General features: G+C 43.1%; 1 long non-coding RNA gene across 1 annotated transcript; it reads left to right on the plus strand.

Annotated features, from left to right (window-relative positions):
- Positions 1-13,595: 13,595 nt before the first annotated feature.
- On the plus strand, positions 13,596-46,762 carry LOC129132434 (uncharacterized). Its single transcript, XR_008535801.1, has 3 exons — positions 13,596-13,703; positions 45,463-45,601; positions 46,475-46,762. It is a non-coding gene; the product is annotated as an uncharacterized LOC129132434 (long non-coding RNA).
- Positions 46,763-72,089: the final 25,327 nt, after the last annotated feature.

Below are 72,089 nucleotides of genomic sequence, written 5' to 3' on the forward strand. Positions count from 1 at the left end.
AAATGGTCCAATAATTCTTCCTGCTTATTTGTGACTCTTTTGTATGACTGGATTTTGTATTACTGGAGTTTGCTACAAAAAGTTGGATTAAATTGCATGCATCCGCTCTTGGGGAAAACAGAGAATTTAGCCAATAGCATCTAGGCTTTTATCAACCTGAGATTGTCTGAATGGACCGGACGCTTTAAACACAGTAATTCCTGCTAGTTCCAATTCCATTTTTAGGCTCAACAAACTGAATGGTACACCTGCACCAGTAGGGAGGGACATTGAATTGGACTTTCTTCTTTTTAGAGAGAAGCTAATGAAAAAGTTTCACCAGAATCAGAGCAGGCTGTAAAACAAGAAAAGTGTCATGAAAAGAGGCCAATCCTATCCTCTTAGTATTGCTAGTTGTGATTGGACATGAATGAAATGTGTCAACTCTGTGTTCCAGGGTATCACATCAGTAACAGGTACTTCAGCTGCTGTACTTGTCTCCTAAAGCTAAGAACAGAATCCAAATAATTGTGATTCCATGGTCACAATTCACCCTGTGATGCTGACAGGTGAAAAAGGAGTGGAAGGTGCACAGGTACAATTAACTTGAATGGCCTATCTAAATCAGCGGCCACTGATTTCCTGAAGGCTTCAACAGGTCAGTTGCCCATGTTTTTCTTGGGATTCTTTTAATCTTTGGTCATGTTTTTCTTGGGATTCTTTTAACCTTTCCCCATTAGTTCAGCCTCTGCTCGCAAGCCTTTGCTGACATTTCAAGTATCTCGATAGCCTGGAAATGTGTTGTCTTTATTTATCACATCATTATTCCCTTCAAAGGGTTGTTTGCCTCAAGTCTCATTTTTGTTGATTTTGTGCTAGTTCATTGTCAGATGGCAGCAGGTGTTTTGTAAGAGCAAGTACACAATCCTATAGCTTGCGTTTCTTTTGATTTGGCCTGTCTAGAAAATGGAATGACTCAACATCTCCGACAGGATTTTCTCTCCCCATTATGTTTCACTGGAAGAGCAGATGCAAATCATCTACCTAAACTCTTGGCACTGAAGAAACTAGTGGTCTGCTGTTGCATATAGGTAGAACCTCACAAAAGGAAGCCCTTGTAAAACCACGCCTGAGGCCCGTTACTTTGGCTAAGTAGAAAGAGCTATGGGAAGGCAAGGCAGCTGAATTAGAGGTAGATCAACGAGTTCTAGAATCATTGCATCTTCACAGCATGGTGTATGGTGGTTGGTTGAATGATGTTTGTTATGGCTTAAAGCTATGTAACTGATAAAGGCCTGAGTGCTTCAAAAGCCTGGTTTTTGCAATAAAGCAGCTCTCCTTTGCACCTGCCTGGGGACTCTGCATCACTATGGACCCTCACACTGCATTTGCCAAGAAGATGATCAGTAGGAATGTTGCAGAGCTGCTGTGTGCATATTACCAGAATGGCAGAGAGTGAAGCGGTGGACATTTCTGGGGTTTAGTACAATGCTGCTGCATTGGTGCCAGTTTACTTGGTTTTCCATCAGTGGCCTTTCTGTCTAGAAGTACACTGCCCAGACTCTTTCTAGCATTTGATGCCATTTCCTTCCTGTTGCTTTAATACCTTCCTTCAGTTGAAAGGATGATACTGTTAGCGTTCAGAAACACATAATCACATAAGCGATTATATGCAGGTGCTTTTATTAAGAGCTCTGGGTGTCAGGAGTATTCAACTCAAATCTGTCTCCGACTATACATTTGAGATGATCGTGTTTTTATATTCTATCGTTATATAACTTTCATGTTAATTATTAAACTTATATTGTTCTATTGTATACATAGATTTCAGTCAAGCATGGCTTCTCATGGTTCCCCCTTAAATTTCTAACATAGTTTCTCATGATTCTTCTTATGATTATACAATAATTATATTTAGTTACTAAACAATCATCACATCTAACAATTATATCATTTATCATACTGCTTATGCAGGTGCAGTGATCTGAGAGAACACAAAGCCTAACATTTTAAAAGTCTATCTTTAACATTTTCCAGGGCTCCACTATCATTCTCCCCCCTTTGAAAGCATTTTCACTTCACTATAGGTGTAAATGTTTTCACTTGATACAGTCCTTTATTCCTCAATTTATACTTGACGTTCTTCAAATCCAGGGTTGATGTGGATGCTATCACGAACTGGAGAAGCAGAAGATGGTGGGCGTGGATCTCGTGTCAGTGCCTTTATTATTTTCTGGTTCCAGGACATTTTCTTCTGTATCTCTCCCTTTAAGATGCTGTAAACTAACCAAATTGCCAAAAATACAATTAGTAAGATTATCACACTCTCAATGACAGATTTAATCCATGAACTCACATTCCACCCTAACCCTTTAAAGATTTTTCCTAACCAGCTTGTAGTCAAGTCCTTTTGCTCTTCTTGTGCTTCATGCTCTATTTATTTCAACTGATTGATGTCATATTCTACATCTGCAGTTACATTTGGGATATGAACGCAGCAATGATCAAGCCGTCCCTTTAAAAATCCATATACTCCATGCTCTTTCAGGAGTAACAAATCTAAGGCTAATCGATTTTGTAAAGTCATTTTTGTGGTGGCTTGTAATTGTACGTTTAATTCTTTAAATCCTTCCCGGGTGACTCTTGCCAGTCTATCTACCTGACCTGTAAGTTGGTACAGCATCTCTCTACTCTGATAGTTTGCTATAGGACCAAGTAATGACTCTAGGGCCCACCCAAATTTCACTCCACTAGAGGGTTCTTGCCAAGTGTCATCTGGATTTTCATTGTCTAGAACTTCCCATCTTGCTCTTATCTGCAGAAGTTCATGTTTTCCATTAAATGGGGACTTTTCCAAATTGGACATGAAGTTGGAAGGCCTAAAGTAATCTCCTTTACTTTCCCATCTACAGGCAGATGTGTTGTCCAGGTACCATCGCTTCTTGCCCATACAAATTGTCCTGGACCTCAGACTGTACTCCTGGTACATCCTACAACTACTTTATAATTCACTCTGCCTTGTTTATGTTTGATCCCTCTGCAAGCACAACCAATTTGTAGGGATATTGCCAGGGGTGACATCTGTTTTATCTCTGCATCATCAGAAGTGCAGTCATAAGCTTTATTACATGCCCACCAACTTACTTTGTCTGCCCTCGTTCTGCTACTAGTGGCAGTGTTTGTTACTGTTAGATCTGTTTCATTCTCGGAGCCTTCCCACTTAATACACCAAGGGGTGTTTGCCATATATTGGAATCTTTGAAGAATACTCACAGACCATGCACTGTCCCAAGGCTCTATCTGATATTTCTGATCCTTGGCCTCACACTTCCATACCAGAGTGGTTTCTGTAACATTTTCTGTAATCTTTTAATAGTGTGGCAAATAGCATTGCCATTGTGTGATGCCTCCTGATTCTCCCATAGGGGTTCCTAGTATGCCATCACTTAGAATACAGTCTTTCTGGCTCATGGGTCTCATCCATGTTCCTATTTTCTCCCAAGTTTCCTTGACTACTTGCCTCGACTCGGGTACCTGTTTGCATGCAATTGTTTTGTTCTTTTGTATTTCAGGTAGTTTTGATGTTATGATTCCCCAATTTACTGGGTCTCCTGCTGCCTTTGGTACTGTCAGACAGGCAGTCATTCTACTGGTGTTTTGCATTTTGGCAAAATCTTTGACTAATCCAATCATTACATTCTCAGCCCGAACTGCATTAGAAACCTTTATCACCTGTGTTTCTGCTTGTACCTCTCTCTTCATTCCAGAATGAAGAGTAATTAGTTGCTCATTTTGCATTCCACATCCCAAAGACATTAATGACCATAACGTTAGCACAACTACTGATAGCATTCTTAAAGCAATTAAACACATCTTATCTGCAGCCTTGTTGGTTCCACAGTTTACACAGTCCATGATCCAGGATGGATTTTTCTTCACTCAGGTATAGTGAATCCAGGGGTCCACGCCGGCTACTTTGATTGCTGTAAAGGTGGTCAGCAGTACCTGGTGGGGTCCACTCCACTTTTCTTTCAGCGGTTCTTCGTTCTAGTTCTTGATGTACACCTCGTCTCCTGGATGTATGTTATGAACTGGATTCTCGAGAGTCAGTGGTCTATTCCACACGAGGATGCTCTGGAGCCGAGCGAAAGTTTTCCCGAGAGACAGAACATAATTATACACTTCCTGCTTTCCTGTGATGTGTACATTAGGGTTAGGCTCAGGAGATTCATATGGTTTCCCATACAATATCTTATAAGGACTGACTGACATCCCACTCCTAGGCTTTATCCGAATCCTCAACAGTGCTATTGGCAAAGCCTGGGGCCACTGCAATTTGGCTTCTTGGCATATTTTACTGATTTGCCTTTTTAGTGTCTGATTCATCCTCTCTACCTGTCCACTTGACTGGGGTCCCAAGTTATCCCCAGCAATCTACTTACCTCTCTTACTACTGTAGCTATGAAATGGGGCCCCCTATCTGATGATACCCCTAGGGGTACCCCGAACCTGGGAATAATCTCCTGTAGTAACCACTTAACTGTTTCCTTTGCTTGGTTTGTGCGACAGGGAAGGGCTTCTGGCCATCCAGAGAATGTGTCAACCCCACTAACAGGTATTTATATCCTCAAGTTCTTGACAGTTCTACAAAATCTACCTGCCAATAGCCTCTTGGCTCTATTCCTATCCGAATTCTTCCTAGCTGTGATTGTTGCCTAGCCACTGGGTTGTTTTTCAAGCAGATATCACATTTCGACAATACTGATTTTGTCATTGTTAACATCCGTACTGAAATTAAACTCTGCTTTAGCAATTTTACCAATGCCTCTGCACCCCAATGACATTCATTATGCTTAATTTGTAGAACTTCTCTCATTATCAAGGGGGGTACCACTATCTGTCCTTGTGCAGTCACATACCATCCCTCTGAATTCTTTTGTGCATTTAGCAAACGTGCCAGTCTCTCATCTTCTAGTGAATATTTTGGTTTTGGAGGCAAATTGAATTGGGATACATTAAGCTTTAAAGGTATCAATGTGATTTTTGTTTGCATCTCTTGAGCAACCTGTCGGGTTTTCCAGTCTGCCTTTTGATTTCCCTCACAGATTTTGGAGTTTGCTGATTGGTGTGCTTTACAGTGTATGATTGCCACTTGTTCAGGTTTTTGTACTGCTTTTATCAATTGCAGGACTGCATCCTGATGTTTAATGTGCGGACCTCGAGAAGATAGTAATCCTCTTTCTTTCCACAGTGCTCCGTGTACATGCACCACTCCAAAAGCATATTTTGAGTCAGTCCAGATATTTACCTTTTTCCCTTCACTTAATTCTAGTGCCCTGGTTAAAGCAACCAGTTCTGCCTTCTGGGCAGATGTATTTGGTGGCAATGCCTTTGCCTCCACTAGTGTACTGACTGTTGTTACCGCATATCCAGCGTATCTGGTTCCGTTTTCCACGAAGCTGCTCCCATCTGTAAATAGCTCCCACTCCGGTTGCTCTAGTGGGACATCTTTCAGGTCTTCTCTTGCTGAATAGGTGTACTCTATTACCTCTACACAGTTGTGCTCTAATGGGCCTTCTTCAGTTGTGGTACCTAGGAACAAAGCTGGATTCAAAAGGTTAGTTGTTTTTAATGTGACATCATCCTGCTCAGTCAGGACTATCTGGAATTTCATTATCCTGCTTGGGGATAGCCAATGGCCCTCCTTCTGTTCTAAGACAGTGGTTACCATGTGTGGTACATAGACATCTATGTGCCTTCCCATAGTAAGCTTCCTGGCTTCTTGTATCAGCATCACAGTGGCTGCAACTGCCCGCAGACATGGAGGCCACCCGGCACTTATGTTGTCAAGTTGTTTGGAAAAGTAGCCCACCGGCCTTTTCCAACTTCCCAGACGTTGAGTCAGGACTCCTAGTGCTAGGTGCAGCCTTTCATGTATAAACAGCTGAAAATCTTTAGACAGATCAGGTAGCCCTAATGCTGGAGCAGTTGTCAGTGCTTCCTTTAATTGTAGGAAGGCTTCTTTCTGTGGCTTGCCCCAGGTGAATGGCTGCGTCTTCTGAGCTTCATACAGGGGCTTCGCAATCAGTCCATAGTCCATGATCCACAAGTGACACCATCCTGCCATCCCAAGGAAGACTCGCAGCTCATGTAGATTCTGGGGCTCTGGAATAGCACAAATAGCTTGGATACGGTTAGTACCTAGTTTTCGTTGCCCTTGTGAAATTTCACATCCCAGATAGATCACAATCTGTTGGGCAATTTGTGCCTTTCCTCTGGATACTTTATAACCTCCCATTCCCAGTGAATTTAAAATCTCAATGGTTACCTTTATACAGGTTGCTTTTCTTCTGTAGCTATTAGTATATCATCAACATACTGCAACAACAGGTATTGGTCTCTTGGTACTTGCCCATTTTCGGTCCAAATCTCCAGCTCCTTTGCCAGTTGGTTTCCAAATAGCGTCGGCGAGTTCTTTTATCGTGTCTAGGTGAGCTGGGTCTTTCTTCTGTTCCCTGGGTTTTCCCACTCACAGGCAAACAGTTTCCTACTTTCTTTGTCAAGGGGGATGCAGAAAAAGGCATCTTTTAAATCAATTACAGAAAACCACTTATATATCTCCTTTACGGATGTCAGCAATGTGTAGTGATTTGTTACCACTGGATAAATGTCCTTTGTTATTTTATTTATTGCTCTCAAATCCTGCACTAATCTATATTCACCATTTGGCTTCTTTACTGGAAATATTGGTGTATTAAATTCTGATTCACATTCTTCTAAAATTCGGTATTTCAAGAATTTCTCAATAATCTTTACTATTCCTTGCTGTGCTTCTGGTTTTATGGGACAATGTTTGACTTGTACAGCCCTCGCCTCTTCTTCTAACTCTACATGCACTGGTTGTGCCAATTTAGATTTCTCTGGTGTATCTGTCTCCCATACAGAGGGAATCACTGCATCTTCTACCTCCCTAGGGATAGAGGGAACAGGTTTTTCTTTGATCATTAATATCTGTCCCATCTTTGATTCAGGTATTTTCATTATAAGCTCTCCATTTTCAAAGGCTATTACCACATCAAGTTTCACTAGCAAATCTCTCCCTAAAAGCGGAATTGGACACTCAGGTACATATAAGAATTCGTGTGTTATAACCTTGTTTCCAAAACACACATCTAGGGGTTGCAAGAATGGCTGTTTTTCCTCTTTCCCTGTAGCGCTGACTACTGTTGTTTCCTTGTCCCAAATTTGTCCTTGCAAATCATTCAATACTGAGTAAGTAGCTCCTGTATCTATTAGAAATCTGACCTCCTTATGCCCTAACTGTATATTTATAACAGGCTCTTGAACTTGTTTTACAGGTTCCACGTCTAGTCAGCTGGTATACTCCCCCAGAACCATCCCCTTGGTAACCTGCTGGAGCTGATTGCCCCGGTGAAACTGGTTGTTCAAGTCTGGACATTGTCTCTCCCAATGTCCCTCCTGTTTGCAATATGCACATTGATTTAGGTTTAACCCCTCCGTAACTGGTCTCCTACCTCGACCATTCCTGTTACGTCCCCTGAAATTTGGGTTCCCCTTTCCTTGTATTACTGCCAAACATTCTGCTGCTGCCTTTTATTAGCTTCTCTTTTGCGATTGTTATATACCTTCCAGGCTACCTCAAGTAGCTTATCCAAATTCCTTAGTTCTTCCCCTTCTAATTTTTGCAGTTTTCTACGAATATTGTCCTGTGACTGGCCCAAGAATATGAGAGCGAGCTGAACCTTTGCTTGTTCTGTGTCCATTTGGAGATCTGTATATTTTCTTGCTACATCCTTAAGCCTCTCCAAAAATGCAGTGGGAGCTTCCTTCTTTTCCTGCCGAACTTCATATAGTTTAGACCAATTTATAGTTTTGGGCACAGCATTCTGAACTCCTATTTGGATCCACTCTTGATATTTCAGTAGTCTCCCCATATCACAAAATAAATTAGGGTCCCAATTTGGATCCTCAATTGGGAAATTCTCATCTAAATTCCCTGTTACGAGTCTGTTTCTGATGTCCTCTCTTGCCCTTTCTTTGGCTGCCTTAAGTACCATCTCTTTCTCAGTAGAATCCATCAAAGTATCTAATATTACTTGTATGTCATCCCAGTCAGGATTTTGAGTTTTTATAACCATTTTTACTACTCGTGCCATTTTATCAGGATTTTCTCTATAAGTTTCGGCTGTTTGTTTCCAAATAACTAAATCTGCAGGAGAGAAAGGCATTTTTACAAATACTGGCCCTTCCACTCCTACACCTTGTCACATGGGGGCAATTACGGTCCGTTTTTGTCTGTTTATGTCTTTTCTATCCACAACTGGGGCAAGCTTTCTGGCTTTCCCCGTAAATAGAAAAACAATTCAACATACAGAACCTCATCCCATTTTCCTTCTTGTTTACAAAACGACATTAACTGTGAGATAGTGTTATATTGCAGAGTCCCATATTTTGGCCATTTTTCGCCATTCTCCAAGGCATATTCTGGCCAACATGTATTACAATAATCAATCAACTTAGCTTTACGTAATTCTTCCCCAAAATTACCCTGTTTCCAATGTGCTAGTAAGCACCCCAAAGGAGAACTTTGTGGAATAGAGGTGTTGCTGCGCAAAATCCCTTTAAGTTTCTCCATTCCAAATACACCACAAATTGCCGAACCCACAACGCTTTTGCGGTTGCCTTATGTAACGGCGCCTGGGCAATACCACTAGGAATTCCTTTAGCCCAGCCGAGTGTAGCTTTCACTGCGTCTTATCGGCAGGCACCCAAACAAAAGTAAAAAGCACCTTACCTTTCTCCCGGGGACATTGTGAGCAGCAGAAGCGGTCACGGCCGATGGGCTCCCCGAGAATCCCTCAGTGCCGGCTGGAGCGTGGTCGAGTCGCGAAACTCGCTTCAGCAGCACCCACAGGGTCCCATCTGGGGTCGCCAAAATGTTAGCGTTCAGAAACACATAATCACATAAGCGATTATATGCAGGTGCTTTTATTAAGAGCTCTGGGTGTCAGGAGTATTCAACTCAAATCTGACTCCGACCATACATTTGAGATGATCGTGTTTTTATATTCTATCGGTATATAACTTTCATGTTAATTATTAAACTTGTATTGTTCTATTGTATACATAGATTTCAGCCAAACATAGCCCCCTTAATCTTTACATTTTGAAGATCCCTATTAGAAAACACTATGCCAGAGGAGTCATTGCTCCCTTTTCTTTTGCCTCTGTTGTAATTTTCATAGACTCATTTCAAATTTCTGCTAATGTCAATAAGCATACTGAGACTACTTAGCAGGGTTGATGCTCTCAGCTGCTTTCCTCTTTCATACTGCTTCATACTGTATGTGACCTAATGGCCTCGTTTTGTCATCTGCATTTTGCTGTGGTTTGCTAAAAACTGGCATGCACTGCCAGCTCACAACTTGTGTGTTGCCATTTCAAGGGCTTTGATGGGTTCTTTTCTGAGATTGCCACACACTCAACTTTCATATTCACAAAGACTTCATCTTCCATCGGTCGTATTTCAGTATTTAATACTCTTTCCTGGAATGTAGGCAACATAGCAGCAAGTACTAAACTCCCTGCAAGCCCTGTCTTCCCAAAGGACCATTTAAAAAGATTGCTTTTCCCCTCTGACTAATCTGCCAGTATTTCAATGGAGAATTTGGTACCTTAAATGAACATCTGAGAAGGGATCTCAGTCAGGGAATATCTCAGGCTTTCTTGAAATACTGATTCCTTTGGATCCTCATTCCATTCGGCGTGCATTTAAGATTTTTTTTTTTTTCACTGAAGCCATTCAACAGTGCCTCTTCTCTTATAAAATGTGATGTGCATGATAAAGATGGATCCCCATGAGAGGTTATACACATATCAAAGTTCATCATAACAATGGTGGCTCCCTCCTGCAGTTCCATTTGTAACCGAGTTGATATTCCAAAGCTATATATTCCAGGCCTATGAACACAAAAGGAAGGCTTTGGCAAAAATTACCCCTAGGAGGATCTGTGTTAATTTTGATTTCTACGGTGTTAGCCCTGTTGCAGAAAAAAAAGTAGATTGTACTCTCTTCTTGTGCTCTCATTCCCCCCTCTCTGCTTTGCATGCCCTAGTTAATCTACTGGCGTGACTCATTTGGCATCATCTCATAGTGCTAATTCTGCATAGTTTCATGTACTTACAAATGCCAGTTGCCAAGGAGCTTTTATAACCATTCAAGGGGTAAAGAATTGTAGGGCTGGGCAACTTCAGGTGCTGAAATTGTAAGTGGTTAAGTCATGCCATATTAAAGTGACAGAGCAAATCAGTTGATCTAGGACTTTCAGCTGGACACCTCTGAGAATAGCAGCTTGTCAGCAATGACACAGCCATCTTCCTAGCTGTATTCCAGAAAGAGAAAAGGGACACCTTCAATGGTTAAGATGTTTGGCATGAGAAAACATCAAGAAATGTACCACAAAATACTTGAGCCTGATAAGGTGCGTTTTTCTAGTGAGAATTTTGCAGTTCTTCTTTCTTGTCTGTGCCTTTACTTTTCACAGAAAATAGGGGGGGTTAAATTATTATTGTTCTTTTGTTTTGCATGATATCAGCCAACCTTGTCATAAACATTCTCATACAGTGGAAAGAAGTAGAAGGTACATCTAAATGGATAAAACAAAACCTGCAAAAATAGAGGTTTTTTTACAGTCTTCTGTGAGAACATTAGGACACAAGATATCTTTGAACTGAGTTATGCTGTATTTACTTAACTTTTAGCCCACTCATTACTATTATTACAAATGTTTGGTCTTTAGTACATAGCCTTTGAAATCATCCAGCAAAAAATTTTGGCTAATTTTATTTCTAGCGAGGACTTTGTTTCTTAAGGAATAGTCCAGAGCAAGAGCGTCCACGGTAGAGTTATGCTGTCATAATCAAGAGCGTCGTAAATTCTGGTACAGTTTGTGCTGGTAATACGTCTAGGAAAGAAAGGTTTTACATATTTTTTGACTTTAAATTGTCACCATTATTTGAAATATTTAAGAGTTAGGGGTTCCTTCCCCCCCCCCCCCCCCCCAAAATACTTCTCTCTGTAAAATATGTTGAGGATACTCTACAGTAAGTGCAGCTTAGTGGCTAGAGATGATAACATGGGTTAAATGAAGTTCCTTCTGCAGTGATGGAAACTCTGTCTACGCAGACATACTAAGCAAAGGTTATGATGGCTTAGCTCCTGTCCTAAAGTTAATGTGCATTTTAAAACTTCCCAAGAAGGTGAATTCAAGCTCCTTCATTGCTCTGTGCTGGAGTCCCAAGAGAATTTCAGTGTGCTTTTTGTCATTTACAGCTGTAACTACTTAGCTCTTGAACATGAGACTCCCTCATGACTGATGAAAGTTGTCTAGCTAAGAGTGGGTCAAAGACATGGTCCTGCTCTAGAAGGAGATGAGAAGGTTTCTGCAGTCTTTGTCATCTCTACTTGTAGTAAACCCCATAGATTTAGGAAAAGTACCATGGAGAACATGAACAATAGGAATGCTGAAACAGCAAAAGAAAATTCCTGTTTCCCTGTCCTCCACCCTTAACCTATCTCTGTAACCCTATAAGGCAATGTCATGTTAACCCCTTACCCATTGGTCAAGCTTGGATCCTTTCCAACCCTATAAAAGAAGCATACTGTACCCCATTAGGGGAGAAAGAAGAAGAGCAGAGACCCTTCACGGACCTCCCCAAATAAAGCCATCTTCGTGGAACAGCCTGCGCCTTCTCCTTCTCCTCTCTCTCCGTCTGCTGCAGCCTCAAGCCCAGGGCACCACTACCTAGCAAGCAGAGCTGAAATCCTAAGAGCTTGAAATCACTATAGAACTGATAATCACCATGCTTGCTAGATGGTAGCCCTGCGGCGTTGGCATGAGCGAGCTAGCTTCGGGCACCCAGTCCCTACCCAGGGACTGAGCTCCTGAGCCCTATTGCTCTGCCTTATAATAACGCCAAATGAGAGGTTATTATCTACTGCTTGTGATTTCTATACGAAACCAGTGGGAAGTTTTCTGAAGGCAGTCCAGAAGCTGGCAATATGGACAGCTTACAACCGAACACTTGCTGCAGTGCTACCATGGTGATACCAGAAAGGACTTCAAAAATTTAAAAGGGCAAACAAAGCAGTTGGAAGGAAAAGAACATTAACCATTATTCCATTCTTCTAATATATCCTTCTTTAAATCATCATTTTCATGCAGTATCACGGCTTGCATTGGTATCCCTCAAAAGGAATCTGAGACAGAGTAAGCCTTTTAATGGAGTAGATGTGACAAACTCATGCCAAGTTGCCTTTTTTGACATCAAATACCAGTTATGCTTGAGCTACCCTTTGCTTAAGGTACTTAGCTTACACTAAGAATTTTACTCATGATTGAGCAAATTTTACTGTCATGACTGAGGAAATGTTATTCATGATTGAGTAAATTTTACAGTCACTCAGAATTTTACTGTCATGATTGGCATTGAAACTTTTCAAGGAAAGCTCTGAATAGCAATGTTTGTGTAAAAATAGTCTTTTATCTCCTGTATTTGTGTGAAGCAGGTAAGCCTTTTGCTGTCACCAGTGTTGCTTAACCTTTCATGTCATATCCCTCTTCATATCCATATTCTGCTTAAGGGTTATTAATCTACTTTAGAATTGACACATGGAATAAGACGACTTTTTATTTTTGAAAGCTAATGTCATTTGACCTACTTACAGCAAATAATTCATTAATTGTAAGTCCCCAGCTAGCACCTTTTACGCATATTCTAACCTTCTAAAGAAGTAACAAAAGCACTCTCCAATACTTTACTTTCTTAAGCACACAAAATGCTTCCCTCCTTTGCAGTTGGCAACTCTAAAATGAACCACGTCTGCAGTATTTTAACGTGCGCCATATTTAGCCAAGTAATTCAAAACAAATAAAAAGCAGTCCCTTCAATTTGGAAATATTTTTAAATTGTTTTTGAATATTCAAAACATACCCTTACCGTACACATTGCATGCAGATTTAATCATCGTGAAAGCAAACCCTATGTTTCTGTTCGGATAGCACGGTTTTCCACAGTTTTCCACAATTGTTCTTGGCACAGTTTTCTACTTATGTGACTGTTAGGACACTCGAAGGTACTTCTAAGGTACTGTAGTAAGCAGAAAAGGAGGAGAGGTTGTGCCTTATTTCTGGCTTCCTTTGGTTTTCTTTTTGGTTTTCTTCCTCTTGCTCTTTTTCATGTCACCTTTCTAGATACTGTTATTTAGATTTGCAGTTTACTAAGCTGTGTTTTCTGTCTGGAATTCTTGTAAATTCTGAAAGGAACCCAACCGGTAAATATGCATCTTATGATTTGCTGGCTACATAGAAAATCTTCCTGCTGCTCTAAAATGCTTTTATTTGATATGCATTTTTATCACCCTTCAAATGAAAAGAGAACAGTTCCTCTATTCACTGCTTTTGTACTGGATTCAGTTCAATGTGCGCTAACGGTGCAAAAAAGTCCTGCTGGAAGAAAGGATCTGCATACAAATTGACCAAGACGCGTGCTACAAAGGTCTTGTAAAGCTTCAAAGTTTCTCTACCATTCTGGCAGTCTGTCTTCACAGCAAGACTTGATGAGGGATTTTGCAAGCGTTTCTTTGACAGAAAGCAATTACAACGCAAGCAAAATGGAGCAGCAAAAGAAGATAGCAGCAAAAGGTACATTATCCCCTCTGTTATTTATCATTGTCGAAACAAATTTTCTTCTCGCCATGTTACATAAAATACCTTAGTAGTGCTAAAGACTAGAAAAATGCAACTCTGTTCTGGATTCATTAAAAGCAAAGCTATCTGTGGACAGAAGTGCCCAGCGTGATGCTGGGAACTACTAGCTGGTTTCAGTAAGCTGTCTGGAGAACTGCATTTTCGGTGGGCTTGACTTGCGTGTCTGTAAGGTGGGGAGTTTATGTGCTGCCTTGAGCCCTGAGAGTGCCTTGGGCACAGAGACCCATCATGTAGCTCTCTGACCAGCTTCCGCACACTGAGGCATGATGGATTACTCCCAGAGTTCATGTGGTAGAAAGGTTTTCTGCCCCTGTGAAGGACAACACGTCCATTTTCTTGCATAGAGCCATTCTGTATGTTACAACGGTACCTTGAAGTCATCAACTGCTATTTGCACAATGGCCAGAGAGCTTGGATTCTTAATCTTCATGTGTTTGATCTGTTTCCTGCTTCAGTAAATAGTAAAACTTCCAAGGACTGCAACGACAAGAAGATGAAGCTGCTAGCGTATTTCAAATGTTTGCCTAATAAAATGGTGATTCTTGCACATAATCGCAATGGTAATATCAGGTACCGAAACACCAGCTCTGCTCAGGGCAATTCTGAAATTGACTTGAGCTGTTTTCCATGTTTCTTAGCGGGTGAACTGAGAAACTTCTAGGTTTCAAGGCAAGGCATTTGACAGCAGCCTCAAAAAAGCTCAGGCTGTTGGATGAAACGGTGAAAAAACTGGGGTGAATGGGGGGAAATTTCTATAGCCTATGATAACTACTATAATTACCATATTCATGTTACTATTCTCCAATCACTAAAAGTTAGTACATTACAGTTTAAGCTAGAAGTTGTTTTTCAGTTTTCTTGCAGTGGAAAATTCTGAGACCTTTTTTTTACTTGCAACTTTGCTGACTTGTTTGCCTGTGCTATCTTTCTGCTTGGTAAAAACATCTTCTTGTTTGAGGTGGGTTTATCCTTTGCTCTAAGTCATAAAAACCCCTTCTAACTAACATACCCTTTGCCTCCTTGGTTAGCCAGTAAGACTGGCTCAGCAATTCTTTTCTTCTATATCAAAACTCGCCTCCATCTCTATTCCTTCATCAGACTCTACATTTAAAAATCTTTCTGCTAAGCATACATATCTGTGAGACTTTGTCAAACTTTCATCCTTCCCAACAGGGCACAAAGCAGAGGATCATGGAATACACTAACATAATAATTCATTCCAATTATACCCTGACAATAAGGACATGAGGGAAGTAGAAATATAAGACCTGATTCATGGGTTTTAAACTGCTCCACAGGTGAGGGAGTGTTGTAGCTTAACCCCAGCCAGCAACCAAGCACCATGTAGCTGCTTGGTCACTCCCCTGTAGGTACACAGTTTGTGGTAATTGGGAGTGGGGTTGTGGCCAAGCCTCATCCTTAATGGGCTACAACTGTGAAAAGCAGGTGAACAGTATTGAAAGCAATGAGACATGGAGTGCCAAGGGGTACTGACCAATCACAAAAGGGAACAGAAGGCATACAGGTGCTATGCATGAATGATGAGGGGTATAAAAGGTTGGGCTAAAGAACAAGAGGGGCTGACACTTGAAGCCTTTTGAAGTGATATGGAGTTACTCTGTATGGGTTGAAGCTTTCTGAAATTGTATGATGATACTCTGCATATCATCGCCATCTCAACTGTGACATATGCTGCGACACTCTCCCATCTGTATGATTGGTCTCCCCAATCCAAAGACTAAAATCTAGAAAACTTGTGGGTTGAGATAAAGATAGTTTAATAGTTAAACCAAAAGCTGCATACACAAGCAAAGCAAAACAAGGAATCGATTCACTGTTTCCCATGGGCAAGCAGGTGTTCAGCCATCTCCAGGAGAGCAGGGCCCCATTGATAGTATAGGGATAAAATGTTTCTAAAATCATGGTATATTCAGGGGAGTTAGAAAGAAAGTTAGGCTTAGTAGGCCCTGGGAAATGTTAGGCCTTGTGTTTGCCAGATCATGTGAAACTGCACCTGTGTAACCAGTATATGATAAATTATATAATTGTTAGATGTGATGATTGTTTAGTAATTAGATATTATTATTGTTTAATTGTAAAAAGAATCATGAGAAACTATGTTCAAGGGTTTGAGGGGGATCATGAGAAACCCATGCTTGGATGAAATCAATGTATACAATAGAACAATGTAAGTTTAATAATTAGTATGTAAGTTATATAATGATAGAATATAAAAACGTGTCACCCCGAACCCATGGTGGAGTCAGATTTGGGTCTGTACCGCTGAAACCCAGAGCTCTTCAATAAAAGCACCTGCATATAATCATTCTGTGATTATGTGTTCCTGATTGCTAACACCATTATGCATAACAGTGTTGCCTTTTTCCCAACCTGGAAATGAAACTTGAGATAATTTTAGTAAGGAGGTAATAGAAGAGCAGATCTTTATTTGAAGGCCTTTAGGGGCAGTTATGGAAAGATGTCCACAAAAGCCCACCCCCCCAGGGATGAGTACATTTTAATAGGTTTTAGGAAATTAGAATAATTGATAAAAAGCACCAATTAGGAGGACAAGTGGTGATGCAATTTCCCCCCTCCAGGTCAAGCCCCTTCTCTGGAGTCCGTCCGTCCCCCCCCCCCCCCCCCCCATCAAGATCCAATTACTAAGGTTCTTAGAAATGCCCCTGCCTGCCAATAAAATGTCAAGATCTGATTACGAAGGTCCTTTAGAAATACCCCTGCCTGAATTAGGGTGCAAACGAGACCATATGCCAGTGACAATGGTATGGGTTTTATTTGATAGTAAATATGGGAGGGAGAGAGAGAGAGAAAAAAAAAAATAGGAAATAGGTAGGGGGGACAGAAAGAGAGTAACAGGGACAGAATAAGGAAAATATCACCACTCTGTGGATCCCAATGATGCTCTGTTGATCCTCTCCAGCTGCTTTTCTTGGTGGTGAAGGTCCCTCCAAAACGCATAGAATCTGATGGGTTAATATATCCTCAAGCCAGGTAGGAAAATCCAGGCACCTTCCAGCAGGGGAAGGGGGGCAGTTTGCCATTGTCTCTTACAACAGACACCGCATTTGTTGCATCACGTGCTGTCGTGTGCTGCAAGGCCTCAGGAATGACTCGTGGGAGCACTTTGGGGGGTCTTTGATGGATTAAGGCACTGCCTCAGCTGCCTCTCACATGAAGGACTGAAGTGAAGCGATGTTATTCAGTTTTGTCCCTTTTCAGCATCTGTGCTTGCTACACGTATGCACTGTGACATCTCTCGAGATCTTTTCCTTCTGCGAGGCTGTAATGTGCCTGTGTCTATTCGCCCCGGGCAGGAGGGGGCAGAGAGCATGGCAATCTGAAAGCAACTTGCAGCTTAACTAAGAAACAGGAGTGCTTCTTGAATGTGCAGCAAATACAAAGTTCACAGACAAGATCAGTGGATGTCTGCAGTGCTGGGACAGTTTCTCCTTGTGAGACGCAGTGGAAAAGCTTTTCGCTAAGATGCAGGCGACAAGAGACACAGAATATGAAGATACAGAGCTCTCCGAAGGTATGCGCCAGTCCCGGGCGTCTTTCGGGAGAAGCCGCGCTCTGGAGAACTCCATGACCGGCACAATGCTCTGTGTGTGAAGAAGCTGCTTCTTCGCCTTTGGGAAACAGAGAGCACAGCAGCTTCCAAGAGGTGAAGAACGAAGCTGCACAACATTGGGATTGTGTGCACAGCTTTCAAACTGATAGAGGACAGTGGCACAGCTCAGTGTACCAGGACAGAAAGCTTTCACTGACCTGTCCCCTTGCCTTTTCCTTGCAGCCTTTTATTTTCAGGGCATGCACCGAGGCACTGCACTTTGCTTCTCAGCTGAGTGCATTGTCATATTGCTGGAGTCCCACTCGTCCATCTCCTTCTCACACAAACTGCTTCTGCTGAAACACACTGATGTGATGTGCTTTTCTGCTCAGCTATTTGCACCGTCACATTCTGTGTCCTGCTTGCAGTCTGAATCTAAATGGAGAAGTTTTTGCCTATGTCTCACACACACAGATGTGCCAGGATGAAAAGGTTGCTTGGACCTTGCCACTTACATTCGAAAACATCCATTCACTCCACAATCAAGAGACAGCTTTCCTTGCTTTACATCCTGCAAACTTTATACACACACACACACACACACACACACACACACACACACACACGAGAGAGCTATGCACTTTTTTCTTTCTTAGCTGCACTCACCTCTTTCCCACCTTGACCTCTCTACCACTTTTCTCTTGGCCTTGCTGTGCATGGACATTTCCTGTTAAGATATGCGTTGTGTTGCCTATCCCTCCCACACATTGCCTCGCCTTTCCTACCCAATCTTGCATTTCCTTGTCATTGCTGACCATTCCTTTCTTTTCCTTTGCCTTCCTGACCCATGCATGTCCTTCCCTTGCCCTTCATACTAACCCAGTGCCTTGCATTGACTTGGTCACCTATCCTTCTTTTCCTTCCCATTTGTCCAGCTCCAATTTTTCATTTCCTTCTCCTTCAAGGACTCTTATTGCCTTGCCTCCCTCTCTTTTGTGTTGCCTGGTCAAAGCCACCACTTGTCTTGCCTTGCCCTTGAACCCCTTCCTTGCCTTGCATTACCTTGCTCACCAGTCCCCCACCTGGAATTCACCACCTCCCTTTTGGGGAATTTCTTCAACTTGCATTGCCCTGCCTGCTTCTCCTAGGATTCTCCAGGCTTCCACTGGTTTTTTTTCCTCAAGGCCCCAGTGTTTCAGGAGCATGTGAGAGGAAGCCTGGAGGAGGTCACGTGCAAGCACACTTATCTGTCCTGACAGCTTTCTTCTATCCTTACATGTCTTGAATTTTGGACACAAAATTCATGTTTCACCCTTGGGCTTCAGGAGCAGAATGACAGTTCTTTTGCATACAAAGGAAAGTAGATAACCCAAGTGTCTTAGGTGCAGATTAGAGATGGCCCATGCAAGATCAAGGCTAGACAGAGCAGTCTGTCCTGGCCGCTTTTGTGTGCCAGCAATCTTTGAATGGACCTGCCACTTGCCTTGCTTTGGAAACCCAACAGTTTCCTTGCCTTGCCCTGCTGATTCTCCATTGCTTTGCATTCCCTTGCATGCCCATGCCCCACATTTGACCTGCCTACAGTTTTCCTACGGGGCTTTGCCTTGCATAGCCCTTCCTGTTACCTTTACTTCCTATGCCCAGCCTTGCCTCTAACTTCTGGGACTTCTCTCACCTACCACTCCATTTGCTTTCCCCTCTCGGCTTCAGCCTTGCCAACCTCTCCCTTGACTTGCCTACAATTGCCTACACTTGCTTTGCATTGCCTTACGTGCATGGAGGGCAAGGCAAAGAGTGGTAGACAAGGCAAAGCAAAGCCAGAAAGTTATTTGTAGGGCTAGGCAAGGCAGACATAGACAAGCAAGCAAAGCTAGGGTAGGGTAGGCTAGGGTAGGCTAGGGTAGGCTAGGAAAACTAGGCATGGTACTGGAGACAAGACAAAGCCAAGTGACTTGGAGTGCCTTTCCTTGCTTGGGAAGCAAAAGATATGGTGGCAATGTTGCTAGGGCAGCTGATAAGGTATTGTGGGGAGGTATAGTCCAGCAAGACATTTCTGTCCTGGCCCCTTCTGTGTAGGAGCCATTGTTCGGCAGAGTCAGTACCGGACGTGGTATGCAACTTTTGCTTGGTAAGTTCCTGAAGGAGAACAGCAATGCTTTCTCATGGGAAGGAAAGAACTTAGCCCCAGTGTTGGAGGTGGAGATAAGAAGCTGTGTCGTGCAGCTTAAGGGCGGCAGCAACTTTCTATCCTGGCATATTTGGTTTGGAAGCACTGACTCAATTTGTACAATCATGGAGTCGGTATCCATCTTTGGAAGGCAGTCTCCTTCCTGAAAGAATCCATTTGGCATGTGTTTTCCACTTCCTCGAGGCAGCCTTCCTGAAATTCTGCCAGCACACTTCTTTTGGACAAGGTAAAGAGCTGTGCTGGGTCTTGGCGTGCAGCCTAGCTAGGGCCCCGCACAGGTAATACCCAATAGCAGTGTTCTGACACCTTTGTATAGGATCAGGCCCTGTATGTTTTGGATTTTGGAGGAGGAGATGCCATTTCTTTTGAGATGGGCTTCTAGTTCCTCCTCTCTTTGGCAAAGTTTGGATGGGCACTTTGGGCGGTGTCAGTGAATTGAAAGGCTTTTCCCAATAGGCAGTTCTCTGGGATAGAGTTGTTGAACTGTCAGTGGGAATGCAGAGGCCAAGCCTCTGCAGGACAGGTTTTTGTCCCTTGTATCTTTAGAGACTGTGTAAGCAGTCCCTGGTGCATTTGGATCCTGACTCTGAGAGATTAAAGGCTTACAGTGGTACCTAGAGCTGAGAAGGAAAGTGGTGACTGCAAGGTGTGTGTTTGTAGTTTGATGGGTGCAATTGAAATCGTAGGCAGCAAAGAGATTTCTCCACTGACAGTTTTGCGAGCTCTGTTGAGAGCTCGGCTGATGTTTTCAAGTTTGTTACCCAACTCTATGAGAGAGAAAAAGTTTGTTAGGGCAGAAGAGCTGGCGTTGGCCTTTGAGTGTGGGGCAAAGAAGAGTATCCTCTTGGAAGGAGAAGATCAGTGAAATCTTTTTGTCCCAACACAGTTGATTGGAGAGCAGGGACGTTTCTGACTTGGCTGTGTCCTGGGGCTGGTTTCGATCTGGGCTCGGTGCATGTCCTTGTTTTGTGAGTTGACAATGCTGTGGTGTGGTTATTTAGATGAGCGCTGACAGTGCCCAGGAAAAAGACAAGCACTTTTCTAGCCCAGCCCCGTTCGTGTGGGGGCAAGAGCTCTGCTGTGGATCCTGGCTCTTGGGCACTGACAGAATGTGATCCTGCATGTAGCAGAAAAGGAAGAGGAATCATTTCATTGTTGGCTGCACAGTTTATAAGCTTCAAAATAAAAGGCAATTGCAGCATGGCCTCTCATTTTAGAATGTTTTCTGTGCCATCAGCTGCTCAACATGTAACTTGCACCCACTGAACTGCATCCAGCTCCTTGGAGATATGCACTTTCCCTCAAGATCTATGTACCATCTTGCACTCTAACGCTTGAAGATCTCAAACCGCTTCAAAATGTCCAGCGGCTGATCTCAAAGAAAAAGTCCTACAACAAAAAGGCAGTGCTGGCCATAACAGTCCCTTTGCAGTCTGTCAACCAACGAAACATACTAGCAATTCGTGTGTTCTTTCTCAATGATATATATACATATATACATAGCATCAGCACATTCTCTCAAAGTGGCAAAGACTATTGTTAGTGCCAAGTGTTTTCAGCTGCACTTCTGACTGACAGATGTGCCAGGACAGAAGGCATTTGCCAACCTACCCTCTTTCCTGTGTAAACTGACATTGGCAGCGCAAATATTTTCACATTCTTTCATTGTGGCCGTGTCCAAGCAGCTAGAGGTCACACAGGTGGAAGTGTCAAGACAGAAGATGTTCTCAAAGTACCTCCCCTTTTTTTTTTCTAAACAGCTTTTAAACTGTGCACAATGCTCCGTATCTTCTTTCCCAGATAGACCTGCCGTCAGTTTTTCACTCTCACATCTTTGTTGCAAACGTCCAGCAGCTGTTTGCATAGAAAAAGGCTCTAGAAATAAAAGTGAGCCTTGGGCTGCACTTTCCACCTGCCCCACATAAGCCACATCAAACTCACCAGTGCACTCTGTCCTTCCCTTCTCCTCTGCATTGTGTTCTCTGGATCTCGGAACCTAAAGGTAGGCACATATTTTTCCACAGAAGGGTTGGAAGTGCCATAGGTAGCAGCACAAATAGCTCTCACTGAACTTCAATCTTTACCTCTGCCCCCGTGAGTTTGGTTGGTAGGCCAGTAACAGTCATGCTCCTTTTACATCTGGTATGCTGCACCCACCAGCCCAGTGCTCTGTGGCTTCGCTCTTCGACTCTTGTAACCAGTCCTGCTTTTACTCTCCCAGAGGGGAATAGGCATCTATTTCTCACACAGATCATTGTGGCAGCAGCCAAGGGCTCTTGTGCACTGCTTCTGCTAAAAGACGCTCGGGCCAGGCACTTACATTCTCAGCACTACGTAGCCCCGTATTCTGCATCTCTTGTCATCCAGATCATACCGCAAAGCATTTCACAGAGAGAAAATGCGCCAGGACAACAAGGTTGGCTGGAGCATACCCCTGAAACTGGTGGAAATTTGTATTTGCACCACATTCAAGGGGCAGTCCTCTTTCCTATACAACCTGCAAACCACTGTCAGTTCGCAGTGCTCTCTGCCCGCTCCTTCCTACCTTGAAGTACCATGCCAATAAGGGCTCTGTGCTGAGGTCTCAGAAGAATAGGGAAGCATATGTGTTTGGTAAAGCGGACTGTCTGTTAGGCACTTCCCTCTTCAAAGCAGCGTGTTCCATGCCAAGCACACAACAAAGAAACAAAAGATGAGTGTGACTCTGCATTCAAATCCTGCAATGTTCCCAGAAGTGAATTTCTCTCTTCTATAGGACTGACTTGTATGAAGTGGCATGGTTGTTTCCTTCCATTAGAAGGGAAACTCATCTAGCCAGGCTTCATCACCCCCTGCATCTTTTGGGATAGTTCTTGGAAGAAAATAGATAGCAACTTTTCCACTCCCCATGATTAATGCTTCATTCTCTTCCTAATGTACTTCAGGGAACAAGCTATCAATTCCCTACTGTTTCTATGAAAAGGCATGAAGCTAATAATTAAATTCCCATAGATATAATAAGGAATCAGAATCTTTTATGCCTGCAAACAAGCCCTTATGGTATGAAAAGTATGGATTGTCGAGGGTGGAAGAAGATCTGTATGAAAAGGGAGAAAACCCAGAAGCATGCAGGGACTTTCAGGTATGAAAGGGAAAATGACATTAAATTGTTGACAGAAAGAAATTGAAAGAAGGAGGAGGGAGGAGGAGGAGGCGGAGGCACATGCTGCCTTTGAGGCAGCTGACACAAGGACCGTTGGCCTCATGAGCAAATGAGAAAACCAAATGAAACTTCACAGCAATCTCATCAACAACTTAGTGGACAAATGGGCAAACCCATTTGTTCATTTATTATGTGTATAATATATATAGAGATGTTCTTCATTCTGACAGAATTTTTCGGTAGCAAGCTAGTGTATGGCACCTGGAACCAATGGTGTATTGGCAATGGCCAACATGCAGAACACCCTCCATCCTGAACACTACCACAGCAGAATCACAGGATCATAGAATGGCCAGGGTTGAAAAAGACCTTAAAGGCCATCTAGTTCCAACCCTCTGACATGGGCAGGGACACCTTTTACTTTCCCAGGTTGCTCAGAGCCCCATCCAGCCTGGCCTTGAACACCAGCTTGGGGTGTCCATAACTTCTCTGGGCAAGCTGTGCCAGTGCCTCACCACCCTCACAGGGAAGAATTTCTTCCTAGTATCTAATTTCAACCTGCCCTCTTTCACTTTGAAGCCATTGCCCATTGTCCTGTCTCCATAGTTCCTAATGAAGAGTCCCTCTCCTGCTTCCCTTCAGATACCAGAAGGTGTTGTGAGGTCTCCATGCAACCTTCTCTTCACCAGGCTAAACAGCCCTAATTCTCTCAGCCTGTGGCATGTGCTCTAGCTCTGAATACTGAACTGCAGAACTGAATGGTGATTTTTAGAATCCTTTAAAGGCATGTTCTTTTTCAGCCTTTATTTAGGCTAAATAGCTTTGATTTGTGGGTATTGCAAGTGAGCAACAGAAATCACTGCCCTGGCTTGCCTTTTTTACAACACCTTGCCGTGGGAGACTTGGGGCAAACATCACAGCTGGTGAGACAGTGGGCACACCATCATTCTGAAAGAGCTTTGCACAGTAAACATAGAGGAGGATTAAGTATTGAAATGCAGATGATAGAAGCTGTCCAATGGACTGTGCTGGTGGAAATCAAATACTAGTCTAGTATTTTGAATGCAAATAATTCCTCCCGATGAGGCCAGACAGGATTTTTTGGCTTTGAATCTGAGCACGTGGACAGTAGTGGATAGTCTACAGGTTGAAAACTGTGTAGATACTTCTCCTTTTTTCATTAATGGCTCAGAAACTAAAAAGGCAGCTACAAAATGGTGAATACATCCCTACAGATTCAAAAATTGTTGTTCTTAATTTGCATCTCCACCATAACAACAGATCGTTAGAACTAAAATACAGATGGGAATTTTATAGCTTCTCAGAAATTAAGAAGGAATTGGCCAATGGGCCTTAGCAGTAGCTACAAGTTTTTCAGCATGAGGCATCTCAAAAGTATTTTAACCATACAGTACTTTTCTGTGTTATGCTTTAATCTCAAGGATGCATTAAAAAGAAAAAGAAAAAGAAAAAGAAAACAAGAAAACAAGAAAAAGAAAAAGAAAAAAAGAAAAAAACCCTACCAAATATATATGTATTACATGACTAAGATAATAAGAACAATCAGTAACATATATAGAAACAGAACCCATGGTTTTTAACTTTCAGCCTTGTCTTCTCAACACACTCTCGAAAATGGAATTGTTTCCCTATCTGCCTTGAAACATTTTGGAGCAAAAAACACTCTAAGGTCCTGATAGGTGTTTTGTTCAAAAATCACTTCTTCTGGTTTTCTGTCCATAAGCAGAGTAACGTGTCTGCGCTGGTAGCTGGCCAAAGGAGGTAGGAAGAGTAATCATCATCCACAACACTGGGGCTAAAGAAATTTCCACAGAAAATTACCTGCCTTATTACTTGTTCATGTGTTGGGTTAAAAGTTCAGAATCTGTTTCCATTTTTCCCATCCCTTGAATGTTATATTTCTCAGAATTCGAGCCCCTCAAACAACAGTCCTACCAGAACAGCCCGCCATGTGCTGTCATAGGGGATCTGCTGATGCCCACTGACTCTTACCAGTCTAGCGCTTGTCACTATTGCAGATCAAGAACTTTGAATAGTTTTGATTAATGCTCTTTGAGTGGTTGAAAACCAGAAAAGAATGACTAGACATTTGTATGATCAAATCCCCTGATGGAATAAAAATAGGAGCATAATAAATGTATTCATTGTCATAAGAAGGGAGATGAAGGGTCCAAAAGATTACTTGCATGCTTACTGTTCTAAATCCTTTGTTATCTGGCAACTTGCAAAAGATTTCAGGCTTTCACCAAAATGCAAATCAGATTAAAATGTGAAGCCTTACACTTTACTGGATATAAAACTTCATCATCCCATTTTAAATGTCAGAGATTGTTATGTATTTCCTATTAATACCCCGAGGTTTAGAGCTGTAATTCAGAGAGAAAAGAATGCTATTTTGAATTCATTCTATTAAATCATCTTGTCTGCACTCTCTCCTCTTGCTTTTTGCTTCTGAAACTCTGTATGAAAGGCATAGAGTTCTGGATGAATTCTTTTCAACAGTTTCCCCTGTAATTCTTCTTTTAAGGCAAACCTATAAAAATCCACACTTTCTTACCCCACCACTTCTAAAATTCTGATGAGAAGCAAAAAAAAACCCCATCAAACAACTAAATCTCTGCTCCAATTTGTATAAAAAAGCAGTCCATTAACTGCTTTCTTAACATGTTCTTTATCTTGTATTAATATGGCAACCTTTTCTTGCTTTTATAGATTAGAACCAAATTCTTAAAGCTATAAGGAAACACAGGTTTACTGTAGCTGATTCTGAGATACAGAAGTCCAGCAAGGAGTTCAGACGTCAAAAGAAGTGTCTGTACAACAAGATTCAGCACAACGTTGAGACATATTAGCTATTTTTCAAGAAAAGCTGCCAAACTGAAACTTTTTAGACTTCTATACTATCAAGGGTGCCTGCTTCCAGAACCTGACCTAAGTTGCTGGAAACTAGCTGCAATATTACTGTAAACAATGCTGTGAATGTAGGACATTGTAATTCTTCTCTTCCATTGAAAACCACAAGTGGAGTCAAGTCACCTGTCTTCAAAATTCTGTATTTCCTTGCAAACTGGAGAAATAATGATAAATAAAGTGTTCTGTTCATACAGCTTAAATGTAATAATGTTCAAGATGAAAAAAATAAATCCATTCAGATATGGTCTGCAATAATACAGCAGAGAGAAGATGAACCAGTCTGGCCTACAAAATAAAGTGAAGCAGAATTTGGGAATTTGGAACACCTTACGATGTAATATTTAAAGAAAAAAGAAATAAAATGTAACCTACCCAAACTCAATCAGTGATGCACAAAGAGAGAAAGAGAACTAATTACTACTAATATTTCTTTCATTCTCAGACAAGAAGTTAAACGATCCTCTCAAATGCATGGAAGGTTGTGGGAAAAGACAGCAGCCTTCTTTACAACATATTTCTCAGAACTCCAGGAGACAAATCATTAGAGCTATGAGGATCTTTCTCTCTGTAAAACTCCCAGAGCATAGCCAATATTATATTCCTTTAGAGATCCTCACCGCCCTGGGGAAGTCGTGGATAGTCTACAGCCCCAGTACATTCCCGAGTGTAGAGAGCTTTTTGGATAATTGGTTAGCTGAGAAAGGACATTCCGATGTGATACCGATGGATAAGGGTAAGAGAAACAAGCTGGGAACTGAGCAACCGGTGCCTAATTACTGACGAAGGTCACAGTGACCTTCTCTAAAATGGGAAGACGGGGGAGAAAATTGCTTGCCAGAAAATGTAGTTATCCCAAGATAGAGAAATTAGAAGAATGTACACATAGAAGCAAAATAATTGTTAAGAGATAGAAGTAGGTGTGTTTGATCATAGTGTGCTTTAACCAATAATGAGCTCAGATTTTGCAATATGCATAAGCTTCATTAACACTAATATAAAAATGTGTAAGCTTTCAATAAACTTCGGGATTTGCTATTCATCGCATAAGGTGTGTCGCATCTCTCCCGCCGTTACGACAAATGGTGACCCCGGACGTGTACCTTCGGGACTAGCCACGGTCGGAGGCGTAAAAGTCAAGTGCAGGTCCTTTCGCGGCTGGGGACGGCAAAAAACACCGCTGAAAAAGGAAGGTGTTCGGCCCCGGGTGACCTCAGAGGAGAGCCCGGCTGCTACGTGCTGCCGGACCTGAATAGAGCCGCAAGAAGCGCGCAATCGTCGTTAAAATGGATAAAGACAGGTAAGCAGCATATGATTTATTTACTGACTTTTTACGAGGGCGTCAGATTAGAGGGATAGATTTACAGAAAGAACTTCCTGGGTTGTTAGCTTATGGGTGTGCACAGGAGTTTTTTCGTACTCCGCATACAGTGCATGAATTGTCAGAGTGGCGTATATTCGGAGATAAGCTGTGGCGTGCAATCATAGATGAGGATAAGACCGCGAGAGAGTTGGGAAATTTATGGCGAGTCGTGCATGCTGAATTCTTGGAATACCAGGCAGGGGAAAGAGCTGCCCAGCAGACTAGTGCAGCCCGTGAAAGCAACAGGAGTTGCGGAGACTGGTTTGGGTCCCCGCCGATACAAGCTCCTGCTCTAAACAGCAGCTCCCTGCAGCTATCGGCTTCTGCCGTGGGCAGCAGCCCCCCCGCGCGTATTCCAGCCGTGCCGTCCGCGCCGCCTGCCCCGGTGTTAAACCCTGCACCGCCTCCGCCTCCTCCCGCTCCGGACCCGCACCCTCCGCCGCCCTGCCGCAGCGCACAGCCCGCAGCCGCCCCGCCGGAGAGGCTCGTGCCGGCCCCGGCCCTGGGCGACTCAGCAGCTGCAGCGCGGCCGCCTCCCGCTCCGCAGCCGCCAGCACCGCTCCGCAGCCGCCCCATCCCCGAGCCGAGGGGGGGACGGCAGGACGGGCCTTCCACCCCCCGTGCGGAAGCGGGCTCCGGTGAGTCCGCCCGCCCCGCGGCTGCCCAGCGCAGTTCTGCTTCCCGGCCACCAGCTCTCCGCGCCCGGACACAGATAGCAGCTATCACCACTTCGGCTAAACCTGCCTTCAGCCCGCAACCGCCGGGAGCCTCAGAGTAGACCTAGCAACAGCAGCAGACAGTGAATTTGGTGACTGTTCACCCACAGAAGTCCCAACGAGAGTAAAGAGACCACTCATTATTGATGAATTATCTGTGAGAGTTTTGCTTTTAAGACATTTCTTGGCTACAGTGTTAAGATTGTTTGTTTTATCTAGAATAATGGACGCTGGCTATGTAAGAGAGAGTTCGAGTATGCTGTATATTCTTTTTCCACCTATGTGAATCGAGCAATGAACTGTTAGATGCACTTTGACCTTTGTTAAAGGGAACTGATCCAGCACAGCCTGTTCGTATAACCCCTGAACGGGCTGAAACACTGCAGCAGATATTAGACCGTGTTACACAAGGCAGTGTTCAGAGACGTGATTTTGATCTCCCTGTACAGCTGACAGTTTGGTGTAGACAAAAATTTTTTACTGGGTGCACTTACTTAGCATAACAGAAAAACGGGGGAGATATGGGCCTTGGAATGGATATCTCCTCCACTTCAACAACATAAAACTCTTTTTCAGAAAATTGACATTTTAACTGATTTGCTCAAAAAGGGTCGTGATAGGACAGTGGAGTTAGATTTAATGCCCAAAAAGATCACTAAAGCCCTTATCGGATGCTATAACTGCTTACACAGATGCAAGGGGAAAATCAAAACAACTGTTACTCATTATATGTTTAGAAAACTGGACTGGATGTCACGTAACATTTACAATTATAATTTAACCTGAATGTTAGTTTGCACAAAAAAAAACAACTCCCTCCAAACAACAAAAACAACAAAACTTCCACTCAAAACAGATACTAAAATATATAATAGACTTCCAACCATAATATTAATACTATTATTATTAGTATTATTATTGTTGTAGACAATTTTGATAAATAATTACCAAAAAGAATATATTCATCCCTACTGTTTAAGCATCAATTGACTTTTCAAACATAAAGCATAAACACTGATGTTTGAGGCCTAGAAAACATTCATTCTATTGTTTGAATAATGATTTCAGTCTACAGGAAAACTGTTGCTTAGCTTTTCCTGTAACATCGAACAAAGAGTATTTTGTACTTAGTTGTTATCCTTTTTCTTTGTCCAAGTGAGAACACAATATGTCATTTAAAATATTCTCTCATTTAATTTACATTTTAATCTGAAAGAGAATATGAGTTTAAAAAATCATACCACAGCATTAACGTCCCTTTGTACTTAGAAACATATTTCTTGTACCTGTTCAATTTAAAGCAAACCTGCAATACTCTGAGCACCTGACTCAACTTGTAACTTCTCCATCACTTCTTATATTTTTTTCCCTCTGAAAATAACCAGTGTGAGCTGTAGCTTGTCTCACATGTGTTAAGTTCTTCACTGGCTTTGCATAAGGAGATTCACAAGCACATGAGTTATTCTACACTGCTTATTTGTCTTAAATATCCGATCTAAAACACATCATCTGATTTGTATTTCTTAATATTTTATAGGTGAGTTAGTTCTGAGTTATTTTTCTCTGTTTCCTGTGTTTAACCAAGATGCTGAAAGACTTTGTTGATACGTCAGACTTCACTGAAACAAAGGCTTCACACAGATCAGGCCTTGGTATTGATAGATGGCTCAAATCTTTAAACTTAGGATCATGGTTACGTTCAATTATTAAGGTTAGCATTGTAGTAGCTATTGTAGTTTTGCTGTTAGTATTAGTTTTGCCTTGTTTTTGTATATGCTTACAGAATATGGTGAGAAAGATGATAACTACTGCATTTAATCAAACTATGCTTGTTCAACAGAAAAACAGGGGAGATGTAGAGAGCTTTTTGGATAATTGGTTAGCTGAGAAAGGACATTCCGATGTGATACCGATGGATAAGGGTAAGAGAAACAAGCTGGGAACTGAGCAACCGGTGCCTAATTACTGACGAAGGTCACAGTGACCTTCTCTAAAATGGGAAGACGGGGGAGAAAATTGCTTGCCAGAAAATGTAGTTATCCCAAGATAGAGAAATTAGAAGAATGTACACATAGAAGCAAAATAATTGTTAAGAGATAGAAGTAGGTGTGTTTGATCATAGTGTGCTTTAACCAATAATGAGCTCAGATTTTGCAATATGCATAAGCTTCATTAACACTAATATAAAAATGTGTAAGCTTTCAATAAACTTCGGGATTTGCTATTCATCGCATAAGGTGTGTCGCATCTCTCCCGCCGTTACGACACCCGAGTACAGCCAGATTGTGAGCATTGCTGGTCACCTTCAAGAAGAACAATTTCCACTGGGGTCCTAAACAGTAACAAGCCTTCACTCAGATCAAGCAGGAAATCCCTCATGCAGTTGCCCTTGGCCCAGTCAGGATGGGACCAGAGATGAAGAATGTGCTCCACTCTGTGGCTGGGAACCACGGTCTGTCCTGGAGCCTTTGGCAGAAGGTGCCTTGGGAGACTCGGGGTCGACCACTGAGATTCTGGAGATGGAGCTACAAAGGCTCTGAAGTACTCCTTACAGAGAAGGAAATCTTGGCTGCCTATGAAAGCGTTCAAGCTGCCTCAGAAGTAATTGGCACCGAAACGCAGCTGCTTCTGGCACCCTGGCTACCAGTGCTGGGGTGAATGTTTAAAGGAAAGGTTCCTTCCACACATCACGCCACCAATACCACATGGAGCAAATGGATTGCCCTCATCACTCAGCACGCCCGTATTGGAAATCCCAATCGAAACCCTGGGATTCTGGAAATTAGAACAAACTGGCCTGAAAGGGAGACTTTTGGATTATCTTCTGAAGAAGAAGAGGAGAAAGTGGCATGTGCCAAGGAAGCCCCACCATATAATGAGCTACTGGAGCCTGACAGACAATATGCCCTCTTCACTAATGGTTCCTGCTGAATTGTAGGCACTAACTGGAAATGGAAAGCTGCAGTATGGAGCCCCACACAATGAGTTGCACAAGCTACCAAGGGACAAGGTGGATCGAGTCAGGTTGCAGAGCGTAAAGCCATCCAGATGGCTCTGGATATTGCCGAATGAGAGAAGTGGCTGAGGCTCTATCTCTACACCAACTCATGGATGGTAGCTAATGCTCTGCGGGGATGGCTGGATTGCTGGAAAAAGGCAAACTGGCAGTGCAGAGGGAAACCCATCTGGGCTGCTGAGATTTGGCAAGACATTGCCACCCGAGTAGAGAGACTGACCGTGAAGATTCGACACGTGGATGCGCATGCACCCAAGAATTGGGTTAATGAAGACCATCACAGTAATGAACAGGTGGACCAAGTTGCCAAGGTGAAAGTATCACAGGTGGGTCTAGACTGGAAGCACAAGGGAGAATCATTCCTAGTTTGTTGGGCCATGGATGCCTCTGGTCATCAGATGCAACATACCCATGGGCCCGTGAGTGAAGGGTGGACCTTACTATGGACAACATCTCACAGGTCATCCACAACTGTGAGACCTGCGCTGCAATCAAACAGGCCAAGCAGGTGAAGCCTCTGAGGTACAGTGGGCGATGGTTGAAGTACAGGTATGGGGAAGCCTGGCAAATTGACTACATCACGCTTCCCCAAAGCCGCCAAGGCAAGCGCTACGTGCTGACCATGGTAGAAGCTACTACAGAATGGTTGGAAACCTACCCTGTGCTTCACGCGACTGCCCAGAACACTATCTTGGGCCGAGAAAAGCAAATCCTGTGGAGACATGGCACCCCTGAGAGCGCTACCAGCTTCTGTAATTGGCTTAGCAGCATGTCTGTTCTTAGTGCCAAGCAGGGATTCACTTTGCCAGGCATGGAGGAAGCTTCTAGGAGCTTTTCACAAAAAATCACTTCTGTGGCTGGCTTCTTCCCTCCCCACCAAAAACCAAGCCATGCAAAACCAACACCTTAACTAATCCGTAGTACTTAGTACGCGTCCAGAAATTTCTTTTAAACGATACTTTACATTTTTTACCAAATGCACTGAAAATAAATGGATCAATAATATTGATCAAAATAGTTCCAGTTCAATAGAAATATTGGGTCATGCAACTCTGGTTTACATAACTATATTTTGTACAATCAACAGAAGCTTTTTTCACCTCTAAAGAAATGTTTCCTGATGGTTTGGATCAGAAGATCCAGTATTGCCATCCTGAGATTTTTGTTTTGAAGGCCATAAGCTGTGCTCAGTGTTTTGGGTATATTCTTTGTTGTGCCTTGCATATATTTTAGATAGAAATCCAGTATAGATGGTGTCCTTGCTGCAGTAGCCATGCTAAATAAGGCGGAGTGTCTGGCTGATGTACTGGGGCTGTAGACTATCCACGACTTCCCCAGGGCGGTGAGGATCTCTAAAGGAATATAATATTGGCTATGCTCTGGGAGTTTTACAGAGAGAAAGATCCTCATAGCTCTAATGATTTGTCTCCTGGAGTTCTGAGAAATATGTTGTAAAGAAGGCTGCTGTCTTTTCCCACAACCTTCCATGCATTTGAGAGGATCGTTTAACTTCTTGTCTGAGAATGAAAGAAATATTAGTAGTAATTAGTTCTCTTTCTCTCTTTGTGCATCACTGATTGAGTTTGGGTAGGTTACATTTTATTTCTTTTTTCTTTAAATATTACATCGTAAGGTGTTCCAAATTCCCAAATTCTGCTTCACTTTATTTTGTAGGCCAGACTGGTTCATCTTCTCTCTGCTGTATTATTGCAGACCATATCTGAATGGATTTATTTTTTTCATCTTGAACATTATTACATTTAAGCTGTATGAACAGAACACTTTATTTATCATTATTTCTCCAGTTTGCAAGGAAATACAGAATTTTGAAGACAGGTGACTTGACTCCACTTGTGGTTTTCAATGGAAGAGAAGAATTACAATGTCCTACATTCACAGCATTGTTTACAGTAATATTGCAGCTAGTTTCCAGCAACTTAGGTCAGGTTCTGGAAGCAGGCACCCTTGATAGTATAGAAGTCTAAAAAGTTTCAGTTTGGCGGCTTTTCTTGAAAAATAGCTAATATGTCTCAACGTTGTGCTGAATCTTGTTGTACAGACACTTCTTTTGACGTCTGAACTCCTTGCTGGACTTCTGTATCTCAGAATCAGCTACAGTAAACCTGTGTTTCCTTATAGCTTTAAGAATTTGGTTCTAATCTATAAAAGCAAGAAAAGGTTGCCATATTAATACAAGATAAAGAACATGTTAAGAAAGCAGTTAATGGACTGCTTTTTTATACAAATTGGAGCAGAGATTTAGTTGTTTGATGGGGTTTTTTTTTGCTTCTCATCAGAATTTTAGAAGTGGTGGGGTAAGAAAGTGTGGATTTTTATAGGTTTGCCTTAAAAGAAGAATTACAGGGGAAACTGTTGAAAAGAATTCATCCAGAACTCTATGCCTTTCATACAGAGTTTCAGAAGCAAAAAGCAAGAGGAGAGAGTGCAGACAAGATGATTTAATAGAATGAATTCAAAATAGCATTCTTTTCTCTCTGAATTACAGCTCTAAACCTCGGGGTATTAATAGGAAATACATAACAATCTCTGACATTTAAAATGGGATGATGAAGTTTTATATCCAGTAAAGTGTAAGGCTTCACATTTTAATCTGATTTGCATTTTGGTGAAAGCCTGAAATCTTTTGCAAGTTGCCAGATAACAAAGGATTTAGAACAGTAAGCATGCAAGTAATCTTTTGGACCCTTCATCTCCCTTCTTATGACAATGAATACATTTATTATGCTCCTATTTTTATTCCATCAGGGGATTTGATCATACAAATGTCTAGTCATTCTTTTCTGGTTTTCAACCACTCAAAGAGCATTAATCAAAACTATTCAAAGTTCTTGATCTGCAATAGTGACAAGCGCTAGACTGGTAAGAGTCAGTGGGCATCAGCAGATCCCCTATGACAGCACATGGCGGGCTGTTCTGGTAGGACTGTTGTTTGAGGGGCTCGAATTCTGAGAAATATAACATTCAAGGGATGGGAAAAATGGAAACAGATTCTGAACTTTTAACCCAACACATGAACAAGTAATAAGGCAGGTAATTTTCTGTGGAAATTTCTTTAGCCCCAGTGTTGTGGATGATGATTACTCTTCCTACCTCCTTTGGCCAGCTACCAGCGCAGACACGTTACTCTGCTTATGGACAGAAAACCAGAAGAAGTGATTTTTGAACAAAACACCTATCAGGACCTTAGAGTGTTTTTTGCTCCAAAATGTTTCAAGGCAGATAGGGAAACAATTCCATTTTCGAGAGTGTGTTGAGAAGACAAGGCTGAAAGTTAAAAACCATGGGTTCTGTTTCTATATATGTTACTGATTGTTCTTATTATCTTAGTCATGTAATACATATATATTTGGTAGGGTTTTTTTCTTTTTTTCTTTTTCTTTTTCTTGTTTTCTTGTTTTCTTTTTCTTTTTCTTTTTCTTTTTAATGCATCCTTGAGATTAAAGCATAACACAGAAAAGTACTGTATGGTTAAAATACTTTTGAGATGCCTCATGCTGAAAAACTTGTAGCTACTGCTAAGGCCCATTGGCCAATTCCTTCTTAATTTCTGAGAAGCTATAAAATTCCCATCTGTATTTTAGTTCTAACGATCTGTTGTTATGGTGGAGATGCAAATTAAGAACAACAATTTTTGAATCTGTAGGGATGTATTCACCATTTTGTAGCTGCCTTTTTAGTTTCTGAGCCATTAATGAAAAAAGGAGAAGTATCTACACAGTTTTCAACCTGTAGACTATCCACTACTGTCCACGTGCTCAGATTCAAAGCCAAAAAATCCTGTCTGGCCTCATCGGGAGGAATTATTTGCATTCAAAATACTAGACTAGTATTTGATTTCCACCAGCACAGTCCATTGGACAGCTTCTATCATCTGCATTTCAATACTTAATCCTCCTCTATGTTTACTGTGCAAAGCTCTTTCAGAATGATGGTGTGCCCACTGTCTCACCAGCTGTGATGTTTGCCCCAAGTCTCCCACGGCAAGGTGTTGTAAAAAAGGCAAGCCAGGGCAGTGATTTCTGTTGCTCACTTGCAATACCCACAAATCAAAGCTATTTAGCCTAAATAAAGGCTGAAAAAGAACATGCCTTTAAAGGATTCTAAAAATCACCATTCAGTTCTGCAGTTCAGTATTCAGAGCTAGAGCACATGCCACAGGCTGAGAGAATTAGGGCTGTTTAGCCTGGTGAAGAGAAGGTTGCATGGAGACCTCACAACACCTTCTGGTATCTGAAGGGAAGCAGGAGAGGGACTCTTCATTAGGAACTATGGAGACAGGACAATGGGCAATGGCTTCAAAGTGAAAGAGGGCAGGTTGAAATTAGATACTAGGAAGAAATTCTTCCCTGTGAGGGTGGTGAGGCACTGGCACAGCTTGCCCAGAGAAGTTATGGACACCCCAAGCTGGTGTTCAAGGCCAGGCTGGATGGGGCTCTGAGCAACCTGGGAAAGTAAAAGGTGTCCCTGCCCATGTCAGAGGGTTGGAACTAGATGGCCTTTAAGGTCTTTTTCAACCCTGGCCATTCTATGATCCTGTGATTCTGCTGTGGTAGTGTTCAGGATGGAGGGTGTTCTGCATGTTGGCCATTGCCAATACACCATTGGTTCCAGGTGCCATACACTAGCTTGCTACCGAAAAATTCTGTCAGAATGAAGAACATCTCTATATATATTATACACATAATAAATGAACAAATGGGTTTGCCCATTTGTCCACTAAGTTGTTGATGAGATTGCTGTGAAGTTTCATTTGGTTTTCTCATTTGCTCATGAGGCCAACGGTCCTTGTGTCAGCTGCCTCAAAGGCAGCATGTGCCTCCGCCTCCTCCTCCTCCCTCCTCCTTCTTTCAATTTCTTTCTGTCAACAATTTAATGTCATTTTCCCTTTCATACCTGAAAGTCCCTGCATGCTTCTGGGTTTTCTCCCTTTTCATACAGATCTTCTTCCACCCTCGACAATCCATACTTTTCATACCATAAGGGCTTGTTTGCAGGCATAAAAGATTCTGATTCCTTATTATATCTATGGGAATTTAATTATTAGCTTCATGCCTTTTCATAGAAACAGTAGGGAATTGATAGCTTGTTCCCTGAAGTACATTAGGAAGAGAATGAAGCATTAATCATGGGGAGTGGAAAAGTTGCTATCTATTTTCTTCCAAGAACTATCCCAAAAGATGCAGGGGGTGATGAAGCCTGGCTAGATGAGTTTCCCTTCTAATGGAAGGAAACAACCATGCCACTTCATACAAGTCAGTCCTATAGAAGAGAGAAATTCACTTCTGGGAACATTGCAGGATTTGAATGCAGAGTCACACTCATCTTTTGTTTCTTTGTTGTGTGCTTGGCATGGAACACGCTGCTTTGAAGAGGGAAGTGCCTAACAGACAGTCCGCTTTACCAAACACATATGCTTCCCTATTCTTCTGAGACCTCAGCACAGAGCCCTTATTGGCATGGTACTTCAAGGTAGGAAGGAGCGGGCAGAGAGCACTGCGAACTGACAGTGGTTTGCAGGTTGTATAGGAAAGAGGACTGCCCCTTGAATGTGGTGCAAATACAAATTTCCACCAGTTTCAGGGGTATGCTCCAGCCAACCTTGTTGTCCTGGCGCATTTTCTCTCTGTGAAATGCTTTGCGGTATGATCTGGATGACAAGAGATGCAGAATACGGGGCTACGTAGTGCTGAGAATGTAAGTGCCTGGCCCGAGCGTCTTTTAGCAGAAGCAGTGCACAAGAGCCCTTGGCTGCTGCCACAATGATCTGTGTGAGAAATAGATGCCTATTCCCCTCTGGGAGAGTAAAAGCAGGACTGGTTACAAGAGTCGAAGAGCGAAGCCACAGAGCACTGGGCTGGTGGGTGCAGCATACCAGATGTAAAAGGAGCATGACTGTTACTGGCCTACCAACCAAACTCACGGGGGCAGAGGTAAAGATTGAAGTTCAGTGAGAGCTATTTGTGCTGCTACCTATGGCACTTCCAACCCTTCTGTGGAAAAATATGTGCCTACCTTTAGGTTCCGAGATCCAGAGAACACAATGCAGAGGAGAAGGGAAGGACAGAGTGCACTGGTGAGTTTGATGTGGCTTATGTGGGGCAGGTGGAAAGTGCAGCCCAAGGCTCACTTTTATTTCTAGAGCCTTTTTCTATGCAAACAGCTGCTGGACGTTTGCAACAAAGATGTGAGAGTGAAAAACTGACGGCAGGTCTATCTGGGAAAGAAGATACGGAGCATTGTGCACAGTTTAAAAGCTGTTTAGAAAAAAAAAAGGGGAGGTACTTTGAGAACATCTTCTGTCTTGACACTTCCACCTGTGTGACCTCTAGCTGCTTGGACACGGCCACAATGAAAGAATGTGAAAATATTTGCGCTGCCAATGTCAGTTTACACAGGAAAGAGGGTAGGTTGGCAAATGCCTTCTGTCCTGGCACATCTGTCAGTCAGAAGTGCAGCTGAAAACACTTGGCACTAACAATAGTCTTTGCCACTTTGAGAGAATGTGCTGATGCTATGTATATATGTATATATATCATTGAGAAAGAACACACGAATTGCTAGTATGTTTCGTTGGTTGACAGACTGCAAAGGGACTGTTATGGCCAGCACTGCCTTTTTGTTGTAGGACTTTTTCTTTGAGATCAGCCGCTGGACATTTTGAAGCGGTTTGAGATCTTCAAGCGTTAGAGTGCACGATGGTACATAGATCTTGAGGGAAAGTGCATATCTCCAAGGAGCTGGATGCAGTTCAGTGGGTGCAAGTTACATGTTGAGCAGCTGATGGCACAGAAAACATTCTAAAATGAGAGGCCATGCTGCAATTGCCTTTTATTTTGAAGCTTATAAACTGTGCAGCCAACAATGAAATGATTCCTCTTCCTTTTCTGCTACATGCAGGATCACATTCTGTCAGTGCCCAAGAGCCAGGATCCACAGCAGAGCTCTTGCCCCCACACGAACGGGGCTGGGCTAGAAAAGTGCTTGTCTTTTTCCTGGGCACTGTCAGCGCTCATCTAAATAACCACACCACAGCATTGTCAACTCACAAAACAAGGACATGCACCGAGCCCAGATCGAAACCAGCCCCAGGACACAGCCAAGTCAGAAACGTCCCTGCTCTCCAATCAACTGTGTTGGGACAAAAAGATTTCACTGATCTTCTCCTTCCAAGAGGATACTCTTCTTTGCCCCACACTCAAAGGCCAACGCCAGCTCTTCTGCCCTAACAAACTTTTTCTCTCTCATAGAGTTGGGTAACAAACTTGAAAACATCAGCCGAGCTCTCAACAGAGCTCGCAAAACTGTCAGTGGAGAAATCTCTTTGCTGCCTACGATTTCAATTGCACCCATCAAACTACAAACACACACCTTGCAGTCACCACTTTCCTTCTCAGCTCTAGGTACCACTGTAAGCCTTTAATCTCTCAGAGTCAGGATCCAAATGCACCAGGGACTGCTTACACAGTCTCTAAAGATACAAGGGACAAAAACCTGTCCTGCAGAGGCTTGGCCTCTGCATTCCCACTGACAGTTCAACAACTCTATCCCAGAGAACTGCCTATTGGGAAAAGCCTTTCAATTCACTGACACCGCCCAAAGTGCCCATCCAAACTTTGCCAAAGAGAGGAGGAACTAGAAGCCCATCTCAAAAGAAATGGCATCTCCTCCTCCAAAATCCAAAACATACAGGGCCTGATCCTATACAAAGGTGTCAGAACACTGCTATTGGGTATTACCTGTGCGGGGCCCTAGCTAGGCTGCACGCCAAGACCCAGCACAGCTCTTTACCTTGTCCAAAAGAAGTGTGCTGGCAGAATTTCAGGAAGGCTGCCTCGAGGAAGTGGAAAACACATGCCAAATGGATTCTTTCAGGAAGGAGACTGCCTTCCAAAGATGGATACCGACTCCATGATTGTACAAATTGAGTCAGTGCTTCCAAACCAAATATGCCAGGATAGAAAGTTGCTGCCGCCCTTAAGCTGCACGACACAGCTTCTTATCTCCACCTCCAACACTGGGGCTAAGTTCTTTCCTTCCCATGAGAAAGCATTGCTGTTCTCCTTCAGGAACTTACCAAGCAAAAGTTGCATACCACGTCCGGTACTGACTCTGCCGAACAATGGCTCCTACACAGAAGGGGCCAGGACAGAAATGTCTTGCTGGACTATACCTCCCCACAATACCTTATCAGCTGCCCTAGCAACATTGCCACCATATCTTTTGCTTCCCAAGCAAGGAAAGGCACTCCAAGTCACTTGGCTTTGTCTTGTCTCCAGTACCATGCCTAGTTTTCCTAGCCTACCCTAGCCTACCCTAGCCTACCCTACCCTAGCTTTGCTTGCTTGTCTATGTCTGCCTTGCCTAGCCCTACAAATAACTTTCTGGCTTTGCTTTGCCTTGTCTACCACTCTTTGCCTTGCCCTCCATGCACGTAAGGCAATGCAAAGCAAGTGTAGGCAATTGTAGGCAAGTCAAGGGAGAGGTTGGCAAGGCTGAAGCCGAGAGGGGAAAGCAAATGGAGTGGTAGGTGAGAGAAGTCCCAGAAGTTAGAGGCAAGGCTGGGCATAGGAAGTAAAGGTAACAGGAAGGGCTATGCAAGGCAAAGCCCCGTAGGAAAACTGTAGGCAGGTCAAATGTGGGGCATGGGCATGCAAGGGAATGCAAAGCAATGGAGAATCAGCAGGGCAAGGCAAGGAAACTGTTGGGTTTCCAAAGCAAGGCAAGTGGCAGGTCCATTCAAAGATTGCTGGCACACAAAAGCGGCCAGGACAGACTGCTCTGTCTAGCCTTGATCTTGCATGGGCCATCTCTAATCTGCACCTAAGACACTTGGGTTATCTACTTTCCTTTGTATGCAAAAGAACTGTCATTCTGCTCCTGAAGCCCAAGGGTGAAACATGAATTTTGTGTCCAAAATTCAAGACATGTAAGGATAGAAGAAAGCTGTCAGGACAGATAAGTGTGCTTGCACGTGACCTCCTCCAGGCTTCCTCTCACATGCTCCTGAAACACTGGGGCCTTGAGGAAAAAAAACCAGTGGAAGCCTGGAGAATCCTAGGAGAAGCAGGCAGGGCAATGCAAGTTGAAGAAATTCCCCAAAAGGGAGGTGGTGAATTCCAGGTGGGGGACTGGTGAGCAAGGTAATGCAAGGCAAGGAAGGGGTTCAAGGGCAAGGCAAGACAAGTGGTGGCTTTGACCAGGCAACACAAAAGAGAGGGAGGCAAGGCAATAAGAGTCCTTGAAGGAGAAGGAAATGAAAAATTGGAGCTGGACAAATGGGAAGGAAAAGAAGGATAGGTGACCAAGTCAATGCAAGGCACTGGGTTAGTATGAAGGGCAAGGGAAGGACATGCATGGGTCAGGAAGGCAAAGGAAAAGAAAGGAATGGTCAGCAATGACAAGGAAATGCAAGATTGGGTAGGAAAGGCGAGGCAATGTGTGGGAGGGATAGGCAACACAACGCATATCTTAACAGGAAATGTCCATGCACAGCAAGGCCAAGAGAAAAGTGGTAGAGAGGTCAAGGTGGGAAAGAGGTGAGTGCAGCTAAGAAAGAAAAAAGTGCATAGCTCTCTCGTGTGTGTGTGTGTGTGTGTGTGTGTGTGTGTGTGTGTGTGTATAAAGTTTGCAGGATGTAAAGCAAGGAAAGCTGTCTCTTGATTGTGGAGTGAATGGATGTTTTCGAATGTAAGTGGCAAGGTCCAAGCAACCTTTTCATCCTGGCACATCTGTGTGTGTGAGACATAGGCAAAAACTTCTCCATTTAGATTCAGACTGCAAGCAGGACACAGAATGTGACGGTGCAAATAGCTGAGCAGAAAAGCACATCACATCAGTGTGTTTCAGCAGAAGCAGTTTGTGTGAGAAGGAGATGGACGAGTGGGACTCCAGCAATATGACAATGCACTCAGCTGAGAAGCAAAGTGCAGTGCCTCGGTGCATGCCCTGAAAATAAAAGGCTGCAAGGAAAAGGCAAGGGGACAGGTCAGTGAAAGCTTTCTGTCCTGGTACACTGAGCTGTGCCACTGTCCTCTATCAGTTTGAAAGCTGTGCACACAATCCCAATGTTGTGCAGCTTCGTTCTTCACCTCTTGGAAGCTGCTGTGCTCTCTGTTTCCCAAAGGCGAAGAAGCAGCTTCTTCACACACAGAGCATTGTGCCGGTCATGGAGTTCTCCAGAGCGCGGCTTCTCCCGAAAGACGCCCGGGACTGGCGCATACCTTCGGAGAGCTCTGTATCTTCATATTCTGTGTCTCTTGTCGCCTGCATCTTAGCGAAAAGCTTTTCCACTGCGTCTCACAAGGAGAAACTGTCCCAGCACTGCAGACATCCACTGATCTTGTCTGTGAACTTTGTATTTGCTGCACATTCAAGAAGCACTCCTGTTTCTTAGTTAAGCTGCAAGTTGCTTTCAGATTGCCATGCTCTCTGCCCCCTCCTGCCCGGGGCGAATAGACACAGGCACATTACAGCCTCGCAGAAGGAAAAGATCTCGAGAGATGTCACAGTGCATACGTGTAGCAAGCACAGATGCTGAAAAGGGACAAAACTGAATAACATCGCTTCACTTCAGTCCTTCATGTGAGAGGCAGCTGAGGCAGTGCCTTAATCCATCAAAGACCCCCCAAAGTGCTCCCACGAGTCATTCCTGAGGCCTTGCAGCACACGACAGCACGTGATGCAACAAATGCGGTGTCTGTTGTAAGAGACAATGGCAAACTGCCCCCCTTCCCCTGCTGGAAGGTGCCTGGATTTTCCTACCTGGCTTGAGGATATATTAACCCATCAGATTCTATGCGTTTTGGAGGGACCTTCACCACCAAGAAAAGCAGCTGGAGAGGATCAACAGAGCATCATTGGGATCCACAGAGTGGTGATATTTTCCTTATTCTGTCCCTGTTACTCTCTTTCTGTCCCCCCTACCTATTTCCTATTTTTTTTTTTCTCTCTCTCTCTCCCTCCCATATTTACTATCAAATAAAACCCATACCATTGTCACTGGCATATGGTCTCGTTTGCACCCTAATTCAGGCAGGGGTATTTCTAAAGGACCTTCGTAATCGGATCTTGACATTTTATTGGCAGGCAGGGGCATTTCTAAGAACCTTAGTAATTGGATCTTGATGGGGGGGGGGGGGGGGGGACGGACGGACTCCAGAGAAGGGGCTTGACCTGGAGGGGGGAAATTGCATCACCACTTGTCCTCCTAATTGGTGCTTTTTATCAATTATTCTAATTTCCTAAAACCTATTAAAATGTACTCATCCCTGGGGGGGTGGGCTTTTGTGGACATCTTTCCATAACTGCCCCTAAAGGCCTTCAAATAAAGATCTGCTCTTCTATTACCTCCTTACTAAAATTATCTCAAGTTTCATTTCCAGGTTGGGAAAAAGGCAACACTGTTATGCATAATGGTGTTAGCAATCAGGAACACATAATCACAGAATGATTATATGCAGGTGCTTTTATTGAAGAGCTCTGGGTTTCAGCGGTACAGACCCAAATCTGACTCCACCATGGGTTCGGGGTGACACGTTTTTATATTCTATCATTATATAACTTACATACTAATTATTAAACTTACATTGTTCTATTGTATACATTGATTTCATCCAAGCATGGGTTTCTCATGATCCCCCTCAAACCCTTGAACATAGTTTCTCATGATTCTTTTTACAATTAAACAATAATAATATCTAATTACTAAACAATCATCACATCTAACAATTATATAATTTATCATATACTGGTTACACAGGTGCAGTTTCACATGATCTGGCAAACACAAGGCCTAACATTTCCCAGGGCCTACTAAGCCTAACTTTCTTTCTAACTCCCCTGAATATACCATGATTTTAGAAACATTTTATCCCTATACTATCAATGGGGCCCTGCTCTCCTGGAGATGGCTGAACACCTGCTTGCCCATGGGAAACAGTGAATCGATTCCTTGTTTTGCTTTGCTTGTGTATGCAGCTTTTGGTTTAACTATTAAACTATCTTTATCTCAACCCACAAGTTTTCTAGATTTTAGTCTTTGGATTGGGGAGACCAATCATACAGATGGGAGAGTGTCGCAGCATATGTCACAGTTGAGATGGCGATGATATGCAGAGTATCATCATACAATTTCAGAAAGCTTCAACCCATACAGAGTAACTCCATATCACTTCAAAAGGCTTCAAGTGTCAGCCCCTCTTGTTCTTTAGCCCAACCTTTTATACCCCTCATCATTCATGCATAGCACCTGTATGCCTTCTGTTCCCTTTTGTGATTGGTCAGTACCCCTTGGCACTCCATGTCTCATTGCTTTCAATACTGTTCACCTGCTTTTCACAGTTGTAGCCCATTAAGGATGAGGCTTGGCCACAACCCCACTCCCAATTACCACAAACTGTGTACCTACAGGGGAGTGACCAAGCAGCTACATGGTGCTTGGTTGCTGGCTGGGGTTAAGCTACAACACTCCCTCACCTGTGGAGCAGTTTAAAACCCATGAATCAGGTCTTATATTTCTACTTCCCTCATGTCCTTATTGTCAGGGTATAATTGGAATGAATTATTATGTTAGTGTATTCCATGATCCTCTGCTTTGTGCCCTGTTGGGAAGGATGAAAGTTTGACAAAGTCTCACAGATATGTATGCTTAGCAGAAAGATTTTTAAATGTAGAGTCTGATGAAGGAATAGAGATGGAGGCGAGTTTTGATATAGAAGAAAAGAATTGCTGAGCCAGTCTTACTGGCTAACCAAGGAGGCAAAGGGTATGTTAGTTAGAAGGGGTTTTTATGACTTAGAGCAAAGGATAAACCCACCTCAAACAAGAAGATGTTTTTACCAAGCAGAAAGATAGCACAGGCAAACAAGTCAGCAAAGTTGCAAGTAAAAAAAAGGTCTCAGAATTTTCCACTGCAAGAAAACTGAAAAACAACTTCTAGCTTAAACTGTAATGTACTAACTTTTAGTGATTGGAGAATAGTAACATGAATATGGTAATTATAGTAGTTATCATAGGCTATAGATAATACTTAAGGTATAGATTGGTTCTACTGTATGAAGATGCTAAGCGAAGAAGTATATAATACATTGTAACCAAAACCAAAGGGTCTCCAGGCCTGGTTGCAGCTGGAGCTGACAGCTGTAGGCACAGGCTCTGTCGCCCACATCCCTGAACTGCTGTAACCTCTTGGATGAAATAAACTGCATTTTGGAGAGCCGCCTGGAGTCCCGCATCCCTCATTTTGGCTCTTACAAGTGGCCCCAAAATGGCTATTGTATCTTTAAGACCCGGGAGCCTGGGGCTGGATGAGTGTGAGGCCAGGGGGATGAGTCTCTGCTTTCTGTGTAGGCATTTTTAAAGCCTCCCTGCACAGATTTTTCACAACTCTTTTTGGCACGGTTATTTGCTTGGCTGGCTTGCCTTTTATTTTTGGCCCAGGCAAAAAGTATTACCATTCCTTGGCTTGGAGAAGCTGCAGTAGTGATCTTTGGACTGCCTTGAGGCAAACTGAACAGTTCCTTGTCAAAGACCAGGAACATCATGCCGGCAGGAGCAGACTGGCCCTTCTCCAACCCAAGCCTCTGCGAGCTGAGCCGGAGAGAAAACACACCTAGGGACTCCATCCCAACTGTTTTACATGCCATGACTATTCCACTGAGCTCTGCCATGGGGAGGATGTCAATGCCAGACAAGCCACTGGGCTTTCATCTGCTACTGCAACTGCTCCATGAAGCTCCTGTTTTGCCTGAGAGGGAAGCTGGCGCCATCTTGTACCGCATGTTGTGAGCAGGTGTTCCTCCGACATTTTGAATCTTCATTCCAATGTGTGGGGAGGTGAGGTCTGACAGTTTATATCTAGCAGTTATTTACTCTTTTTTTTTTGCCTTCTGGTCATTCTGTTTGTTAATAAACTGCTGTAGTTTTTTTTTTTACTTTCATCTATTAGTATTCACTTCCTATTGGTGGAAAGGGATTATTGGAACCCTTTAGAGAAGATGACTCATTCCACAGTGTGCTCTTTTAAATTTTCTCCAAATGGAGACACAGGGTCAATTTCCATTAATCTCCACAAGCAAGGTGCCACATGGGATATATGGCTGAGATTTGTGTAATTTTTTCCTTTTTTGGAGGGGATCTGAATGCACTCTCATGGATCCCATGGTAGACTGTAGTCTATTTCAAAATACATTCTAATGGTGTGTGACAGCTAAAAGCTGGCCTGAAAGCCTCACAGACACAAGTAACCCTGACCTTGACTTGATCAGCCTACACCCATGGAAGAAAGGAAGTAGACATCTTTGGGGAAGAGGGTACTGAGGGGCAGAGGAACTTGGCTGCAGGGAACGGATGCCAGCCAATCTTTGGCGAGCACATATGCAGGCAGCTATTGGTCAGTGAACTGGGTGATAGCAAGTTTCTAGCCAATTGGGATCGAGTTTGCGCAATTTTTGAAAACCTTATAAATGTGAGTTCTGGACAATAAAGTTTGCTGTTGCCACATGAACCTTGTAGTGTCAAGTCGTGTCCATCTCAACAATGATAATGGTGGATATCACCAATCAGTGCTAGAACAGCCTAAACGAAACCTGTATTATGCCCAGTTAAAATTTATCTGACCTGGTCCATGACTATAGCCCTCCATTAGATTACAAACAATTTGTCCCATTCAGTGTCATTTGGAAGTAGCATTTATTGGGCTCTTATTGGAAGTTAATTTTTTTTTTTCCTTTCTTTTCTTTCTCTCAGGGAATTTTTTCCCATTTGTTGCTGTTGTGGTTTGACACTGGCCAAACACCAGGTACCCATGAAAGCCACTCACTCACCCTCCCCTGCCACAGCTGGGCAGAGGAGAGAAAAAAAATCAACAACGGCTTCATGAGTTGAGGTGAGGACTGGGAGAAAACACTAAAAGGGCAAAACAGGCTCAGCTTAGAGGTACAAAGTGAATTTATTACTAAATATCAGAGTCAGAGGAGGATAATGAGAAGTAAATAAGCCCTTAAAACCACTTTTTTTTCCCCCCAACTACTCCCTCCTTCCCACCAACAGCACAGGGAGACAGGGTATGGGGATTTGGTCAGTTCATCACCCAAGGTTTTCTTCTGTTCAGGGCAAGAAGTCCTTCCCCTGCTGCACCATGGGATCCCTCCCATGGGAGACAGTTCTCTGTGAACTTTTCCAGCATGGGTCCACTCCCACAAGCAGCAGTCCTCCCAAAACTGCTGTGGTGTGGGTCACTCTTCCACAGGGTGCAGTCCTCCAAGGACAGGCTGCTCCATCCTGGGAACAAGGGCCCTCTTTCTCCACTGGGTCTCCCACTGGATCACACCCTCCTCCAGGCATCCACCTGCTCTGGCGTGGGCACCTCCCCTACGGACTGCAGGTGGATCACTGCATCCCTCATGGATCCCCATGAGTGGCAGGGGACAGCCTGCTTCACCATGGTCTTCACCATGGCCTGCAGAGGAATCTTGCCTTTGGCACCTGGAGCACCTCCTCCCCCTCCTTCTTCACTGACCTTGGTGTCTCCATGTTGTTTTCCCTCATATGTTCTGACCTTATCCTCTTCTCTCCCACCGGCTGAGTCGCCATTACCCATATGGAGAGAGGTGGCTGAGCTCATGCCACAGCGCCCCTCGGGTTTTAGCTTTTATATTTTTCAGATTCTGTACTGCTTTAGTGTGTAGTTCTGAGTTTCATATTAAGGGATAGTAAGCTCTCTTCACAGAGTAGGTTGACAAAACAATTCCTTTTCTAGCTGGGGACCAAGAACAACCAATCCAAATCTCAGGCCCAAGAGCATAAACAACAGCGGAATGAAGAGAGAAAAACAAGAAGAATGGGACTTCATAACCTAAAGCTATAATTGGACAATTAACTCTAATATGCTAATAAACCAGAATTTATAAATGTGGGAGATCTCATGACCAGTTGTCCATTTTGTGACCATTTAGGGTTCATCTTGGGTGTAGCCCTGGCTGGGCTCTTGTACTGCCCAATGTGTGTCCATTGAGGCATTTTAATAAATACCTACTTTATTCTTTAACTCCGTCTAGTCTCTGTTCTAGGTCAACCTTCACAAGGCATCACCCCTGCATCTGTGGGGGAATCATCGCGCCTGCCCTGCTTGGCTGAGAGCTAACAGCACCAGTGCAGCTGTGACCCATAACTACACTGAAGGGGAAAGTGCTTGACAGCTGAGAGATGGCTGTTTTTGAGTGTCCTGGTATAGGGCAAATTTAGGAGAAAACCTCCAAAAGGGGCCCCCCTGAAAGCAAACCCACATGGCCCCTCCCCCCAACTGGTTCAGGAAGAGTTTCCTCGGAGACAAGTAGAAGAAAACCTGTTTATTTAACAGACAAAGCACTCCCCAGCACAAAAAATGAACAATACCGCATGACAAAACTCATTTGTCTCTCTGAAAGAATGACAAATTCAGAAAGTCTCTCCTGGGAGTGGTTGCTCTGTTATTAGTCCCTCCGGCACTGGGAAAAAGCCACTGCCCAGACTAGGCCCCGGCAGGCTACAAAGTGCAGGCTCTCGGTGTTTCCCCGGGTCCCAGTCTGGAGCAGGTTTGAACAGTTTCAAGAAAAGGGAAAGAAAAAACAGTCCAGGGAAAACTCAGACTGCTTCAGCTAGCTAAACTAACTAAAACAGCAAAAGGAGCACTCTCTTCTGCCCTGTCCGTGCCCAGACAACAGTGAAGTTCTGTATTCCAGCAGACTGTGGGGGAGAGTGCAGCTGATAATGAAACTCTGTGCTTCTTCTTCTCCCCGCCTTCAATGTCTGAGCCAGTTTTGAAGGCACAGAATATAACATCCAGCATAAACAGAACAGACGATTGGGGATACAAACATCATAATGTCACCCTAGGACATTGGGTCTCTTTTTTTTCTGTTTGTTGTTGCTGCTGTTGTTGTTTGTTTGCCTTGTTTTATATATATATATATATTCTAGTAAAGAACTGTTATTCCTTTTCCCATATCTTTGCCTGAAAGCCCCTTAATTTCAAAGTTATAATAATTTGGAGGGAAGAGGGTCATATTCTTCATTCCAAGGGAGGTTCCCACCTTCCTTGGCAGACACCTGTCTCTCAAACCAAGACAGCTTTCCCACACATGGTTATTCCCTTTAGTCTGGTGTAGTGGTTTCGGTTCACCAATTTGATATGTCCCAGCCAATGCGCCAGTTAATGAAGTGGGTCTATCGCTGGCTAAACACCAGTCCACCCACTAGAATATACTTACTCATTTCCTGCTATGAGATAGGATTAGGAGGAAGGCAAAGCAGGCTCAAAACTTGTCCTGGTTCGTGACAAATTTGGGAGAAAACCTCCAAAGGGGGCCCCTCCAGAAAGCAAACCCACACGACCTCTCCCCCCAACTGGTTCGGGAAGGATTCCTTGGAGAGTAGTGGAAAGAACCTGTTTATTTAACAGGCAAAGCACCCCCCAGCACACAAAATGAACAATACCGGATGACACCACTCTTTCACTGCTCTGAAAAAGATGACAAATTCAGAAAGTCTCTCCTGGGAGTGGCCGCTCTGTTATCAGTCCCTCCGGCGCTGGGAGTAGCTGCTGCAGGCCACAGGGTGCAAACTCTTGGTGTTTCCCAGGTCCCAGTCCGGAGCAGGTTCGAGTAGTTCCAAAAAGGGAAAGAAACAGTCCAGGGAAAAATTTGGACTGCTTACCTAAACTAACTAATGAGCAGAAGCAAAAAGCAAGAGCAAAGCAAGAACAAAGCAAAAGCAAGAGCAAGAACAAAGCAAAAAGCAAAGCAAAAAGCAAAAGCAGCACTATGTACTGCCCCGTCTGTGTGTCCCGCCAGCCGTGGGGGAGCGGCTGACAGCAAAACCAAAACAAAACATTCACTCTTGAGAGCCAGTCTTGAAGGCACAGAACATAATATCCAGCATAAACAGAACACACAAATGGGGATACAAGCATCATAACGTCACCCTAGGACAAGTGTATAAAGAAAACTAACAGTAGCTAAAAGGAAAAAAGAATTATAAGAATCAGAATAAAACCTCCAGAACATTTCCTCTCCCCAACACCCTCCTTTTCTTTCCCACTGACAATGTAAAGAGACATAACCTTAAATTTTCCATCAGTTGACCACTTTTTCAGTTCAGAGTCTTTCTTCAGTTCATTTAGGGAGAGGAGTCTTTTTTGACATTCCATGGAGACTTCTCCACAAGAAAACAGTTCTGTTGTGGTTTCAATTTCCATGAATAACAGATGCCCAGGAATCTGCATTCATGAAGCCCCTCCCATCTTTGGCAGTCTTCCCACAGCTGCTTTTATGGGTCATGTCAACTTATGGGGTACTATTTTAAGGATGAGTTGTTCAAAAGCAAATGTTCTCTTCATCTGTCTTTGAGATCATCTTCATCTCTGGGAATAGAAGTCTTCTTCTTTCCCTGGGGGCAAAGGATCTTCATCACTCTTATCTTTCTCTGTTTAAGCTTCCCATTGAATCACAGCTATTTCAACATTTGCCTGCTTCAGCACAGTTTTGAACAATCCATCCCCCCATATTTTCAATGAGTTATAGGGATATTTCAGTGTATCATAGTCTATCACCATGGCTTACAAAAGAATTTTCAGCCTAAAATTAAGGCATCTCCTCATTCGCCTTCCATCTGGGATTTGACTCCTTACTGACTTTGGTGTCTCTGTGTTGTCCTCTGCGTGTCTTCACTCTGTCCTTTTCTCTCACTCAAGAGAGGATTGATGTCTGTAGGTCTCATCTGTGCACTGAAAGAGTTAATAGCTCACCCAGGACCTGCAGATGATCACGTGATCCCTGACAGCCCAAGCTGTTTTACATGGAGGTTTCTTTAGCAGATGCGCTGAAGGCTGTGTCAGGATCGGCCATGGGGCTGGTTTCTGTGCGGGCTGCAGGGTTGCCTCCAGGTTTCTTTCAATGGTCGTGCTGGGGGGAGGGCTAGGATCTCAGCAGCCAGGCTAGGACTCAGCGGCCGACGGCCTCCCCTCCCCCTGCCCTCCAGCTGCTGGGGGCTCGGCCCGGCCGGGACGGGGCCCGGCAGGCTTCCTGGGAAGGTACCCAGCCCCATGGCATGGCCCACCCGGCCAAGACGAGGGCCAGACTGGCCTTGTTACCTGTTTCCTAGCCGGAAGGAAAAGAGAAAATTCGTGGGGTTTTTTCATTTTTGTATGTATGTTCACAGAGGGGGATTTAGCTTTCTAGTGGTTTAACAAGGTGTCAGTCTTCAAAACTAGTCACTGATTGGTGTTGTTAAGCACAGAGGAAGTTCTCGGCAGCTCCTCTCAGAAAACTCATTTCCGTGGGTGGCTTCTTCCCTCCTCCCCAAATATCAATTAATGCAAAATCAGCACACTGGTTAAGTGCCTTAACTAAAATGCTAGACAGGTTTAGATTAATCATAGCAAATTTAAATCCTTCTGCTGATGAGCATGGGAGGGAGACACCCCTTGGTTCACTAGATTCCACATAGGCATTAATACTTTTATCTTTTCCCAGGCTATGTTTGAGGATTCCTCTTCTTGTGTGTACCAATGACCTTGTGTGATAAGGACAGTTGCCTAAAACATCTTTTCCAATTACAATATAAAAAACCACAAATACAATCAAGCAAAAATTACACATTTTTTAATACAGTCTAATTCAATCTGAATACCACATTGTTTATTCTGATAATCTACAACATATATACAGAATTAATTTAAAAAAGGAATTAGAAGGATGGGATTATTGTATGAATATGGTGGAATGTCCTAGGGTGACTTTCTAATACTCATATCCCCATTCATCTGTTTAACCCAGAAATTAGTTTTACACCTTTAAAATTAGTTCTGAGAGCGAAGGGGAGAGAAAGAAGAAGCACACTATTTTCAGAAACTCACTCACTCCTCCACATTCCTGCTCCTGGACTATGTTGTCTGTGAACAGACGAACAGATGGCAGGACAGAGCTCTCCTTCACTTTTAGTAAATTTTTAACTAACTGAAGCAGAGAAATTCCCTGGACTGTGTTTTTTCTTTTTCTATGGACCTGTTAAAACCTGCTCTAGACTAAACACCCAGAAGAGCACTGGCAGCTCACACCTGTGGCCCACCGGGCCAGGCCTGGACCACAACATTTCCAGCACCGGAGGGACTGATAAGAGACTAAGTAAGCTAAACTACAACCCACAAAGCAGACTTTTGTAGTTTATCATCTCTTTTAAAGCAACAAGAGATTTTATTGTTAATTATTGTTCTTTTTTTTTTTTTTTTGTACTAGTGAATACTTTGCCTATTAAATAAACAGATTTGTTCTACTTTTCTCCAAAGAAATATTTTCCTGAACCGATTCGAGGAGGGGCCAGTTGAATCTGCTTTCTAAAAGAACCCCTTCAGAAGTTGTCTCCCAAATTTACCCTAAACCAGAACAAATACAATTTTTTTCCCCATATTGTTATCTTACTACTAAAACTAATATATATTTTAACTTTACAAACACATACATTATACATACAATATACAGCTATATATAGACAATAGTAGTAACATTTAGTAAATAGTGATATTTATACATAGTTCTCACCCAATAATCAGATCTCCCTGAGGTACATATCGTGTTGTTCTATCTTTCTGTGTTATCTACTATGTGTAACCTGGTCTTGGAGTAAAGACAATCCCACAAATGGGTTTGTTTGTACTCGAGGTGGAATCAATTTAAATTGTTTTCCTTAACAAACCTCTGATATGTATTATTGGGACTTTGTTTTTGTTTATTGTATGACTGGGCAGGGTCTGCTTGGTTGGTAGAACCTTGGGTGTTAATTAATCCAGTGGTCTTTGCTAGATGTTGCTCTCAATTTTTGAAAGATCCCCCACCCAATGCTTCCAATGTGGTTTTTAAGTCTATTGTATTTCTCCACTTTACTTGTAGTTGATGTATGGTAGGGGATATGGTACACCCACTCAATGCCATGTTCCCTAGTCCAGGTGTTGATAAGGTTGTTCTTGAAATTAATTCCATTGTTTGACTCAATCTTTTCAGGGGTACCATGCCTCCAAAGGACTTGCTTTTTAAGGCTTAGGATGGTGTTACAAGCCGTAGTGTGAGGTATAGGGTAGGTCTCTCATGATCTTGTGATGGTTTCTACTGTTGTGAGCACATAGTGCTTACTTTGGTGTGTTTGGGGTAATGTGCTGTAATCAATCTGCTGGGCTTCCCCATACTTATATTTGGACCACCACCTACTATACCATAGGGGTTTCACCCACTTGGCTTGCTTGATGGTGGTATACGTCTCACAGTCATGGATAATCTGAGAAATATTGTCTATGGTTAGATCCACCTCTCGGTCTTGTGCTCACTTATGGTGGTATTTCCACCTTGATGATTTGAGGTATCATGAGCCTATCTAGGTAGGAATAACTCTTTCTTGTGTTGTCAATTTAATTCTATCTTTGACACCTCTATTTTTGTAGTCTGATCAACTTGTTGACTGTTTTGGTGTGCTTCATTGGTTCTACTCTTGGGGTCATGGGCATCTATATGGTGAACTTTCATAGGTAGCTTCTCTACCCTGATAGTGATGTCTTTCCACTTATCAGTAGCCCAAATTGGTTTTCCTCTAGGCTGTCAATTAGCATTTTTCCACTTCTCCAACCATCCCCACAGGGTATTGATTATTATCCATGAATCAGTGTAGATGTAGAGCTTTGGTCAGTTCTCTCTTTCGGTAATGTTTAGGACCTGGTGAATAGCTTTGGGTCTAGTTAGTTGGTTTGATCTACCTTTTCTTTCAGTAGTTTCTGTAACCTGTTGTGTGGGGTTTTATATGGCTGATTTCTACTTTTGTTTCATTTCTACAATGTGGTAAGAACTACTAGTAAAAAGAGTGTAACGTGTTTCTTCTGTTGCTAGTTGGTTGTATGATGGAGCTTCTTCAGCACATGTCACTTTTTGTTCCCCTTTGTTAGTGAGACTAAACTTTTCACTTTTAGGTTAATTTGTAATTATCTCCAAAATCCCAGGGCTATTCAGTATTCTTATATGGGTGCACTGTGTGATGAGGGTGATCTATTTGTTCTATGTGGCATTGGTGGTACGGTGGGTAGAGGGAACCTTTGTTTTGAATATCCACCCTAGCACTGGTAGTTGGGGTGCCAAGAGGAGTTGTGTTTCAGTGTCGATCACTTCTGAGGCATCTTGGACTCGTTCATAGGTTGCTAAAATTTCCTTCTCTGTTGGAGTGTAGTTGGTTTCAGACCCTCTGTAGTTTAGACTCCAAAATCCTAGTGGTTGGACTTGAGTCTCACCAGGTACCATCTGTCAAAGGTTTTAGGACAGACTATGGCTCCTGGCTGCAGAGTAGAGTATGTTCTTCACATCTGGTCCTGTCCTGATTGGGTCAAAGGTTACTGTATAGGCAATTTCCTGTTTAATCTGGGCAAAGGCTTGTTGTTGTTTAGGGCCCCACTGGAAAGAGTTTTTCTTGCAGGTGATCAGGTAGAGAGGATTCATAATCTGGTTGTATTCAGGAATATGTATTCTCTAAAAGCTTATGCTGCCTAGGAATGCTTGTGTTTCCTTCTTGTTTGTTGGTGGAGATATTGTTGTGATCTTGTTGATGACATTGGTGGGAATCTGATGCTGTCCGTCTTGCGACTTTACTCCCAGGAATTGGATTTCTCTAGTAGGTCCCTTAACTTTGTTCTTCTTGATGGTGAAATCAGTTTTCAGGAGAATCTGGATGATTTTCTCTCTTTTATCAAACACTTCTGCTGCTGTGTTCCCCCACACAATGATGCCATCAATGTACTGCAGATGTTCTGGAGCCTTACTCTTTTTTAGTGTAGTCTGGATTAGTCCATGGTGGATGGTTGGACTGTGTTTCCACCCCTGGGGTAGTCAGTTCTAGGTGTACTGCACACCCCTCCACATGAAGGCAAATGGAGGCCTGCATTTTGCTGCTAAAGGAATAGAGAAAAATGTACTGGTAATGTCAGTAGTGGTATATCACTGTTGTCTTGGACTCCAGCTCGTACTGGAGCTCTAACACGTCTGGCACAGTAGCACTCAATGGTGGAGTCACTTCATTTAAGGTACAATAGTCTATAATGAATCTCCATTCTCCTTCAGATTTCTGCACAAACCAAATGGAGCTGTTGAAGGGTGAGTGGGTTTTGCTGACCACATCTTGGTTCTCAAACACATGGATCATTTTGTAGATGGGAATCATGGCATCTTGAGTTGTTCTGTATTGTTGGTGGTGCACTGCCAAGGTGATAATTGGTACTCATTGCTCTTCCACCTTCAGGACTCCTACTGCAGATGGGTTCTCTGATAGTCTAGGCAAGGTGTTCAGTTGTTTGATGTCCTCTGTCTCTACAGCAGCTATCCCAAACACCCACTTGAGTCTCTTTGGGTTTTTGAAATACCCACTTCGGAGGAAGCCTATGCCCAAAATGCATGGGGCCTCTGGGCTAGTTACAATAGGGTGTTTCTTCCAAACATTTCCAGTCAGGGTCACCTCAGCTTCCACCAAAGTTAAATCCTGTGATGCCCCTGTTACACCAGCAATAGAAATGGATTCTGCCCCCACATGTTTTGATAGGATTAATGTGCACTGAGCACCAGTGTCAACCAAGGTCTCATATTTTTGTGGTTCTGATGTGCCAGGCTAATGAATCTACACAGTCAAAAAAACACAGTTTTCCCTAGCCTCTACCTGGCTAGTGGCAGGGCCCCTCTAATCCTGGTTATCCTTCCTTCCCTGGATATATGTCTTGGAGGTTCCTTCAAGGGGATTGGATATGGTGTCATCATCATCATACCTGGTAGTTCGGCTACGGCTTATTGCAGTTGCTTCCTTTTTGGTGGAACTTCCTCTCTGAGTCTGGTTGTCCTTAAATTTAAGCACTTGCTGTGTCAGAGCAGTAGTAGGTTTTCTATCCCATCTCCTCATGTTTTCTCCATTACCACATAGGAAGAACCACAGCTCAGCTTGTAGAGCGTTTGTTCTCTCCCCATCTGGGGGATGTCTATATTTGGTACTAGAACCTCTGATCTGTATTGTTGAATTTTGGAGAAGGTCCTATTTAATCTCCTCCCTGAGTTTTTTACGATTTTCTTCTATCTTATCTTCTAATTTCTGCAGATGTGTTTCCACAGCTGCGATTCTGGCATGTGCTGGGCCATGCGCAGCATCTGTATATGCTCAGACTTTCTTGGCCATATCAAGCATGCTATATTCCCTGTCCTCCCACTTCATTATTGCTAAAGCAGAAGCATATTCTTGTGGCCCAAGTGATACAAGTTTTCACCACATCACAGATGTACATGGTACCAAGTCTGGATTTACAGTGTCTAGGTCATCTGAGAAGACAATCTCTCATTGTCATTTCTCGCAAGCATTGAATCCCTTGTTCTATGGTCTTCCACTGGGTTTGTTGCATATATAGATCGTCTGCACACAGATATCTTTGTGACACTTCCCACGACCCATGCCCAAAGACTGTGAGGGTCAGTCCCCCTCATCATTCTTTGGTCGATGACAGGATCATGTGACAGGGATCCAAAATGTCTTGCTTCAGTACTATCCAGAACTGTAGCCTCCCTTGTAGCATCCCAAAGACAGACTAACTAACTAACTATAGATTCATCAGGTCATCAAGTGTAATCCTTTCTTAGACCACAAAGGTCCTTCAGGGAAAAGGACTCAATAGTGACTTCTGATTTTTGGTCAGTTTTTGGTTTTGAGGGTCCTTCTCCTGAATCATCATCATCATCATCATCATCATCATCATCATCATCATCATCATCATCATCATCGTCTACTGGCCAATCAGTTTTAAATGTTTGCTTTCCATCTGTTGTGATAGGAGCAACAGCCATTAGTTGAGGCTCACTGTCTGGTTTAGTTGCAGGATTAGTCTCACTGTCTGGTTTAGATGCAACTTGAATGACTGGGGTATCTGTTGCAGCCTGAATGACTGGGGTAGCTGCTGATTCATCTCCCTACCCCCCTGCCTCTATCTGCTGCTCCTCAGTATCCTGTAGTGTGCAATAAGCATCAGCCAGGACCAAGATTTTTGCAATGATCTTTTTCTCCTTAGAGTCATCATGGTACTTCTCTTTCAGGTATTTCCCCACCTCAGCTGTGTTCTGAATTTGTTCATGTGGAAAATCCCAGTCTAGAGGATCAGAAAATTCCTTCAGGGTTTGGAACATTTTCTCCCATTCCCCACACTACTCAGGATTTTCCATGCTTGGGCCTACTCCTGGGTCAGGGGTCTCATCAGCTCCTCTGGACATCTCAGCCCTCATTCTAGACAAGCTGCAAACCATATAGAGGAAGCCTACCAGATAAAATACCAGGAAGGTGGTATCTTTGGCATCCAGGGGAAACTAAACATTCTCAAAAAGTGACTTAACAGATTCAAATAAGAAGGAAAGGAAAGGCTGAAAAGACTCATCCCCTTCTCCTCTGCTAACAAACTGGGTGCAATTACTAATGAACCCCCAAAATATGCTACTGGAACTGGGACGCAGAGTAGGACGAAGAAACCATAAACCATACATATCTTGAACAAACTCCACTACCTTTGTAAACTCCCTATAAATTATTATTGCCAAGGCCAGCACAATAGCTATTCTAATCCGTGCCCCTCTACTGTAAAAACTATATATTAGGGACAATACCGGAGCTATTTCTGGATAAGAAAATAATCCTAGGGACTAGAAAGATATTAAAACCTAAAAAAATCCTAGGGACCAGAAAGGTATTAAAACCTAAAAAAAAGCCTAGGAACTAGAAACACATGCAAGCCTCCACCCCAAGAGACATTATGAATACAAGCAACATGGGTACTGACTGCTTTATCCTACTACAGAGTAAGCTCAACCAAAATGCAATCAGCACAGGTTTTTTCCACTTTTCGAGCCACACCTTGGGCTCTAACAATTGTATTCCTCTTGGTTTAGGGCAAATTTGGGAGAGAACCCCTAAAGGGGTTCCTCTACAAAGCAAGTTCAAGTGGCCCCTCCCCCAACCGTGTAAGAATGTGCCCCCTGTTGACAGAGTGACCTAATTATCCTTTGTCTCCTTAAAAAAGAAATAAGCCCAGAAGTTTCTCTCCTCAATTTGGTAAAAAGACACCTCATAGGACCTTGGGGACTTCTCCTCAAACCTAAGGATATCCAATTGAACAGAAGCCAAAAGGTCCCATCTAAGCAATTCACTAGAAAAAGAAGAGAACAATGGAAGTAATTGCTTTTGTGGGGTGTTTTTACCAGGAGCATGAGCCTCTTGCCCCTGGCTTGGTTTTTCTCTGTAAAGAGCTTTGTTATTTTGCCTTTTAATAAAACTTTTCTGTTTCCAAGATTACCTCCAAAGCCATCCTGCTGATTTCATACCATCTGAGGTAGCTGGGCTATCTCAGGTGTGATATGTTTCTCTGAGAGCTCATAAGACCTGACTCGAGGAGATATTATATCAAAACCGGTTCGGGAAAAAATTTCCTTGGAGAAAAGTGGCAAAAAACTGTTTACTTAACAGGCAAAGCATTCACCAGCTCAAAAAAAAAAAAAAAAAAAAAAAAAAAAAAGAAAAATATTTAACAATAAAACCTCTTGCTGCTCCAAAAGAGAAGACAAACTCAGAAAGTCCCCTTTGTGGGTTGTTCCTCAGCTTACTCAGCCTCTTATCAGTCCCTCCGGTGCTGGAAATGCTGCGGTCCAGGCCCAGCCCACTGGTTGAAAAGACAGGTGTGAAAAACGCCAATCACTTGTTTTTAAAATTTTAAAAGTTTAATAGTAATAAAATGGTTATAAAAATAGTAATATAATTAGAGTAATAATAATTTGGACAATTAGGATTAGGACACTATGAAACAATAAAAACAAAGAGTTACGGACAGTCCCGGTACCTCTTTCTGGGCAAAATAAGCCCAAAAAAGGACCCACGTTAACAGAGGATTAACCCTTAAAAGCAATATCCTGTTGCATATTCATATACCTCATACATGATGCATAAATGCCATTCAAACCAAGGATTCTGTCAGTATCAACTTCTTCCTCTTAATCCTGACAGCATCAGGGCTGATCGAGGCGGGAAGAAGTTAGGTTCTTCTGATAAGGGAGCAATAAATTCTTTTTCTCTGAAAGATTTATGTGTCCTGTGGCTGCTATCTCAGTGCAAGTACCCCATTCCTTTCTTTAAAAAAGTATCTTAGAAAAACATAGTTTCTATTTTAACATTATGTTATAACCTAAAACTATATTTAACACACTACTTAAGAAAATTAATACAGCATAACTTTCTAACATAACACATATAATATTCATTTTAATATTTGCCAAAAGCCAATCATAAAATACGCATTTTTCACACAGGTATCTGTCGCTGTCAAGGCGGTCACGACACAAAGCAGAGACCACAAGCAGTCTCAGATGGCAACTCTTTATTATTGAACATGGCTGACCTTTTATACACTTTCCACTTTGACATGGAGGCAAAGTCCATGGGGCAGTAAGGCTAGAACTCTTAGGAGGTAAAGTGACCAGAGTTCCTTGCCCCAACTCAGGTGTTACTGCGGGCGACTCATCACTTGATTCACTGTTGCTGTCACTGTCAGGTAACGGAGGATATGACCCTGCAGATTGTTCAAGCAGCTCAGAGGGGAGCGGGGGGGCAGACGGTTGGACTAGAGCAGAGGGAAGCGGGGGGGCAGATGACTGGGTTTCTCTCTATGCTAAAGACATTTCAGCTAACTGGCGTAGTGGTGTAGTATATACAGGCACCATAATGAGCTGCTGTGCAGGGGTGAGGTAAAGAGGTTTAGGGGTCTGATAAGAAGATGCTATGGCAGGTTGCCCAGAAGTTTTGGCAGCTTTCCCAGAAGCCTTGGCAGCTTTCCCAGAAGCTTTGGCATCCAGCCCAGAAGCTCTGGCAGCTTGCCAGGTAACTTGCATGGCACCCGGACTTTCTTCAAGGATAGATTCACCAAGTTCCCCATCAGAGGCCCCCTCTGCCTCATCCCCCCCATCAGGTTCTGTTATCAGCCCCAACTCTTCGTCCGCATCCCGCTCTGCTTGTTCTCACTCTGTTTTCCATTCCTTTAATGCCTCAAAGAGTGATCCCCAAGTAACAGCTAGATCAACAACAGTTTTATCTCCCGTTCGGATGACTTCCCACAGTCTGTCCCCAACTTTTTTCCATGCCTTAACACTAAATGCTGTGTGGGGATCAGTGCCAAAATTCTGTGATTTAGCCCACAGCAATATACTACGAAAGGCATAGTCTGAAGTATTAATTCCCTAATTTCTTAACAAAACTTTCCATGTAGCCAAAACATTTTCTTCCTCTTTAGATAGATTATGTCCCATTATTACTAGTTGGTGGCTCACCTACTTCCAGGTGTCTTGATAGGAGGAAATCAGGTCCGGACCTCCCCGTGGCTTCCACCTGCCACTCTCAGCTGCACCAACCCCGCCTCTCCCACTACGTCCCAGTGGGTCACGGTTGCCAATTGCTAGGACCCCATATGGGCCCCCACCGACTATGTTCTTATCATGTCGGTGATCACCAGATGTTGCTGTCAAGGTAGTCACTACACAAAGCAGAGACCACAAGCAGTCTCAGATGGCAACTCTTTATTATTGAACATGGCTGACCTTTTATACACTTTCCAATTGTTTATGCTTCTTCTACCCTAACCATTGGCCACAATAAGTCAACATAACACTATTGGTGAAAAGTTACAGTGACTTCAACTAACTTTCTAAAAATACTTTGTCCAGCTGCAAAGTTCTCTTATCTTTCTTCTCTCGGTCTCCTTGGTTACAGCCTTGGAGAGAGTTCCTTATCAGCTTCTTCTTGCTTCTCAGCTTCTTCTCGCTCCTTTAGCTAACAGGCCCACTGTTAGCCCCTTCCACAGGTATCTGCTAAGGAAGACAGGAGCCTGCCTTGAAATTGAAAATGTAAATTCTGTTCCTCTGAATGATTATAGTGCTGAAATTAAAGGCTCTCAGGCAAAGATATGGGAATAGGAATAACAGTTCTTGACTAGGAATTTTTTTTTTAAATGCAATAGTACAAACAAAAAAAACCACTGACAGAGTCAGAATACAACCTGACACTGAGACAGAGTGGAAATTTTCCAGAGTAGAAATCCATTTTGATTTAGGTGACATGTACATCTTTGAATTAAGTCTGTAGCTTGCAAACATAGCTGTTTGGTCTGACTGCCTGTTCTCACAAAAAAACCTATGCTCTAAGAAACTGCTTCAGCCAAAAGACAGAGATAAGGAAGGGCCCCTTGAACTCTGAAACAGACAGAGAGGCTGCAGGAGACAAGGCAGGATGACCCAGGAGTTCTTTCTGTACTTTCTGATTAAAAAACTAGCTACAAGTGTAACACGAAATCAGTAAAATGAATATTTATTAACCTGTTGTGAAATTCCATGTGTATAGATTATTAAGGAAGATAAAAAGAAATCTGGAGTTCCCAGAGGTACGCATGTCTTTTTGAGGAGAGCAATCCCCACATGTGTCCAGCGCTGTAATAAACATACCGGCTTTACAACTTTCACAAAAGTTGTGGAGTTTGTTTCCTTTTCCACAATTCAACACCCTGTTGGTCAGGGTGTTGGTAGCAGTCAGATTAAATGGTGGCTGGAGTCTTCCTGGAGTGACAGGTGCGGTTCTGTTGAAGCAGTGATCCTGTAGAAGGGTATAGTTTTCCTCTGAATGTCCAGTGGTGGTGTAGATGGGCCTGGTCTTCCTCTGGGAATCCAGTGAGAAAAGAAAGCAGCTCCTCTGGGAATCCAGTGGGGAAAGGCTGCTTCTGGTGTTCCAAGTCTCAGATTATATCCAGGTAGGAGTGCTTGGTTCCTCCCTCTGGGCACTGCATCTCACAATGGGATGATGTAATTTTATCAGTCATGCAGTGAGATTCAATGGCCCATTAACAGAACATATCTCCCCAGAGGGAGGATTGGTTGTGGAAGAGATAAAGTAAACTGCCCAATTAACAGAAGATAACTGCCCCACCTCTAACATGGTAAATAGAATACACACTCCCATTTCCAACCTAAGACACGTGTTCAGTCTAGAGCAGGTTTAAACAGATCCAAAGAAAAAGAAAAACCACAGTCCAGGGAATTTCTCTGCCTCAGCTAGCTAAAAACTAACTAAAAGTAAAGGAGAGCTCTGTCCCACCGTCTGTCTGTCCATCTGCAGACAACAGAGTCCAGGAGCAGGAATGTGGAGGAGTGAGTGCAGTTTCTGAAAACAAACTGTGTGCTTCTTCTTTCCCCCCCTCTGCTCTCAGAACCAATCTTAAAGGTGTAAAACTCATTTCTGGGTTAAACAAATGAATGGGGATATGAGCATCATAAAGTCACCTCAGGACAGTGGTCTTTCCTGTAGGCATTGATGGGTCTCCTGTCGTAACGGCGGGAGAGATGCGACACACCATATGCGATGAATAGCAAATCTCGAAGTTTATTGAAAGCTTACACATTTTTATATTAGTGTTAATGAAGCTTATGCATATTGCAAAATCTGAGCTCATTATTGGTTAAAGCACACTATAATCAAACACACCTACTTCTATCTCTTAACAATTATTTTGCTCCTATGTGTACATTCTTCTAATTTCTCTACCTTGGGATAACTACATTTTCTGGAAAGCAATTTTCTCCCCCGTCTTCCCGTTTTAGAGAAGGTCACTGTGACCTTCATCAGTAATTGGGCATCGGTTGCTCAGTTCCCAGCTTGTTTCTCTTACCCTTATCCATTGGTATCACATCGGAATGTCCTTTCTCAGCTAACCAATTATCCAAAAAGCTCTCTACATCTCCCCTGTTTTTCTGTTGAACAAGCATAGTTTGATTAAATGCAGTAGTTATCATCTTTCTCACCATATTCTGCAAGCATATACAAAAACAAGGCAAGACTAATACTAACAGCAAAACTACAATAGCTACTACAATGCTAACCTTAATAATTGAACGTAACCACGATCCTAAGTTTAAAGATTTGAGCCATCCATCAATACCAAGGCCTGATTCCACCTGTAAGTTCCCAGTTAACCTCCGTAACTCAGAGAGCTGTGAGTGTACAGATCGTGCATGATCAGAGAGATTCATGCAACACATGCCCTCAAATTCATCACAACCATGGCCTTGTGCAAGTAAGAGAAAATCAATTGCAGCTCTATTTTGAAGCGTTGCATGGCGAATAGAATCTACATCAAGCAAAAGACTGGAAATTGCTAAAGAAGTTGCATTTGTTTGTTTAGCAAGCCAACATCCTAACTTATTTAAAATAGCATGAGCACCTGCTGCTGATACCCCTGGAGTTAAGAAAGATGCTGCAACTATGGCCGCTGGGGACCAAAACTTTACATCATCCCGGCAGTCGGCTGCAAAAGCATGAGCCATTCGCCTGCTTCTACGATAGCGACGGCTCATGTTCAGAATCATGGACATGTTAGGTGTAAGTAGAGACAGCCGTCCAAGTGTACATGGTCCCCCGTGCAGCACTGATGGGATACCGGCCCAAGCACGGTCTCCACATATCAGGAAATATCCTGCTGGCAATTGAATAGGGTCATTTGATGAGACTGACACTCTCTTTGTTGTATAATTGCACCAGGCCGATGCATTTCGGTAGACAGCCATGCTGGAAGTTACAACATTAGAGTGGTTCTTGATTGACAGCAGGCTTCTATGGTTAAAGTGAATGCATGCATCTGCCATCACTGACCCTAACAATTCTAACTCTTGGGGTTCCTGTGGTGCTAGAGGAAAGCGGGAAATCCATTGGTCCCAATTGTCCACACTCACCCTAGCATTGCTGACCTTACAAGTTGGCACATGTAAAGGGCACGGCCAGGGATCTGCTGGCAATCCAACCAAGCAAGTTGTGAAAGGATTGCCAGGGGAAGACAACGACAGGCAAATAGTCTCCTGTTTAGTTAGGTTTGCCAGGGTGACCCATATGTTAGTTTTGGGCTGAGGTGGGGCCCATGCTGGATGGTCTACACTGTCCCCAAAAGAAGCAAAAATTAATAAAGCGACAACATAAAGTCTCCATCCCATCCTGATTTCCTCAGGCACCCTTTTGGGCCACTCGGCCATCAAGCCTGTCATAAACTCTTAAGAACGTCTCTTTCTCCTTAGCTTCAGCCCCTTTAAGCTTCTCAGACAATCCTCCCACACTTGATTGGGATCCTGACCCACCAAAATAGGACCTATCACGTTTGCTTGTGCCAGAGGAATATTTCTACCACACTTAGTCTGCAAGATACAGGACTGAGATATCCCCAGAATACGTCTGACTAAATGTTGTATTTCCCACCTAAACCATGCAAGGATCTTCTGTTCTGGGGACTCATACAATTGTAACCCCTGGAAACCGGGCAGCCCTGTGAACGATGTAAGATCCCTCTGCCAAGAGTTAAACCGCCAATAGAACTTACAGTGTTCACACCACAACTCAGGTAAACGAGTTTGGTGTACCCACTTAGTCTCCTGACAACCTCCACAGAAAAGCAGCACCCATGCAGTACAGCGTCTATCTTGACACTTAATACAAGCTAAATTTCTAGGCCCCTTAAATTCCAACTCAGAAAGCATCGAATACAAGCTTAATATGTTATCAAGACACTTGCACCGATCAATTGCTCGATCGATGGCAGCATCACAGTGTCCTTTCAGTTTGAGAAGTATCGGTCGAAGGATGATCAGCAGCTTCGTCCCCACCCGCTGACGATCCCCTTCGCTCAGCCGGTTGAGATGTTCCATCAAACACAGCTGCTCGGGTCCATTTAGCAGGTACCCACAAAGGTCCTGTAGGAGTAGAAACACAAAGATATCCGCGGCCCCAATATAACACCTTAGCAGGACTTTGCCATTGTCCTGACTTGGGATCCCTGTATCTCACCCACACATCTTTCTTTACACCATCTGCTTCACGTACATAGTGACGAATCACAGCCGGAACCTTGTTTTCCCCAAAAACACACAGGTGGTTCAAAACAAACAAGCACTTTAACAATCTCTCTTGTGGCTCTCTGGTATCCTTATATTTACTCAGATATCTTTTTAAGGTACCATTTGCTCTCTCAACAATCGCTTGTCCTGTAGGAGAATTGGGGATGCCGGTTATGTGCTCTATTCCCCACATTTGCAGAAATTGCTTTATTCTTTTGCTACTGTAAGCAGGCCCATTGTCTGTCTTGATACGCTGTGGTACTCCCATTACTGCAAAACAACTGCTGAGATGTCTCTCTACCTGCCCTGCTTTCTCACCAGTCTGCGCTGTGGCCCATATAAAATGACTGTAAGTGTCTATGGTAACATGTACATACTTCAACCTCCCAAACTCTGCCACATGTGTGACATCCATTTGCCAGGTCTCATTTGTGCTCAGCCCTCTTGGGTTAACTCCCAGACCTAAACCACAGCCTCCATTATGATGACTGCATATAGGACAGGCTTTGACTATTGCCCGTGCCTCCTCCATAGATATTTGAAATTCTCTATGAAGGCCTTTTGCATTCTGATGGAACATGGAGTGTGCCTCTCTGGCTATGGTCTGTTTGGGAATCGGAGTTGCTTGTGTGACTGAGACTAATTTATCTGCTCGCATGTTACCTTCTCCCAGGCCAATATTCCATTTGTGACTTCTGATATGGATAACACAAAAGGAATGCTTTCTTAGCCTAATTGCTCTCTGCAGTTGCATAAACAGCTCGTGTAACCTCCTGTTTTGAACCTCTTTTATGGAGGCATCCTCTATTCTCTCACACACTCCTGCAACATACAAAGAATCTGTTACAATGTTAAGAGGTCCAGAGAAATGCATCATGGCCCATACAACAGCCAAAAGCTCCATCGTTTGCAAAGTGTCCACCTCAGTAGCTCGGAGTATGTGATGATGCCATTGTCCCTTTTCTCGCCAGGTCACTGCAGCAGTTTTAGATTTTCTTCCTGCATCAGTGTAGGCAGTTGTAGCATCCGACAAGGGCTTCAGTGATCTTTTTGGGCATTGAATCCAACCCCATTGTCCTACCCAATTCAATGGTACATTGGGAATATCATCAGTGGCAGTCACACTACCGGCTCCCAACAGAGCCTCTTGTAACTCCATACTGTTTGCCAGATACCATGTCAATGTATCCTTTTTCATTGGTATCTGTATCTGATCAGGTTCCTTTCCCATAATCTGTATTGTCCGTTCACGACCCTTTTTAAGGAGATCAGCTAGACTTTCAATTTTCTGAAGAAGGGTTTTCTGTTGTTGAAGTGGAGGAGATATCCATTCCAAGGCCCATATCTCCCCCGTTTTTCTGTTGTGCTGAGTAAGTGCACCCAGTAAAAATTTTTGTCCACACCAAACTGTCAGCTGTATAGGAAGGTCGAGATCACGTCTCCGAACACTGCCTTGTGTAACACAGTCTAATAGCTGCTGCAGTGTTTCAGCCTGTTCAGGGGTTATACGAACAGGCTGTGCTGGATCAGTTCCCTTTAACAAAGGTCAAAGTGCATCTAACAGTTCATTGCTCGATTCGCATAGGTGGAAAAAGAATATACAGCATAATAGAACTCTCCCCTACATAGCCAGCGTCCCTTATTCTAGATAAAACAAACAATCTTAACACTGTAGCCGAGAAATGTCCTAAAAGCAAAACTCTCACAGATAATTCATCAATAATGAGTGGTCTCTTTACTCTCGTTGGGACTTTTGTGGGTGAACAGTCACCAAAATCACTGTCCGCTGCTGTTGCTAGGTCTACTCCGAGGCTCCCAGCGGTTGCGGGCTGAAGGCAGGTTTAGCCGAAGTGGTGATAGCTGCGGGCAGCCGCGGGGCGGGCGGACTCACCGGAGCCCGCTGCTCCACGGGGGGTGGAAGGCCCGTCCTGCCGCCCCCCCCTCGGCTCGGGGACGGGGCGGCTGCGGAGCGGTGCTGGCGGCTGCGGAGCGGGAGGCGGCCGCGCTGCAGCTGCTGAGTCACCCAGGGCCGGGGCCGGCACGAGCCTCACCGGCGGGGCGGCTGCGGGCTGTGCGCTGCGGCAGAGCGGCGGAGGGTGCGGGTCGGGAGCGGGAGGAGGCGGAGGCGGTGCAGGGTTTAACACCGGGGCAGGCGGCGCGGACGGCACGGCTGGAATACGCGCGGGGGGGCTGCTGCCCGCGGCAGAAGCCGATAGCTGCAGGGAGCTGCTGTTTAGAGCAGGAGCTTGTATCGGCGGGGACCCAAACCAGTCTCCGCAACTCCTGTTGCTTTCATGGGCTGCACTAGTCTGCTGGGCAGCTCTTTCCCCTGCCTGGTATTCCAAGAATTCAGCATGCACGACTCGCCATAAATTTCCCAACTCTCTCGCGGTCTTATCCTCATCTATGATTGCACGCCACAACTTATTTCCGAATATACGCCATTCCAACAATTCATGCACTGTATGCGGATTACGAAAAAACTCCTGTGCACACCCATAATCTAACAACCCAGGAAGTTCTTTCTGTAAATCTATCCCTCTAATCTGACGCCCTCGTAAAAAGTCAGTAAATAAATCATATGCTGCTTGCCTGTCTTTATCCATTTTAACGACGATTGCGCGCTTCTTGCGGCTCTATTCAGGTCCGGCAGCACGTAGCAGCCGGGCTCTCCTCTGAGGTCACCCGGGGCACGAACACCTTCCTTTTTCAGCGGTGTTTTTTGCCGTCCCCAGCCGCGAAAGGACCTGCACTTGACTTTTACGCCTCCGACCGTGGCTAGTCCCGAAGGAACACGTCCGGGGTCACCATTTGTCGTAACGGCGGGAGAGATGCGACACACCATATGCGATGAATAGCAAATCTCGAAGTTTATTGAAAGCTTACACATTTTTATATTAGTGTTAATGAAGCTTATGCATATTGCAAAATCTGAGCTCATTATTGGTTAAAGCACACTATAATCAAACACACCTACTTCTATCTCTTAACAATTATTTTGCTCCTATGTGTACATTCTTCTAATTTCTCTACCTTGGGATAACTACATTTTCTGGAAAGCAATTTTCTCCCCCGTCTTCCCGTTTTAGAGAAGGTCACTGTGACCTTCATCAGTAATTGGGCATCGGTTGCTCAGTTCCCAGCTTGTTTCTCTTACCCTTATCCATTGGTATCACATCGGAATGTCCTTTCTCAGCTAACCAATTATCCAAAAAGCTCTCTACAGGTCTCCCGGATAGTGAAGGCTTGACTGGGCCTTTGCCTTCCCCTTTCCCCAACCACATGGAAGGGGGTTCATGGCAGAAGGCAATGAGTTTGGGATATCAATTCTTTGCCCATCTGCTCTTGACCTTGGCCACAGTCTCTGGAAGTTCTGCAGGCCATCACACATTGTGTAATTTCAGGGCAGGTTTCAATGGCCTGTCCAGTCTTCCTAGTGAGACATAAACTTTAAGGAATTTAGAGATTTTAGAGAAGCTAAGATTTTAGTTAGAGATAAGCTTTATTGGAGTTAATGAAAATAAATGGCTAGGCCTTGATGAAGTTAAGAGTTAGTAGTTAACTAATAATTGATTGCTTGTCAACATAATGTTTGGTTAGCTTGGTTTATAATGAAGAATATAGAAACTGATAAATAGCTTTTAGGAACATAAGACAATTGTAGGCCTCCTCTGTTCTGAAACCAATTGAAGCTGGGGAATGGGAGTTCTACCAAGGGTTGATTTGTCATATTTGCATTGAAAAGGTAGAAAGGTCAGAACGAGGAAGACTTCACTTACTTCCTCATTTTGGGACTCTTCCCCATGAAAGGGACCACCGACCCATTTCAAGGAACAAACTGCGCATGCTTAATAGCTTTTGAACTAATTACCATACGAAGCAGGGAATGGGATGTACCAAAGTTATGAATACGTATTTGTATTTTGGGTATTCAATACTTGTATAGATAAGAGGACTCTGTAATCACCTGTAAACTGCAGCGTGTATTTGGGAGCTACCCCACATGCTGCCTGGCGTCACAATAAACATACACTTTCTAACTTTAAACTGTTTGAGAGTTTTTGTCCGTCACAGTTGGATATCGGTACTAGATCAATATCCATATTTTTTTAATAAATCACTAGTATCCCATTAGCTTGGGGATAGTGATGCCTTGAGAGGCTACCTAGCACAGATGCTAGACAGATTTAAAGGAAAATGTAGGTATTTATTAAAAAGGCCTTCAAAGGATACCCCTTGGGCAGTACAAGAGCCTGGACGAGGCTACATCCAAGAAGGATGACCAGTCATGAGTTTTCACACTTTTATAAGTTTGGTCCATTTGCATATTGGGGTTAATTGTCCAATTACAGCTTCAGGTAATGAAGTTACATTCTCCCAGCTTTGTTGCCCCCAATTCACTTCTGTTTATACTTTTTGGGGCGTGAAGCTGCAATAGTGACGACAGTGACCTTGGTTCTCTGGCTGGAAAAGGATTGTTTCATCTAACTAAAATGTGAAGAGAACTTGTTAACACTACACAAAGTTCAGAGTTATATACTAATGCAGTACAGAATCTGAAAAATATGAAAGCTAAAACTTAAGACATCAGTCTGAGGGGGGAGGGTTTAGAAAGGGATTGAACCAAGGGGGAATTGCCTCAGCACTTGTGCTCCTAATTGGTGATTTTTGTCAATTATGCTAATTTGCTAAACTTATAAAACTGTATTTACCTTGTGCAGGGGTGGACACCTAGGCATTTTCCATATCTGCCCCTTGGAGGCCTCCAATAAAGACCAGCCTTTATATTACCTCCAAAACTATCTCAAAAGTGTGCTGTTTAATTTCTAGGTTCTTTGGGCATCAAGATCATATGTATATTTTTTGTATCTTTTTAATTTTCACTGCAGAATTCTTTGAAAATTTAAGAAGTGATAGCAAAATTGGTCAGAATATAAACTTTCTAACACAATTTGAAGCATTAGAAAGCAGACATTCTTTATCTGTGCAGGACATACAGAGGATATCTCCTGTGCGAGGTGAGACTTTACAACAAGGTGGTTATCCATCATAATCATAGATAAGAAGCATGTTGACATGAATATGTATTACATAAACATCACTTTTCTAGAACTACTTTGCATGCATACACCTTCTACTGGAAGTCCTTTTATGGTCCTGGAGGGTCATCTAAAGAGATATCTGGTGGTTGTATTCACTGAATGCTTTGATATTAATTGTGACCTTTGCTTGATTTTTTTCTTTGGGCATGTGCTATTGCTTCTTTGTTACATAACTTGCAAAAAACCTACGTCAGTCCTTTTAAACTGTTTCTCCACTAGCTCCAGCCATGTTTATAATCCTGTGTGCATACCTTTACATCCTTTTATCTTTTTTGCTAGTCTTTAATCTCTAGTCAGCAACTTCAGGGGAACTGAAAATTTCTATTGTCTATCTTATTTATCAAATCCCCCCTTTTTCTTGAGACTATGTCTCTTTTTAGATAAATCTCAATACTTCATTTTCCAGCACAAAGTGTTACAACAACTATAACATTGAATCATAATATAAGAAAGTATACACATTACAATGGTTACAATGACTGTCGTGGTTTGGGACAAATTTGGAAGGGAACTTGAAGGGAATTTTCCCTAAAGGGCAAAATTCAGTGGCTCTTCCCCCCACTTGTCTGGGAGATAAACCTCCATCGAGAAAAGTGGAAAAAACTGTTTATTTAACAAGCAAAGTACTCACAAAAATGGAAAAAATGAATTATATTAAACAATGGAACCTTTTGTTGTTCTGAAGCGATGGCAAATTCAGAGACAGTAATTTTTGTGGGGTGTAGCTCGGCTCGCTCAGTCTCTTATCAGTCCCTCCTACACTGGAAAATGCCACATCCCGGGCCCTTGTGTGTTGTTGTTCTATTTCTAGAGTCCCATACTGTTGTTATCAGATTTGTAAAGTCCCATACCTCCTTGGTGTGTTCTTATGGCTGCAGATCTTCACAGCACAGACTTCTTCCTCTGCACATTGCTCTTTCTTAGTTCAGGGCTCCTTCAAGGCCCTCCCTGACTGGTTAACCTGCCCCCTTTTATCCCAGTTATCTTCATTAGTCACAGCTGCAGCCCACCAAGGACAACCAGGACCTCCCAAGGCAAAGCCTATATACAGATATTCAAGTACAATACATTTCCTCTATTATATTTCCCCCTTTTCTTTTACTTGTTAACAGTTGTACAGATATTCAAGTACAATACTTAAAGTACAACACACATATTTCCCCATGACTCAAAGGCCATGCACAACACACATATTTCCCCATGACTCAAAGGCCATGCACAACACACATAGCTCCTTGCTCAAAGGCCATACTCTTTCACAGCTCCTCGACCCAAAGGCTATGTTCTCTCACAGCTCTTGGCTGTCTTATCTTCTACCAACTATCCGCAGCTCTTGGCTGTCTTATCTTCTACCAACTATCACGTTGGGGTCACCAATTGTTGTTGCTCTATTTCTAGAGTCCCATACTGTTGTTATCAGATTTCTAAAGTCCATACCTCCTTGGCACATTCTTATGGCTACAGATCTTCACAGCACAGACTCCTTCTCCTGTACATTGCTCTTTCTTAGTTTAGGGCTCCTTCAAAGCTCTCCCTGACTGGCTAACCTGCCCCCTTTTATCCCAGTTATCTTACAGCTGCAGCCCAATTAAGCACATCGCAGCTGCAGCCCATCAAGGAAAACTGGGACCTCCCGGGGCAAAGCCTATATACAGATATTCAAGTACAGTGCTTCTATTTTGCTAGGACTCAAAGGCCACCTCTACTATACTTGTGGGCCACAGGCGTGAGTTCCTGGTGTTTTTCTAGGTTTTCAGTCCAGATCAGGGCTGCTCAGTTCCAAGAAAAAGAAAAGCCACTAGGCCAGGAAACTTCTCTGCCTCAGCTAGCTCAAAAAACTAACTAAAAGCAGAATCCTCTCCTGCTCCCCATCTGTGCTGCATCAACAGGTACTGAGAGAGAGAGCTGAAGCACTCAAAAACATCAAAATCAGTGAAGAAAAAATCAAGTCCCAGATAGGAGGGCTGAGGAGATACCTTAATCTTAAGACTGAAATCCTCTTATAACCTATAGAGAAAAAACTCTTTTTCCCTATAACGCATAAAACTATGGGGAGATTAAGGGTTCAAATTAATATTGAACAAACGCTTCCATACTAAAGTAAACAAAGTAACTGTAATCCCATAAGAAATTTAAACTGCGAAAGAGAGAAAAGTACCTTCTCCTGTAGCCCCAGGAGAAGATCTCTGTTCCCAAAAATAAAGATAATTTTAAAGATAAATAATGAGAAATTTTACCTTTAAACAACTCATCTTTAAAATACTACCCCATAAATCAACATAATCCATCAACAAGATGTGGGAAAGCTTGTAGAAAATAGGAGGGGCTTCACAATAGCAGATTTTCCCCTGGGAAGCTGCTAGTTGTGAGAAAACCACGAGAGAACTGTTTTTTTCCTCTTGTGGAGAAGTCTCCATAGCCTTAACAAGAAAGACTTCTCTCCCTAAGTGAACTGAAAAAAGACTATTTTAGAGGTGATAAACTGACTAGAAATTTTAGGTTTTGTTTCTTTACATTATCAGTAGAAAAAAATGTTGTGGGGGGAGAAGTGATCTGAAGAGTTCATTTTAATTCTTACTACTTTTTCCCTTTTAGTTACTATTAATAAAATTTTCTTTATACCCTTTTAAAGTTTTAAACCTACTTTACCTTTCTCCTAATCCTATCTCACAACAGGAAGTAAGTACATAAATAATTGACCAGCGCTGAAACACACCACACTCATCAGTACATTAGTTAAGAAATCTCAAAATTAGGAAAATCTTAAATTAGCAAACCAAAACCACTACACAGAATTAGTATTTCTACCCAGTTTCAAACTAAAACCACCACAAGTTCTTATCTCTCTATTTTCAATATAGCCACCTCAGACATTCCACTGCTTTGTTCCCCCCACCCCCCCCCCCTTCACTTTCAGATCTAGTTTTAAAGGTGCAGAACTTATTTCTGGGCTAAACAAACGTATGGGGATACAAATACAATGCAGCATCATAAAATCACCCCAGGACATTCCACCCCTTATCCCCACATTGTATGCTCAACACCCAACCTAATATATATTCTAACTATGCACACCCACATTTATAACATTTATACATATATCTATATATATCCAATATACAGTATACAGCTATATACAAACAATGCCAGTGACATTCAACAAACAGCGATATTTACACATAGTTCTGACCCAACAATCAGATCTCCCTGAGGTACACATTGTGTTGTTCCATCTCTCTGCATTATCCACCATGTGAAGCCTAGTCCCTGAGCAAAGACATGGGTG

The sequence above is a fragment of the Agelaius phoeniceus genome, chromosome W (assembly GCF_051311805.1).
Source record: "Agelaius phoeniceus isolate bAgePho1 chromosome W, bAgePho1.hap1, whole genome shotgun sequence".
NCBI classification, from domain to species: Eukaryota; Metazoa; Chordata; class Aves; order Passeriformes; family Icteridae; genus Agelaius; species Agelaius phoeniceus.